The 71,677-nt window shown below is 43.0% G+C and overlaps 1 protein-coding gene across 1 annotated transcript; it reads left to right on the forward strand.

Moving 5' to 3' along the window:
• The first annotated feature begins 27,704 nt into the window (after positions 1-27,704).
• Positions 27,705-59,468, forward strand: PDGFRA (platelet derived growth factor receptor alpha). The gene is made up of 23 exons (XM_008491829.2): positions 27,705-27,840; positions 34,982-35,042; positions 36,426-36,740; positions 39,623-39,886; positions 40,590-40,720; positions 42,095-42,266; positions 42,371-42,560; positions 43,057-43,172; positions 43,641-43,767; positions 44,684-44,877; positions 45,311-45,405; positions 45,516-45,648; positions 49,679-49,783; positions 50,662-50,772; positions 51,080-51,233; positions 52,312-52,478; positions 53,683-53,798; positions 54,085-54,207; positions 54,821-54,932; positions 56,729-56,828; positions 56,949-57,054; positions 57,725-57,960; positions 58,894-59,468. Exons 2-23 carry the CDS (start codon positions 34,994-34,996, stop codon positions 59,039-59,041), a joined length of 3,264 nt encoding a protein of 1,087 aa, XP_008490051.1. The 5' UTR covers positions 27,705-27,840; positions 34,982-34,993; the 3' UTR covers positions 59,042-59,468.
• Positions 59,469-71,677: the final 12,209 nt, after the last annotated feature.

Raw genomic sequence — 71,677 nt, forward strand, 5'->3', positions numbered from 1 at the left:
GACAAAGCCCAATTAATATCGCTATTCAGGACCGCTGCAGCTGGTAGCCCATTGGGAGAGTGGGAGGAAACGCGAATATATTAATTATGCGAAGGGGCGGTGAAAAATGACCAACAGCCACGGTGCTGGGTTGGGTGTTGTGTGTGCGTTTGTTTGGCTTTTTTTCCGTGTCAGACCCGTTATTTATTTATGTATGCATTTGGTGGCAGGGGTAGTGGGAGGAGAAGGGGTGGGGTGGAGCGCTGCCCCGGGAGGCACAAGTCCCAGCCCCCGGCCCATCTCAGAGGTCCCGGCGGCGGAGCACCTCAGGAGCATCCCCCGCAGGCTTCGGAGTGTTTGCAGAGAGGAGAAAGGGATGCTCCTTCCGGGCTGCAGGAGAGGGCTGTGGTAAAACAGTGGTTCGAAATACTAGCAAAGTTGTCCATTTTCTCTAAGAATTTTCTCTGTATTTTTCAATTGTCACTCAACAGGGGTCAACTGTGAGCCTGCCAAAGGGCTTTCCCAAGCTGAGGGGTAAAATACCTTAGGGCAGACTGGAAGCCAAACAAAGCAGAGAAAATACTGGAGATCTAAGGTTGAGATTGACCAGACAATCTGCTTGCTTTTCAGTTTTACCTTTCCAAGCCATAAAATATGCGTGGCCATAGTTGGTATGCAAAATACAATTTTCAGACTCCAAAGTGTCTGAGAAATACCTTGCATGACACAGTCATCTTATTCTAAATAATTCAGCTCTCTTAATAGCAGCTGAGTTTTAGTTCAGAACTGTGTAACACTGCAAAGAGGATGGCGCTTGGGACCATGCAGTCTTCAACCCCAAACCACAAATGCATGAATGTGGCCACAGATCTTCCCCTTTTCTTCTGTAGAAGGATACAATGAAAGAGAAAATTCCAGCTGTTTTTATGCTATGAGTGCTCCCAATCTTCTCAGAACAGCATGAAGCTTAGGCCAGAATGTGGTCAGTCATACACACATAAGAGCAAAGAGTAATGAGCCAAGAAGTATACTTGGCATAAGATGTGTACAGATGTGTACAGTGTATTTGAACAAAAATTTGGTGTTTTCTTTTTTCCTACTAGTCTGAGATTTTAATTAACCTATCAGCATTATCCTGTACTTCCAGAACAGTTGTCAGAGTGATTGTGTCTTCATATTGCTACAGAAAACCAAGTAAACAGCCCCAGTTTCAGTGCCATAAAGGAAAAATACATTGCTTTTTGCTTCAGTCCCCCTGAAAGACCAGTTTTGGCTTATGGTGGATATTCTGGAGTGCACAGACAAGGATCTTATGCTGACTTTCATTAAACTACTAGTAGTAAAGACACCAAGTCTTTAGAGATGTGGGTGACTCAAGTGAATACACAATTGTGTTGGTAAGTCAATCTTGCTTGTGTAAAAACTGCAGTAACTCCAAGGGAAGAATGAGATAGCAGAAGAAAAAAGTGCTATTTTATGCCAAGAGCATCAGCTTCCATGTTGCTGTCATCATTTTCACCTGTTCACACAGTTTTGTTTTGAGATACCATTTTTTTAAATCAGGCAAGCTAGAGATGAATTTTAATGAGTTGAAAGTTTAATGTTTTTAGCAGAACCTGCCCATTTTTCAGAGGAAAAAGATACCACCTCTAGAATAGTTACATTAAAATGCTGCTGTGATTTGTGTTGCCTAATTTTCTCTTGATAAATACATTTTTCAATATCTGATTTGTCATTTGGAATTAATGCAAGACTGAGTGGGCTTAGGCAATGTACAGTTTAATTGACTGTGGCAGTTCTGTCCTCTGGGTTTTAAGCAAAAGTTGTCAAATCACAGTAAAGTTGTCAAAGCTTTTTTCCCTTTCCCAGTTGCTATTAAATGTGAGTAAGTAATTGTATGCACAGCAAGTAGCTCTCCAGATTTCTTAGTCAAAGATAAGATTCAGTGGGTTTCAAATGCATGTCCTTCTGGGTTAGGCTGCCTCAGCAACAGGTTATCTCTCAAGGCTTTCACAGATTGTGATAGAAATGAGTGGGTGTTTTTAATTTTCAGAATGAATTTAAGAGAGAAATTTGTTCTAGGGAATCAACTCAGCCCCTGAGGGATGGCTGCCATTATAGATGAGCATGGGAAGGAAGAGAATCCCAGTTAGCTGAAGATCTTCTACAAAACAGGAATGTCCATGCTTTTGGGAACAAGACTGAGATTGTCACCTTGATACTTGGAGGGCTTCTTTATTGCACACACTATCAATATAGATAACATGGGCAGCAGATGTGCATCTCCATGGGGTAGGAGAGCACGCGTTGCCTGCCAATGATGCTGCTGAGACTGGAGCAATGATGCTGGAGCTCACCATCCGGAGGGCACCAGCCATTGTGCCCTTCAGAAAAGCAAAGTGGAGGATAATACTTTTTCCATTGAGGGAAACCCAGCGAAAGGGGAAAAAAAAAAGAATCCTGAGAAGCACAGGCTGCCAGGATGATGTGCATCAGCATTGTTTATGCTGGAGTCTCATGAAAGAAGCCAGTGTTGCTGCTGTAAAAGATGGCCTTTGCCTTCTCTCATTCCGTGCTTCTTGTTCCCTGGGTTGTCCCATCCTTTGCACTTGTTTCTTTTCTACAGAAAATTCTGCCCTTGCCTTCAGAAGTACACAAAACCAGAAGATGTGATCAGGTCATCCTGTTCACAGCACTGCACTTGTATGGGAGGGGAAAGCATCAGTATATCTTTAAGACTCCTACTCCTTTCTAAATGACAGTGGCTAATAGATCCCAAAATTATAGGGGAGATGAGTGGGTGGGACAATCTTAAGAGACAGAGGGAGGGAGAGAAAGCCAGAGTGCCCCCATAAATTTAAACTTTTTAGAAAATGAGGTTTTCATTATCATCTGTTGGAAGAGACTGCACTCCCACAGTTTCTAAGTCAAAGCTGAGATGGTTTAAAAACCTTCAGTGTAAAAGCAGCCTTTGAAAGAGGTTTTTTCCCAGAGGAAGACTTCTACTGTGCTTGAGGTACAGGAACATGCCATGCCTGGAGCTATGAACTGACGTACTTGGAGGTCCTTTGCCCCTAGAAATAGATTATGACCTTCAAATAAAAGACTTGTATAAAATTGCTGGAAGATGAGACAGTAAACATAGTGTGTGTGTTGAGCAAAGGACAGCATGGATCTATCTTTTTCATAACTGTTTTTTCTCTTTTTAGTCTTCTGTTTAGTTCTTCCCATAACTCTAAAGAGAAATGGAAGAGATCTACTGCTGTTGTTTTCTTTAGCTCCGTGTTTTCCCCCTTGAGGAAAGCTCAAGGGCATATGAAGAAATTTGACATTTGAAATGAAAGACCAACTTCTGTGTAAAAAGTAAACGGGAGAAACTAATGTTTGAAAGCTATTTATGTTTTCCCTAGTCGAGAACCACAAGTTTCATCTTCCCTAGGCTCTGCAGCAAGCCTCAGCCAGCACGTCCCTCTCTGTGTCTTCATCTTGGCCTTCCCATTTCATCTTATTCAGACTTCTTACCTTGAGGGAGCTTGGGAATCTCCTAACTCATATTTTGCTGAAAGATTTATGTAATTTATTTATTTGTTTGCATAGGGAAGCAGGCTATATTATACACCAGTCTTAGTACTCTGTAACACTGTCACAAAACCAGCAACATGGAAACAAGTTGTTTTGCTGGATTTCTGTTATTTTCTTTTTCTGGTTTGGAGGTCACTTAGGAATGAGGTAAGGAAACACTTATTTCCCTTTCACCTTCTAACATCTTTACCCTTCGAAAGAAAGCAGAATTATATTGGACAAAGGTTTATAGTTCATTTGTTGGTCTGATAAATGTGTTTTCTATTAAAAATGTAAATATATTTGCAGCTCTTCCTATATGTTGAAAGGAGGTATAGAAACTCATAGGAAATTGTGTGTTTTAAAAGGCTACTTACACATAATAATAGCACAGACTTGCTAAAAGCATGTTTTTGGCAGTGGAAGCAAGCCTGCCGAATTAATAGCTCTGGGGATGTGCGACATCCAAGCCAGAGACAGGGAATGAAAGGAGCCAACCAGCCAGCTTCAGAGGGACTTCGGTTGCTGGATCAGACCTTGAAGCGGTTTCCTCCAAGAGGGAATTTGAGCTAATGCCACCTAATGGAGAATGGGAACCGCTGCAGCGGAAGAGGGGATTGAATTTCGGCATCAGTTGAGTGGAGCTGAACCGTGGTTCTCTCTCTCTTTGGAAGATCTGGTGAAGGCAAAAGGTGAAAGTTGAAAAGAGAAAGCGAAGAAGAAAAGTTTTCCTGACGAAAAAAAAGCTTTTTGATTCATTGGCAACTTTGCTGATCAAGCAGCCAGAGTGTATAAAGGAGAGAACAGGAATGACAACCAAATCAGAGAGGTGATGGGGATTTGAAAACTTCATTCTTATTGTAGCCAGAGGAGAAAATGGCACAACACGAATCCATTGGAGGGGCAATGATTGCAAATGAGAACAGGAATGTCCCAAAGGTAACTTGTTCCAGTCCTAACACCCTTTATCTCTTTATTTTGTGCAGTTTGCCCATTTCTTTGCTGGAACTACTACATGCTGATAGCCCTGGAGCAATGCATTAGCAAAAACTTTTTCATCTTTAAGAAACAGAAGCTTCCACTTTCACTACATAAATGCTAACCAAGGAACACCTCTGAACTGTTCTGTTGGATCATGAAAGTGATGTTACAGTGACTACAGCTGCATCGGTGAGTCTTTGTATCAGCCTATTCCAGTTACTTAGAGCATTAAAAAAAGTAAAAAAGTAGATTTTTAAATTTTTTTTTTTCTTTTTTCATCTCAGGTAGACTGTGCTTATTCTCAGTGGAAAAGGACAAGGGACAAACATTTCAAACCTCGTGCCTGGCTCAGATATATGCAAACAAAACTGGGCTCAAAAACAAACCCCCAAGTGCCCTTGCAGGCATGCACATGCATTACACATGCAGAGCAGGATGTATACACAAATGGGAGCTACCTCACACATTAGCTGGAGCAGGAAACAGCACAAAAATGTTGCTTTAATTGTTTTGGAAAGTGAAGCAAGATGGTGATACTTGCCTGGGTAACTTCACGCTATTAGCTGGGAAAGCAGTGGGAAGGATTTGCTGGTTTGTAGGTACAGCTTTCTGGGTTTGTATCCAGTGAGATGGGAAGCAGGACAGGAATTCAGGAATGAATGACAGTGGAGGTCAAACAGATCCTTATGGAAAAAACTCCTGAGGACTGATTGAGCTGCTAAGTCTTAAAACCAAAGTTGATGTAGGGCTGGAGCTGGAATGGGAGGAAGTATGGGCCAGGATGAAAGCCAAGTCTTTCCAGTTAGGTGACTTTCCAGCACTGTTTGGTATATTTTTGAGGATTATTCAAATACCTTAACAGAATTTGTTAAAATCTGGTTAAAAGATGTGTAACATACATATACACATACACACATGCACACTTGTCACCTTCTCAGAAGACTGAGGAAGTCCCAGCATTGTGTGTCATTTAGCAAAGAAATTAAGTTCTTAGTGGTGAAAGATACCCAGGCTAAGTTTAGAACATATTTTTCATAATTTTTAAGTAAAAGATTCATAGTACAGATAATAAGATGGGATGGGTGATGGCTTCACTTTTAGGGCTTAATCAGGTTTTCCATCTAATATAAAAAATATTTTTAAAATTCTGTTTTAATTATCCATGCCAGAGGAATTAGCTGTTTTCCCTCCTTTGCATTTTTCAGTACTTTCTGGTACTTAATAATCAAAAAATGCTGTCTTTTTTAGGACCCTATTGTCCTTCTGCAGTTGTGGTATTTGGAAAGCACCCACCATGTATGTATAGTCAGTGATCTCATCCTAAATGTATTATCAGTATTATGAGTAAAAGGAATAGATTTTGAACAAAAGGAATTGTCTTGAAGTGCTTTGCACTGAAAGAAGTGTAACTGTGTATTTCAATGGCTCATAATGCTTTCATGCATCTCAGTAACATTAAGGCAAAATAACTTTCCAGATACACATATATACACCAGTATAACATGGCAGGAGGTGTTAATAGTTGTCTGGATGAAATGGATTCTCTCTGAAGCTTTATATTCAAATCCACATCAGAAGAGACTGATGTTTGCATTACTTTAAGATAGCTGCAGGAAATCTGAGCTAACACTTTCCTGGTGCCATTGCAGTGTGTCATCAGCAATGCTGTGGGAAACCCAGAAGTAAAAGCAATGCAGGATGCTTTCCATTGGCTTTCTTTTTTTCTACTCTAAGGTTTTATTGGCCCAATGTTAAACCTCCAAGAACCAACCTACTTTGATGCATTCATTGCTCTTCAGCAAATGAAAGAGCATTTCATTTTCTCTTTGATGCAGAGCAAACCCCTAGGACAGCACTGTACCTTGATTCAAAATAACTCTCTGCTAAAAGTGAATGACAGGTTATCATTGCCTTTACATTGCTTTAGCTGATTTTTATTTATTTATTTAAGTTTCTCAGTTTCTTACAATAGCAGAAAGTGCTGTTTGTGGGAGCCTTCCCTTCTTTGTTTTTTTAAAGAACAATTACTGACATTCTTTGTTGAGTGAAGAGGATGATAATTATGGGCCATTGAGTAGAGTTAGTTGGCCAAAGACCTGATTTTAGATATCCTGTTCACTATATTACTCATTACTCAAAAGCAGCCTGATGGGAAGGAGTGCTAGTGAGTACTGATGCCATGTCCACTGTTGCATTCCAAAGATTGCCACTCCAGTCCTCCACATCTTCCTTTAGGTTATCCAAAGAAATTGGAAGGAGAAAGTTTGTTAATTTGAGAAACACCTGCTTTTTTAGAGTATGGTTTTCTGAAGTCAGTGACATAGCAGGCTTTGGTTTAATTGACTACAGGGTAAGTACTGACTGACAGGAGAACCTTTAAAATAGAAAACCTAGACTGCAGTGTAACACAAGACAGTTATTCCCATGATACTCTGCAATGCATTCAACCATACATTATTCCTCAAAACCCTACATTTTCAAACACCAAAAAATGAATGTGTTTTTTTAAAAGCTCAGTGAGAGAATTTTTATGCTCAATTACTGTGTACATGAGCTTTTACTGTCATTTTGTGGCCACCAGACCATTGGCTTTGAGATCCAAGAACACTGCCAAAGGTAAATTCAGAAAGACAAACACATTTCTGATATTTGGTGTGAAAAGGGGCAGTCTTTGCTCTGAAAATGATAAAGCACTATGACAAGTGGCTATTTATTTTTTTTTAAAAAAAGGGAAAACAAAGACACTTCTGGATTGTAAGGCACCTTGGATGGTAATTTCATTGTTACCTGGTTTAGTTCTGTTTTGGCTTTGTTTTCAAATTGAAGTCTGTACCCAAATTGAAAACTGTACCCCCAGTTTTCTGCTCATACTGAATCGTCATAACTAAAGCACACATTTGAAAACAATTTGCTTGTAAACATGATAACCCAAGGAAAAATAAAAATGTATAAAAAATACAAGCTTGTTGACTTCAGTGCCTTTTTTTCCCACTGTGGACTGTATCCCAGCCTGCTCAAATAAATTCTTAGTCTGGATGTCTGAAGCAAGGCTAAATGAATCCTCACTGGCTGGAAGAAATCCCAAGTACAAGAATTGGCAATGCTATGTATTTTACAGGGTGTTAACACATCCTGTTGTTTCACATTTACTCAGATTACAGAAATGTGATAACTGTCCAAGACAAGACAACCTCCCACCCTCTGCTCCAAATAATGATTATAAAATATTGTAAGTATGCTTCAGCATTTACATACATACAAATAATAGATAAAACATTGTCAAAGGAGTATTTTTATTTTTTAAAGTGCCTAGAACAACTTTGAGAAAAACGATCATGATATTTCTTGGTGATTTCAGCATGAAATACTCAAAAGAAAGTCAGACACACGCTCTTCACTATAAGCAAATACTTCTCTCACTTGGAGCACAAAGAGCCATCTTGTTTATAGTGTTTCAAGTGATCTATTTCAGAGTTATTGCAGTGGATATACAAGAAGAGCAGGCAGTGCTACTCTTAATCCCTCTCCTCAGTGAACACAGATTTCTCCTTGGGAACCAAATCCAATAAGCTTTTGAATTGGAAGATTTTCTGATTTGATGACTTCTGTACAGACCTGAGCTTGCTTCCAGTTCTGCAGTTGGACAGATTAGCTAAAGGCATTGCAGCCATGAGCTCTAGAGAGAAATCTTGCAAATAGTTTATAACAGGTGGGAATGGTAAATTTATGCTCTTAGTATTTTGTGTCCATTGATCTGCCTCTCATCACTATGGCTATACACTGGAAACATACCCAAGCTTTTAATTAGAGAACTCAATATTGTTTAAGCACACTTCAAAGGTTAAGTATGTGATTAAGTGTTTTCCTGGATCATTCTCAGGAGGCATCTCTCTCTTCCTGCTGAATACAGAGCCAAGCAGCTCAGCCTGAGGACCTGCATGTGGCTGGCTAGGGCTGCCTGCTCTCAAGTCCCTCTCAGTGGCTTCAAAACGAGGTTGGATAATTTCCCATTTCCAGATCCTGTATGTCAAGCTCCATCAGCCAGTGCCTTCCCTTCCCAATCTGACTTGCACTAACAAATCTAATTCAAACTCTGGCACTGGGCTTTCCTGGGCAAGTTCTGCTGCTCCATGTTACAGCTCTGCAGGTTGCAACAACCCTCTTCAGCAGGTGTCCTCTGCTCATAAGTTTGTGTGGCTGTTGTTTGTTTTCTTACTACAAAATAATAATACATAATATTTGAGATAAAAGGAATCCTGACTGTTTTCTTCCAGTTCAGAAATTTTCCTGTCTTCAAAAGGGACATACAAAAGACATAGAGGAGATTCTCTTATGCGAGTGCTCCTGCTTCACTTGGGCATAAGTTGATAGTGTATGAGACAGGAGGCTTTTCAAATGGGTTTCTTTTATGTGGGAGGGGAGTCCTGCCCTCCCCTCACTCCACATCTTTATATTCACCTCTGCTTTTGAACTTTTTACCATTCTTTCTGGACAGTATTCCATAAAGGGAGTAGTAGCCTTTTGAATAGGTTTTGTTTATTACCAGGGCATGTAATAGAGAAAATCTGAAATACTTTTGACTTAAGAATAGCAATTATGAGAAGATGCATAGGCAGTCTGAGCTAGTAACCCAACATTTGTCCCTCAAGAAGCAAGAAATCAAGCCCACTGGCTAGCAAATGTGGGATAAGTGGGGTCAAACCCCTTGATCCTCCTCTTTCCTTTATCCCCATCCAGCCTGTACCTTGGGTCTCAGGGCACAGGGTCTGCATCAGAGTGAGCTCATAGAGCAGCTCACACTTGGTTGTTGCACAGCAGGTATGTGATGGAAGATAAGAAGATGGCACTTTCTGCTCTCCCCATCATGGAGTTAGCTGCTGGGGGAATGCTGCTCCTGCAGCTTTGGCAAAGAGGCAAATGCTGAACCTAACTGAAGAGGTCTGATTGATATTTACTTTACATTTTGGTTGTTTTGCAAGGAAAAAAAAAAGGGGTGAAGTACTGGAATAATATGATATTGGAAACTAAACATTAAATTCTGTGTGGTTTTTTTCATGTGTAATAGAGCAGTTCTAGATGGAGGTAGTTAATACAGCAAAAAAAGGTCAATGTGCTTTTATTAATGATAACACCTCCTCATGTTTATCCTGACCTCAGGTTCAGGTCATCTTTATAAGTTTCAGTATTGGACCAGAGTTACTTTGCTGGTATATTTTTCAGACTTCTGCAGTACAACAAGTTTGGGAAACTCATTCTGTACAGCAAAAAATCAGGGCTGGGATAATGAAAAATAATGATAATGATGGGTGAGAAAGACTGATGCCTTTTTAAATTGAAGAGAAAGAATATTTTTAAAAGCCAACCAGATATGTATTTGTACAGATATATTTTTTTTTCAACTGCATATAATACAGCTCAATAAAATTAATGTCAAAAGATGTTTAGTTTGAGAAGTGTCTCAGGTGAATAGAAATTTCCTGGATTAGTTTATATTAAATGGCAGGTAACATACACCTGCTTCATTCTCTTACCTGATTCTCCTGACACAGACTGGTGTGCAGTGATGTGGTGATACTTTAATGGGTGTCTTCCTGATTTGAACCTGTGTAGGCAAGAGTGGGACCTCTTTGTGGTGACCTGATGAACATTTTGTTAAACTGCTTGGGAAAATATTTTGACTAATGAGAGCACATGCCTATAATGCAATGTTCAGTATTTTCATTTGGCACTGCTGTCATTTAAATCAGTAGGGTGAAATTTGGCAAGATAAATTCCTCATATCTTTTCCCAGGAAAGCAAAAATCTCCCTTGATTTCAGTGGTGCAGAATCTGGCCTATCAAGAAGGTAATGTCATTCCCAGAGGGCTTAGCCCCTTTTCAGATTTATGAGGCTAACTCCCTTACAGTTTGATTTCAAATATTGTTACAATGGCTCTATGAAGGTTTCAAACAATTTATTATTAAAGTAATACTGCTTTTTGCAGTGTTGTGACCAACTGTTATTTCCATTCCTGCAGAGTTCTTAAGAGTTATACCTCCTTCTGGCATAATTTGGAAAACAGTGCCAATTTACTATACTTTAGGAGCAGCTTTAAGGCATGATGGGAAAATGTTACATATCACATCTCCTTTCAGCAAAATCACCACTGCTGCCTTGTAGTACTTAGAAATCATAACACTAGTGAAAATCTTGCAATCATAGTCTTTCTTTTTGCACAGGAACACAACCAACAGTCTCAAGAAGGAATAAGATTTAATGAAAACAAATCTGGCAAAATTGTCATGACACCATGTCAGTGTTTTTGTGTTTATGATGATAGAAAATATTTTCTGCTTTGAAACAGATAGCAAGTGGAACAACACTCTTCTACATTTGCTTTATCTCTTCTAAGAGTTAAAGTGTAACAAAAGAAGAAGAAAAAAAAGCCCATGTCTTTTTAGACAAGAGACCACATTTATATTTCTGGGCAAAACTCTTTGGGGTAAATGTTTTGGTGGCAGTTGTGTGGTGGAAGATACCCTAGCACAATCGTTTGTCTTTATCTTCCCACCAGCTCCCTGCTGCTTGTATCTGTCCATGGCATTGCTCCCACAGAGCCTTTCCCTTGTTATGGGCAGCAGAGGCAGACCAGGTAACTTAACTGATTTAAAGAAGACGTGGTTGCTAACCTGATCCCTGTAGTGTGAAATACATAAGGAGCAATCCTGTGAGCAGCTGGGTGGGTAGGACAAAAATTGATGGAGTCTTCATGTGGGGATGGGCATAAGGAGCAGAGGAGATGAGAAGCTCTGGAAGCCAAGCTGCTATGATGCTAACAACTAACTCTGGTGCTCAGCAGGTCTTGTTAGCCTGGGCACAGTGCCATGCAGCTGGGGGGACACCATGCAGGCAGCAGTGGCTCTGGGATCTCTGCAACATGCCCTGCTGAGTAGCATGGATGTCTACTTTGTGTTTTCTTCAGACCATTCATGCTACAACTGTTTTTAAGAGGCTAAAAAAAGCCTCAAACTTGACAAGATACACAGAGTTGAAGTCCAAAATGAAATTCATAACTCATCTAATGTGGGTTTCCATATATCTCAGGATATTAAATTTCACCTATTTATTTTTTACAGGCTGGAACTGATCCAAAGCCTACTGCAGCCTCTGGACTTACTCCAGCAAATTCAATGGATTCTGATTCAGGCTTTGAATCAAGCTTTAACTTTATACATTTTTGATTATTGAAAGGACTCTAATCCTCTCCTGCCTCCATGTGTGCTGATACAGAGATTTCATTTTCCACTGGTTAATGCTGGAATTTGTCACTCTGCAGGAAATAGGAAACATTTTAAATCAATACAGCCAGCCAGTGTACTTTTAAAATGGATTTTGTAGGTATATTAGTGGAGCATAGAGGCACAGACTCAGGATGCAATTGATACAAATTATTTCTAAAACTCAGTGATCTGTGAGTGTAGCAACAGAAGCATCATCCTTCAGCCTCAAAGTCCAAGTTTCTGCTCCATGAGTTGCAGACCATGTGCCTAGAGGTGGAGAGACAGCCATACACCCTCAGAAGTGAGCCAGCATCCCTGCCCAGGTACAAACTCTCAAAGATTTGTGAAAAAAAAATCTGACTGATTAACTAAAAAGTTCAGGAATTTCCCTTAGAGCACTCACAAAAATAACAATGGAAAGCAGAAAGTTCAGTCCAAAGCAAAATTTTTTTGTTTCTAGAAGCAGCAGAGAGGAAGGAGAGACTGATGTATGACAAAGTAAACTCACAAAGCAGAGGTGACATTTGTCTTGTGAGCCTGTGCAAGCAGAAGGAAATATTTCCTTCCACATTAGGGAAATCTTCATTTTGTGTCTCTCAGCAACCAAGTGACAGCAAGGATACACAAGTGAGAGAAGGCTGGCACAGTACCAATCTTTCTATACTATTGTTTGAACAAACGTAGATGTGAATGCTGAAGAGAGAAGAACCCCCAAGAGCAAGCAATGAAGTCAGCTCCATACAGAGTTACTGAAGAAGTACCTACAAACAACTCCCTGTATCATTTCAAAAGGAAAATAGAACCCATGTGTTGAAAGAAGAGTGCAAGGGTTAATCGTTTTACAGATATAAATAACAGGAGGTCCAGAACACTCTGCAAGTGCAGCTTCCAGCTATACTTGACTCAGTAGCATTCCTTTACTTGTGGTAGTGCAATAAGACAGTTCAGCACATGGCCAAGGTATTTTGTGAGATGCTGTCATCTCCAGCCAACTTCTGAAGGGTTGTGTGATGAGAAGGGAGACTTATCAAGCTGATGCACTAACAATGTGCTGAGCTGCTCTCAGAGGACTGTGCCAGATTTCAGTGAAGGTAGCAGGTTGCAGTCTTGGTTCCATTCCCTTTTTTTTTTTATTTCCTGTCTCTTCCCCCATCACTTTAATTCAATACTGTGGATAAAACCACAGCTTCTAGCTAATTACTGCAGGCTTCAGGAAAGTGTAATCTTTCTGATGACCTGCCCAGTAACTTAGGAAATCCTGAACAATCACTGAGCTTCTAACAAGCCAGTTAATGAACTATCAGTGCAATTAACGATTTCTTTTTATTTAGGTCCTTTAAACATGATAATAAAGATATTTATTCCTCTCTGAACAGAACTGCTTAGTGGAGTGTCATAATTCAGCAGTAATTCCAAGCCCGGGTAAATCTCTGTCTCTTCTACACATCTAAAAGCTCTGGAAAATCAGTCTGCAGTTATTGCAGCCACCAGCGAGTCAAGAACTGGTGTGTATATAGAGGATGCTGCTGGTGAGGGAGATGCTTACTCCCTGTAACAGGAACCGCTGTGTCACAGCTTGATTCCCTAAACTGGGGATGCCATTTGCCTTTTTTGTTCCATCCTCCTGGCAAAATAAATGCTCTTCAGGACTGTGCAGAGCCTGGCCCACTGAGAGGAGGGTCATGAGAGGTCTTTCACCTCCAAGGTGAAGCCAGGCACAGCTCTGTCCTCACTGCTCTCAGGTTGCTGCAGGGCTCCTGTTGACAAACTCATAATTTTAGAAGACCACCTCTAACCTCATGACTGTGGTGCTTGGAAAGATTTTGGTTATCAGCCTAAATATGTACACGATCAATATTTCCTTCTTTACTATTTTATCTGTTAAAGACTTTGTTCTTCTGGTTTTTCTTAAATAACTCTTTCCCCTTCTGGTCTTTTTGTACTTTATAAAATTTATTATGACTTTTAATTTCTTCCTTATAATTTGCCTGCTGCAATTGATACTTTTCTTTGTTGGCATCCACAAAATCTTATTTCCTCATTTTGATTTTGTCTTTGAGTCTCTCTGCCAATGCCAGTGTCCCTGTAGTTGCCAGTGGTACTATCCTGAGGCTCTGCTGATGCTTCTTTCCAAGAAACTATTTGATGCTGGATGTGCAGAAGCTGAAATTCTGCTGAGGTACAAAGTACAAATTAAAAAACTAATGGACACTGGGAGCTATTAAACATGAAGGAACTTCTTCTGACGTGCAAATTGTTGCATGTTGGATTGGTACTCTGAAAAACTAACACCATACAATTGTCCTTATTTCTGGGTTACTACTGACTGTGGTCAGAGACAAATTGGGCCCACAGTGTGGGTCAGTACAGCTGTCCTTACAGTCTTAGCTTGGCCAAAAATCCTGGATTTTAATTTTTCTGATTTCCTTTTAACTAACATTTTGAGGAGCTTCTTGTTAACTGAAACTCCCCTTGTTAAACTCTCTGTGTCTGCTTGGAGCATCCCCTGGTGCCGAACCAGCACTGCTTTGTGTGTGGAGCTGCCACTGGTGGCAGAAAGAGAAGGAGCAGGAAAGGAGCTGTTTGCATTTCTGTGGCCTTGTCTCTATTTTCCACCACTCTCTATTCTCAAAATTGTTTCAAGAAGTCTTGGATCCCTACATGGACCAAAACCATCGCAGTTTCCTTCTCTCTTGGGTGTGCATCTCCTGACTCAGTCCGGAACTGCAGCAAGCATCTGCTCTGCCAGTGCCACCAGCACAGCTCAAAGCCTCCTGCTACTTTTGCCACAAAGGAGCAAGCATCAACCTGTCTTTCTCCTGACCCAATTTTTTTCTGTCCCCAGTCCAGTAAATAGGAATGTGCTTCATTCTAAAGTCAGACAGATGAAGAAAGTCTCAGGATGTGCCTGCCTGTTGCAAGAGTTTGAAAGCGAGCCAGCACAACTGCATCTTTACACAAAGTAGTAAACAAGCCCAAATGGAGTATGGAGTTGAGATAACCCGGGTGTTCAGTGTCAGCTTTTGACCTGGAGAGAGTCACCACACAGCAAAGGCATTTGTCATTCTCCTCTCTCTTTTTAATATTTTTTCCCCTGTGTGCTTTGGGAAGAAAAAGAGGGAAAGGAAACTCATAAAAAATGTGGAAGATGAGAACCTCATAAATGGATTTTTCTAGTTTACAATTTGGGTATTCTTAATTTTTCAGAAAATATGAGATTTCTTGGAGAAAATAATAAAAATAAAAGACTCCCACAAGTGTCTGTTAAATTTTTCCAGTAAAAAGCAATGACCTGTTGTGGGCAGTTGGATTTTCTTTATTCATGTTAGCAGCTGCCAGAAGCCCATTTGGAGCAGTGATTTTGCACTGTTAGACACAGAGGGATTTGGGCCAAGAGACACCTGACTGAGCTACATTCAGTGTCCTGAGTTTTTGGATCTGAAACTGAGGGAGTTTTGGGATCACTGATCTTAACCCAGTCTCCAGGCAGTAGAGACAAGCAGAAAGACTTTATACACACAATATCCAGAGGTATGAGTTCTGACCAAATGCTTATGGAGTCCCCAATTAATTCTTATGTAGTTAGTACTATTATAATTATTTTAAATGTTTTGGGAAGAGCTATGCACACCGAAATATGCTGTTGTGTCAAATGAATTGTTTTACAACATTAAAAGCTATTATACTGCTCAATATTTAAATCCCTCAGAAACTTCAGAAATTATTTAGTAAATATTTAATACATTACACTATTTTTTATGAAGTGTAAACCTTACACTGGTGTAAACCAGGAGAAACCCAACGCACTTCAGTGTGCTTGACTATTTGTTCTACACAGAACCAGTCCTGTGCTCCTGAGATGTCCCTGTCAGCAGAATTTGGTGAGAGGGAGGGCAGAAGGCACAGTTGTGGCTTACAGCAGGTATAAGCATCCCAACAAATATAACATTTATATTCACCTATTTATCTTCTGGATTAGGACCTCTAAATTTTAATAGATGTCTGGTGGCTGCAGAAGCCTCTTTATCTGAAGTCTTCCTCTACACAATAGCAGCAGTGTTTCTACCAGATGCAATGCACAGCCTCTTTGAAGAGCGTCATATGCTGCTAGCATGATGCACTTCATCCTCAGAAAGCATCAGTCCAGTGCTCTGCTGGGAGTGAGGCACCAGATAGAAAGCATCAGTACAAAATCTGGGGCCAAGGAACTTCTGCACATTTTGGGGAGTATGTGTACTACATGGGTAGGATGCTCACTGTCTGTGCACAGAAAGTAGAATACTGGAAGACACCATAGAGAGGTAGGAAAGAAGCAATCACTGAAAGCACCCATTGCAGGGCTATGGCAGGATTTAACAAAGCTCAGAATCTGCTTTGTGAGATCTATGTCCCTGCAGGGTCTTGAGCTGGTGTGTTCCCCTGGCTTCAGAGAGCAAAAGATCTCCCAGCTCCATCACTCCACATGTTGCTACTGAGGGGCTTCTGTCCCGCCAGCTCCAAGCACAGTGGAATCCCATTGTGCCTCCTCCAGAGGCGCCTCTAAATCCCTAGGGGCAGGAGCCAATTTTGGACAGCATGCAAGAGTGCTTGAAATGCCTGTGTAGAGCCTGCTGCTCTGTTTGTGAGGCTGAGGATTCTAAGCAAACGGTCATCTTCTTGATATTTAGGAAGCAATCTGGTATTTAGGCTAGAGTAAAAACAAATGTTTCCTGCAAGAGCAGATGAGGATGCTGTGTTTCACTTCCTGGAATTTAGGGCTGGCAAAGATGGAATCCTTTTAATTCATATCATATCAAGGTCTTCTGCACATTCCTTCTGAATGGGAGATACTGGAAGTGGAAATTTGGCTCCACTTTTTACATGTTTCCAAAACAAAACCCTTCCAGTGGTATTCTTAACATAGATTGAACTAGTGAAACAAAAATGCAAAGAGTTTTCTTAGAACCACACCTTTAGGACACTGATTTTTTTTGAGGGGCATTCCACAGACCCTTCTAGGTACAGATCATTATATATAATGCTGTCTTTACAATTTTTCTGGTTTACCACTTCAGTTTTCCAAAAGTAAAAAGCATCATGGATGATCACTGTGACTTCAATGAAAACAGGCTCATCCTCTTGGTCCAGTTCTTTTCTCATTAACACAGTGCTGTAACTGTGGATTTCAGTAGTTATCCTTCAGTCACATCAGTGAAGTCTCTGTGCCTGTGAAGTGAATGCTCTGTTTTCCTCTGCCGCTGCCACCAAACATGAGTTGATGCATTTTGTTTAGTCTGTCTCACCCAGCCTCATGGACTAACCCTGGCACCTATACCATGTGTGATATACATGGGCTCAAAGGTTTCCACCCTAATGTGAACAGAAATGGTAAGAGGCCTCAGCTTGCACCTTTGTAGCCTTGCAGCTGCTTTACTGAATTGCTAAGAGCACAATTAACTTAAATCCCAGCAAGATGACACAAGCCTCTGCCTAGACTTTCTCCATAGGCTTAGCTGTTCTTTCTATGCTGAATTTTCCCTCCTCAGAGTCATGCTCCTGATATGGACCTGACCACTATGTCTACTCTAATCATCAACAAAAACACTCCCCATACAAGCGGAGAATTTAAGGGCTGACATCAATGCACTTCAATAAGCCTGGAGTCCTGCTATCACCACTGTAAATTGCAAGAGGGTGCTAGCTCTGCCCCTGTGCATGCAGCATTTCTTGCACTATGGTTGGTTTCAGGTTCCAGGTCTCTGCACAGCTCCCGGGTTTCAGGAGACTACAGACATTATTCAGATCATCCCTGACAGTGCTTGGCTTTGAAAATACTTGCCAGGCCACTGGGCACTTCTGGCACCAGGGACACCCTGGTGTTGGTAACCAGTAAAGCTTTGAGTAGCAATGAACACAGGAGAGAGGCAGGGTGGATTTTTGCTGTTTCATCACCAGAGCTCCCATTTCACTTAATCACACAGAGGAAACTCGGACCCCCTTCCTGCAAAAGATGTAAACCTGGGGCACTGCAGCCTGCTGGAGACAGATCATACCTGTGAAACCCCACCCAAGCTTAACCTGTCTCAGCTCTGCCTCCACAGTTAACCTGAAGAATGAAACAATGCATAAATACCAGATTGTTTCTCGGCTGTGTTAGAGCTTCTGTACAATTCCTCTCTCTTCCTTTTCCTTTCCTGTGGTCCCTAGAGCTTAACCTTCATGATGCTCTAGGGTTGGAGCCACAGGGATGCTCTTTTCCAGGCTCCAAAGCCACAAAAATATAACAAGGAAAGAGTGGCCTTGTGTGCAGTTTATGGCCCATGTGTTTGGTAGATGCATACGTTCCATCTGTGATTTGCCTCAAGAACCTGGAAGTCCTTTAAAACCAGTTCAGATGAGGTCTTGTACAACATGGTCGAGTGGGAGATGCCCCTGTCTATGCAGGGGGCTCGGATCTTGATATTTAAGGTCCCTTCCAACCTTAGCCATTCTATGGTTCCATGACTATGTGACTGCCATACTGCTTCCAGGTCATGCCAGCAAGTGTGCCTTCAAGCATGCTACTATCCTGCCCCTCTGGCCACATCTCCAGGCTCAATATACAGTGGGACTAATTCTCAGGCCTCCCCAGCAAATGTCAGAGACCCAAGTCCAGATGTGTTACTACATTACTACAATGTATAACATTCAATCTCTTACATCAGGATGATGCCAGATGTCTCTCGGCTCTTACTCCTTACCAAAGAAAAGCCTCAGGGCTGGGATATTCTGGATTCACCACCTGCTCTCAGAGTCAAAATGAGGCCAAAACAGTCACTTGTGGCACCTTTTAACCTCTGTAGAGATCTGGAAACATTTCTCCCTGAAGGACACCTCAACACAACCTACTTTGGTTTTGATTTCTGTGGTGTCTTCTTTCTGCTGGGGCTTTTGCTGAAAAGCTGGCAAAGCCATGGGGCTGGGTGGAGGGGGACACCAGAGCCTGTGCTCACAGCTGCTGCTTGCTTTATTTTTGCTTCTGGGTGGGAAGCCAGCAGTTGGTTTTAATCCCATTTTTAACACGTCTCTCTCAAAGTCTGGCTCTCTCCTTGTATAACACTGAGACGCTGAGATATTCTGGGACACTTTTACTAACCCTGGCAGATATGCATTCCTGGAGGCTGGAGAGGGGGTATTTTTCAGGGTGGGGCCACATGGTTGAGTGATTCCAGCTGGGAAACCCACCCTCTAGAGTAGTCTGATGGAGCCCAGGTTTACTGACCTTCATCAAACTGAGCCACCCACTGCAGTAAGGTTCTCCCTCATGTCACACAAAGGGACTTCGCGCTTGCTACTCCTGGTTTTGGTCAGACAAAGCAGTTTGGGACAGAGATGGCACCAAGGAGAAAGGAAGAAATGAAGCTATCCATGGATCACAGCAGGCTTCACTCAGGCTCCAGTGGACTATTTGAGGGCTCCAGCATGTTTTTTTGGAAGTTAATTTGTTAGAGCCTTAATTCCAAATAATCCCCATTTCTAAATGGGACGCAAACATCCTCCACTGTGATCCTGCTTCTCTCCTACTCTTCAAAATAATTGAGGGGTGATAGTTACATAAGGTGACTGCCCACCTGGGTTTCTCTTGCCTCATCTCCATTCAGATGCTAATGGTGGCTTAAACCCATGTTTGTGATTTACAGGCCTAAAGCAAAGCTAGGCAGAAGGTCTGTAGTCAGTGCAGGAGCTAGCTACTTTTAACTGTCTTTCTCTCCTAAGTCAATATTGGGACAGGGAGCAATGAAAAAAGCTAACAAATGGAGAAGGAATTTAAAGCTGAGAGAGCTTCAGAAGCTGTCAGAACAAGCAGCTCCACAGGGCAAAGGGCAGCAGAGAGGCACTGTCAGGTGCTAAGTGGGCTGGGGGACCATTTGTCTCCGAGAGAAAAAAAAAAGCACTCGACTCTTCAGATATTTACAATGGCTTCTGTCCACTCAAACTGTCTAACTACCTTTATATTTTAACCTCCCATAAGCAGAACTGTGTGCCTCTGACTTCCCTGTGAATGGCAGTGGCTACAGTTTTACTTCCAGTGCTGTTTTGATCAGCCCCCAGCTGCACAGCTGCTGATGTTTCTGGAGTAAAGCATTTCCTCAAACCCTTCATCTTGTCAAATTGACTAAGTCCCACTATGTTTTGGAAAAGGATAATGGGAGCAGGCTCCATAGATTCGTTCGGACCACCACAGACTCTGCTTGCAGCTTTCTTATAAAGAGAGGTTGCTGAAAAACTTTCAGAGAGGCATGGATTTAAAGAATACCTTTTTCTCATAGTAGTACAAGGCACACTGAGAGAAAAAAAAAACACAACAAAACAACAAAACCTACTGAAAAGAGAAAATACAAGTTCAATGATGGATAGGAATTACAAGAATTTATTTGGTTTTACTTTGGCTCTATAAATGTTTTCTCCCATCACAAAAGGAGAAGGAAAGGAAATTCTGTATTATCTTGACAATATGGAGGGCATATTTCTATTCCCTTCAACTGTGAAAATAGAAAATAAGGATGAAGTGACCTATTTGTGTTCTATTCTTTCTTTATGGTGTTCTCAACTGATGGACAAAATAAGCAAGTGAAGAGCATGGTTCTAATTTGGCTTTTTTTTTTTTTTTTAATGCCTACTGCTATTCTTTCAGCACTGAGCCTGTTAAAGTGGAGCAAAGGAATCAAAACATGGATGGGAATGGGGACCAGGAAGGTGAAGGATTATTCTGTGATTCCTTTTCTCTTGAAGAAACCCCTAATGGGTAAAATCAGAATGGGCCTCATGTGCTTGACTCTTGCAGCACAGGTTCTTTCAGAGCTGCAGTCTGGGCTCTCCCGTGTTTGCCTCCTGCACCACTCTGAGGCACCCACATAGGGTGGAGGAAGGATGGTGGATAAGCTCATTGTAGCAGGATATGTCTCTCACCTCTCCCTAGCTCCAAGAACCTGCTCAAAAAACAGCTTAGAAGATTGATTTGTGAAAGAGTCAGCTGTCACCATGATATCCTTGTTCACTGATTCAGCAAGGAGATCTCTAGCAAGAAGAAGGCAGAAAAGGCTTGATGTTCCTGTACTACTGAAATAACAAAAAAGAGTTTACTCCTCCTGCATCTCCACCAGACCTAAAATCAAACCACGTTTTCCAAGTCCATATCCTTCATACATAACATGGAATAAACCTCCATACATAACACAGAATAAAAGAGAGGCACAGCTGATTCTTGGTTTTCTCCTCTTTTCCTGCACTCAAGGGAATGACATTTTGTTGAGGTTGAATGTTAGACCTGAAAAAAATTGGCAAGCATCTTCTCACCAACTGCAATCAAATACAGTGAAATAGTTTCTACTAGGGACATGGGCCTAACAAACAAAGTGACATTGGACACAGAAACTACTAGAGGACATCTTGTTGTTTGATTCATGAGAGCTAGAAAACTATCTGGTAATTTATGGGTCTTTTGGTTTTCAGCATTCCTTCAGGGATTGCTTTCAGAGTTTGCTTCCCAGGGACACTAAGAAATTGCTTTCTTAAAATTGTTCTTTCTCAGTGTGTTGAGTTTAGCAGTGAGATAACAAGGTTTTCACCATGAAAAAAACCTGTTGACAAGTGAGGTATAAATTCAGACTCACTGCAATGCCTGTGTTGTGGCTAGAGCAGTGAAATGCTCACCAGCAAGAGGAAGCTTGCTACTGCCATGGGAGCAATCACATAATTTTAATGGAATAATTTTTGGTTATTTGGAGAACGTCCTGCAAAATGATGTTTCTGTACATAACATATTTTAAACACAGTTGGCTGTGAAGGGTTAACTTGGTTAGTGGAACCAAAGTGAAAGTTTTAAAATACTGCTGCCATGGAGAACAAATGCCTTCAAAGAGCCTATAGCATATGTTATTTAAAAGAGCACTGAAACAATGTTCTGGTTTGAATTATTTTTCTTCACAGTACTTCTCTAACTTTATTGCCAATGAAAAGACTTCCAGAGCCAATTTTTTAATCTTAATTATACCAGATTCAATCTGGCATATTTCCCTTGAAGATGGAGTTACACCAGATACACAAAGCAGAATCTGTCCCAGTTTCCACATTAGACACTTTCTCAGAAGATAATTTAGGTTTAAAACTGGGGTTTCTGACTAAGCCAGCCAGCAGTCCAAGGATCATGCTGCTGTATTCCCTGTTCTTGAGTCACACCAGTGCTCCCCTGTCTGAGCTAAGCTTGAGCCGTAGCTTCTTCACATCCATGGCTATAGGAAAGGGACTGATCCATTGCTCTTTCTCACTCCTCACTTTCTCATTTGTCTCTCTGCAACCACTTTACTCAAGTGAAGTCCATAAAACTGAGTACTCTAAAAGACTGTCAACAGCAGAGAGGCAAATAAGCATGGGACTGAAGCAGAAAGTGTTCCCTGCAAAATTACACGAGATACAGACTGAAACCTGGAGACCTCAGACAAAAGGGAAAACCCAAATAGTCTTTTCTAGAAGTGTCAGAAAAGCAAAGAAAAGTTTTCCTTGATTTTTCAGTGTGTCACTCCCTCCTGTCTCCCAGCTAAAGAAAGAACACTGAACATGTGGTAAATCTTGGTAACTAAAAGTAAAATAAATTCATAAAATCAGTGACTAAGAGGAATGACTAAATTAGTTGCCAGATCTGGAGGTTTTTGCTCCATGTCAACATAGATGTTGATTTTTTCAATTCCTAATGGTGGATTAGGGGTTGACCTGTTTTGGAAAGTATTAGGTGAAACTCAGCATCCACTGTCTCCATAAAAACGCCAATTCTGTAAGCTCTTAGGAGCCATTGATGGCTTTCCCTCCTCTTTGTCCTTAGAAAGGGGAGACACATGCTCAGAATCTCTCCATGCCACAGAAATAGTAGGATCATGTTTTGTTTGTGATGGTATTTTGGAGCATGAAACATCCAGGGAGGAGAAGGATCTTTTAGAAAGGCAATTACAAAGCAGAAACCTTGGCCATACCTCCGGTTACTCCGCTTACTCTGCAGCATACCATCTCAAAGGGATGTATTTTCAGTCACTAAGCATTAGCAGAATACCTGTTGTGGGATGAAGTAGAAAAATGACACCCTGGATGTGGAGTACAGACAGTTCAGGGTAGTCAGTAAATAGACATGTTGGATCTCCTTAATTTGCCCCCTCCTGATGCTCAGCCTACCTTGGCTCTTCCGTGCCCATGAGAGGGACATTTGGTGGATGTGGTCAGCCCAGGTCACACCAGGGCAAGCCTGTGCCCATCATTTCAAGGGTGATTGTAAGCACTGTGTCCAGGGTGGCCTCTGCACCAGCCAGATCCCCTGTGGGAGCTCTGGGACCCTGTATATCCCTGACCACAGCCTAAGCATACACAGGACAAAAGCAGCTTGGTCTGCCCGTGTTTGTCCCTTGCTGTGGTCCATTGGTTGCCGCAGCTCGAGAGAACAGAGACAGAGAAAATGGTCCCGGGAGTTGCGAACCCAAATCAAACCTGGGCTGAATCAGCAGCGATGGTCCTTTGACTACCGAGGGAAAACTCATTTGTGGCAGGGGGGGAAAGAGCTCCCTCTGTTTCACTTGATGCGTGCCACAGCCCCCGAGCTGCTGAGCCCGGCCCACGGCAGTCCGGGGCTGGGCAGGGCTGGACCAGCCGGGATAAAGCCCTCAGATTCTTGGGAGTGGGAAGACAGCCCCGCTTGCCCAACAACCCTGAATTAACACCAGAGGCGGTGCAGGCTGGTGAGGTGTGCGGTACCCGGGCTGGGCTGGCTCCTCCCGTGGGCTCCAGTGCCCTCTAGTGTCGCGGCCGGACGGCGGTTCCGCCCGGGCCTTCTGGGTCGGCGAAAAGGAGCACACCCGAGGGCTTTCCATCCCCCGTTCCGGCCGTGCGGTCCCGCGGATCCCCGCCCCAGGGGCTGGGGGCCGGCTTAGAGGAAAGCGCGGCGAAAGGTGGCGGTGCAAGAATAACTCGTTTTCCCCTTGCCTTTGGGGTGCCCTTACCTCACCCCTAAACTGGGTTGGGGCCGCTGCTGAACCAGAGCGGCCTGTTTAATCTATCCCAGTCAAAAAGTCAGGGAGGGAGCAGTGGGAAAAAGAATGCCTGTTTTTTAAAGAATAAGGCATCCACGGCTGTTTTGGCGTCGTTTAACTTCAAGAGCCAAAAGAAACAACAAAAGCAAATCAGCGAAACCTTGCATCAGCGTCGGCCTCGACAGGAAAACGATGGGCACCTACCTTAGCCAAACACGTGGGGAATCAAAATAAAGGTTGGGGAGGGCAGGCTGGTCAACGTTAATGTCTTTTGTCTGGCTGTCTGCTCTCCCGGTGACAGAGGATCCCTGCAATTCAGAGCCAAATTCTGTTGAACAAACAAAAAAATCTGACGTTATGGAAAGAGGAAAACAAAAAACCCTGAACTGGTAGGACTGTAAATTCAAGTAGGGCCCTCCTCCAGGCAGCACACATTCCCCGGTGGGCCTGAGGGGCTTGGTGGTCCCCTGGCTTCTTGTTACCCTTCTGTCTCAGGAAGTCCTCACCGCTGCTTTCTCTCTCCGCGGTAGATGGAAACAAATGTACAGCGACAAGAGGCCTCTCTGCTTTTTCTCTCTCTTAGGGGCTTGAGAGGGTCTGTTCCAGGCTGGAGCTGCTTTTCGCTACGCTTCTTGCCTTTTGGTTTCTGCTCCAAAAGGTAGTAAGGGTGAGAAGGCTGCGACTGGAGCCGCACTGGGAGTTGCTGCAACGTGGGTAGCGATAATCAACCCCAGACCTGCCTTGCCACGGAGACAAAAGACTGCGGCCCCATGGAGAGGCTTCCCTCGGGCCCCGAGCCGGGACACCCCCTCTCAACCCGCCCCTGCTCTATAGGAGACCGCTCGGACCCCACATGAGCCACCTATTAGCCTGCTTAATAGCTTCAGACAGCTGAGAGCTGGCATAGAGCCGCAGGAAAGGCTCATTACTTGCAGCAAACTGGGACTCCTCCCGGGTGGTGGTGGTGGGATGCTGAGTGGGGCTACGTGGAGGCTCCCAGCCCCCTTCTCCCTTCCAAACGTCCGAAAGCCCTGCAAAAACCCGCCCCGTCGATGCTTGCTGCCCGGATCCTGCCGACACTTGCGGGGCGAGAGAGGGACCCCCCACCCCGGGGGATGGAGAGGGGGGCACGTTGGGAGCGTAAACAGGCGAGAGCGCCTGTAGTCCGGGCGCAGCCGTTTTGTCTAAGATGTGCAGCCTCCATCTGTTGCCGCGAAAACACACGCTAGCAGGATGCCTTATGCTCCAGCCCTTCGGGGGGAGGGGAAGGCGGGAGAAGAGGGGACAGGAGAGGGGGCTGCAGTCTTGGAAACCCCTCCACCCCCAGCTTGTCCTCTCGCTAACCCCAAGTCCCCCGCGCCTCCCTGGACGGGACCCCCCTGCGCCACACGGGGCGGGGGGTAGAGCTCAGCAGCCGTCCTGAAGGGTTTATTTTAACTACCAGCTCCTTTGTACGGGGCCAATCCATAGGCTCCGCCGGCACTTCGGAGCTTGACCTGCAGAGCCCGGCGCCCGAAGGGTCTCCTCTCCCGGTGGCAGGAGTGGGAACAGAGCAGCCTGGTCCTTAGCGTGGGGAAGAGGGAGGCCACGTCGAAGAAAGTGTCACTGCTCCCCTGGAGGGGCCCTGGGCGACCAAGCACCTCCGTTCCACTCCCTGCAGAGGCCGGCGGTCACCCCGCCTGCAGCGCCAGGCTGGCCCAACAGGCAGCTTTGCCAGTCCCCGAATTTGCAATTATTTTTCACTGGGTCTTGTGAGAACCCACGTGGAAGCCGTTAACGACCTCTCGATAATGATCATCACAAAGGCATTATTCAAATGAGGCAGGTAATTGCAACCAGAAGGAGCCTCCTCCCTTTCCTTTTGCTCCTTTCTTTTTGCAAAAGTAACTCTCTCATTACATCCTATCCTGACTGTACTTCGCCAGGAGTCACCTCCACCGCTCCCCACATTAGGCCGGATACGTTCAAGCCGGTAAATTACGGCCCGGGCCCGGGAGGGCCGGGCGGGATCGCCTCGGAGCTCAGAGGCAGTTGTTGCCCCAGGTCTGAACAGAAGCATCTTCGTGGGGCTTAAATCTGAGAGAGCCCGCAGCTCCGACCTAGGTCATTGATACGACCTTTTCCTTCACAAAATAAGGTTTAGGATGATGGGTGCCCTCGACTTTGCCCTTCCCCCCCCCCGATGGAGACTTCCCGGGTGCAGTGTCGTGCTGGTTTGTTTTTTCCTGGTGTTGTTTTTTTGTTGTTGTTGGTTTGGGGTTTTGTTTGCTTGTTTGTTTTATTTGCTTGGGTTTTTTTCTTGCCACGCTTTTGATTCACTGTGAGTCTGTTGTTTATTCACAAGCATTATGGTATCCTGTTAGCATTCCGACCAGGGGCTGCTCACAGATCCGACTCCGTTGATTTCCTGGAGGAACATGTGGAAGCAATAGCGGGGTTGTGCACTCACCCGAGCCAAGGATGCACTCACTAGTGGAGGGCGTGCAAAGGGTCGGGAGCACCGCCGGGGACCCTGCAAGCCCAGCCAGAGGCACCTCAGCCTGAGTGCGCTTTTCACGAGAGTCCCTGATTGTTTCTTCCCCTGTTCCCTTCGTGGCATCTTCGCTTCAGAGGCTTAGGTCTAGTCTATCTTAGGAAGGAGAAAAAACACCGGATCCTGGAGCTTGACTTTTAGGAAAAACTTTTGTTTAATACTAAGAGGGGAAAACGTTGGAGAGAGAAGAGGGGGAGAAGCGGTAGAAGGCCCGGGGGTCAGCTTCTGAGACGATGCCCTCCCCAGGAGGCGGGCGGTCGGGCAGGCGGGCAGGGCTCTCCGCTCCTTTCCTGAGGCTGCAGTGCCCCCTCTCCCGCGGCTGCCGCATCGCCCCGCCGGCCCCGCTCGCCTCTCTCCGCACGGAGCCTACAGCAGACGGGCTGAGAGAGCAGCTCCCCGGCAGCTTCCCGGGCCACCCCTTATCGCCAGCAGATAGCTACGGCCAACAAAACAGAGATACCCGGTGTTGGCTTCCCGGCCGGGATCAAAGCTCCGAGTGGAGCGTGTTCAAACAGGACGGACTCGGACGTGTGCTGCCCTCGCCTCCGCAGGCACCTCCGTGCCCCCTGGCTTGGCTGTTACTGGGGTTTGGTTGTGCTGGGCAAAGCAAAGGCAGAAAGGAAGAGAAGAGCTGTCCTGGTCCTGTCGGAGCAGCGGGGTTTGAGGGGGCTAGCTCCTGGCGAAGGTTACCTTTCGTTGTCTTTTTCATTCATAAATATTAGTGATTCGTTTCTCCCCCTCTCTCTCAGTGCCTCCCGCTCCTGGCTGGCTCACCACCGTCCATCCAGCTCTCTAGCCCGAGCCCAAGCCCAGTGGTGTATAAAGCACACGAGGAAGCCGCAAATTCGTTTCCAGATCAAACTCCGCATCCATAAACTCACACTGTGACCCAGGGACATCGAGCCCGGGCGTCCTACCCACCGCCCCGGAGGGCTTGCGTATGGAAGGCTCATTCACGAAACTGAGAGGGCTCGGAGTTTTCATGGAAGTTTTTCTGGATTGTTGGGGTTTTTACAATTTTTTAAATTATTATTATTTTTTCCCCCCTGCAGTTCAAACTCTCCGCTCCCCCCTTCCCTCCCCCTCGCCCCTGCCATATGGCTAACCTCCCCCCTCCCCTGCAAGGCTGGTGAAATCTGGAGGCAGAGACTGGCCCCCCTGCCTGCGTAAGAGCCTCCCCCCGGCGCGCCCGCCTCCGGCCGCGGGGCTGGGGGCGCCGGGAGAGCCAGGGCGGCTCTTATTCTGAAGGGGCTGGAGGGGGGGGCTTCATTTCCTGACAGCTATTTACTTAAAGCAAATGATTAGTTTTGGAAGGATGGACTATAACATTGAATCAATTACGGGACGCGGTTTGTGAGACCATTACAGTCGGATCGGGAGGGAGGGCGAACGGGAGGGGAAAGAGGGCGGCTGAGTGGGGAAAGTCACAAAAGACGTGGACATATTTTGGATATTTTACAATCTGCAGGATTGGGGCTGCGGATTATAAAGGAGAAGGTAAGAGGTGAGGGGCAGTTTCACCTTTTTTACCCCACCTTTTCTTACGCTTTTTAAATTATTCTATTTGCTTCTCTTCCCCCTTCCCCCTCCCATTTAGTTGCCGTCGGTTTGGTTTTTTTGGTTTGGTTTTTTTTTTTGTTGTTGTTTTTTTGTTTTGTTGTTTTTTTTTTTGTTTTTCCCTTTTATTTTTCCCGATGCTCGGAGTCGGGCGGGAGGCTCCTTCTCGCAAGGCTCAGGCGGCGGGGGGGGCAGAGAGCGCAGGCGGTCCCCTTGGAGGGAGAGCCGGGAGCTGGCGCTCCACGGGCCGTCGAGGCGGCGAACAGCGCGGGCAGCGCTAATGACAAACACATTGGGACGGAGGGGGCCACCACGCCGCATTCCTGCCACGGGGGCGGGAACGACCCGCCGGGGCTACGGGGGTAGCGGCGGTGCCCGCTCGGGGGGACAGAGGGACGCGTACCCACAAAGTAAGGTAGGGTCGCTCCCAGCCGCTCCCCCTCTTCTCGCATCCTTTGCTGCCTTCACCTCTCTGCTCTCCCGTCCCTTCCCCCACCCTTTGTTTTTCACCACCTTCCCCTGTTCAGATCTCCCTTCCCACCTCGACCCCCCTGACCGAGTAGCCTAAATTGCCCCGAGATCCCGGGAGGGGACACGTACACAACCCCTCCCCCCCGACAGCCCGATCTCCATCCCTGCGTGCCCCGTCTTTTTTTTTTTTTTTTTTAATAAGTCAGAGGAAGAGAAGATGCTGAATTTAGGCAGTTCTGGTACCTGGAGTCTTTCCAGCTTACAGCCCCCTCTGGCAACGGGAACGCCAGCCTTGCCGGATTCTCCGGACTGTTGGATCCCACCGTCCCCTACCTCAGGGGAGGGCAAAGTCTTCGCGGCCACCGTTTGGATTTTGTCAGGCACGGAGGTTGCAAACTTGCCATCCTCTGCCAGGCTGGAGTCCCCTGGAAGAGTCCTAGGAGCAAGTAGGAAATGGCTTTTTGGCTGTCCGCGGCATTGCTCAACATTTTTGGACACGGATCCTGCAGCCCAGGAGCCGTTCCAGAGAACAGGACTTGGATAGCTTTTTCTGGAGCCAGCAGCGACAGATCTATAGAGGCAGCAGCGGCCCCGGGGAGCAGCCGCCAGCCTCCGGGGCTTGCCCGCATCCCTGCGGGGCAGAGGCGGCTGCGGAGCACAGGCGGGGGCGATACCTTGGCCCCCGCCCGCGCCGGGAACACGTTTCCAGCGCCCTTCGACAGCATTTTCAGCGCGTCTCTTGTAAATGCTTCAGCTCCCTGGCGCTCCTGCGGAGTCCAAGGCTGCCCGCCTGGGGAGAACAGGACATCGCCCAGACCGGGCGGGGACCAGCGGACACTTCTCCAGGTTGCGGGCATGTCGCCCTCCCTTGGTCCCGCATCTCCGAGCAGGGGCACAACGCTTGTTTCCCCGCCGAAACTCCTGCCTGTTCTCCGCACCCCGTGCCCTCGAGGTCTGTTCCCCACCCGACGGAGAGGGCTGGAGAAGAAGCCCGCGGGTCTCAGTGCCACCAGAATTAGTCAGCCCTTGGTGGAAAAAACCGGCTTCACTCAGCCGCTCTCCTTCTCCCCTACCGCACTTCTCTTTTGCCCGGCTACCTCGCATTAAAAAAAAAAAAAAAAAAAAAAAAAAAAAAAAAAGAAAAGAAAAAAAAAAGAAAAAAAAGAAAAAAAGAAATATCGCTCCAGCTTGGCAAAGGCTTTCCTATTGTTTCCTAGACAAACATCGAAGTGGCTGGGAGTTGCCATCTCTGTAGGGTTTCTTGGTGTCCTGGCCAGCCTTTGATCCTCAGCGGCTGTGGCCGTCGGGCTTCGCCGAGGGGAGCTGCGGCAGCGCCGCCTCTCCACTCCCTGTGGGCTGCAGCCCGGGCTCCCCGCGGGCAGACAGGGTCTGGCAAGGGGCTGCAGTCTGATGGGGGCTGGAGAGTGTGAATGTAAATCCCCCACACGCCCTCCCCACCACGGCTGGCTAGAGGCATCCCGCTGTCACCCCGACGGGGCGCACCGGGGAAAGGTGGGCGGCTTGTTATGCCCTCCACATGTCCCAGGGCTGATGCTGGGGTCCCAGTTTGCCTGCCTTAACTCTGTGTCCCTGGATGGGGCAAGAGACTGAATCAAAGCCAGGAAACAAGCATCAAAGCTTCTTCTATCATCGGCTGATAAAAATACAAATTGTGGAGATTCAACTTTTAACTATGGGTCTGGAAACTACAGGGAAAGATGTCTCAGCAAGGGACTTCAGTTTTGGCTTCTAGTTAACAAAGAGTATTTTAAAAAGGCCCTCAGCTAAACAGTGGTTTAGCCAACCTCAAAAAAAAAAAAAAAAAAAAAAAAAAAAAAAAAAAAAAAAAAAGTTTGAAGAAAAATGAGACCGCACAAAGCACTGGGATTTAAGTCCATGAACAAACCAGATCTCCCAGCCTGCAGGCACTCTCCCACTGCTTTAAAATGAGACCTCTTGTTCTGGTGATCCTCTCCTGGCATGAAGGGGCAGGAGGTGTGCCAGTCCAGCTGCCATCAGGCACTGGGGCCATCTTTGCTCTTATTTGCTTCTTGGTGTGTGGGAGATCTTCATGCAGCTGTGAGAGTAATATATAGGTATTAGGTTTCAAGAAAGCAGGAAGTAATAAATATTTAAATAAAATACCTCTTTGCTATACTACAGTATTGAAATAGGATTCAAGTACAACGCATATAGACACAAAAAGTCTTGCTTACTCCAGGCCTTGCTGGTTATTCCCAGTTGTACCATTAAGTCTAAAGATGAGGGTGAAGTGTTTATACAATCCTCTCCTCACTTTCATCCTTAGATCACCATGGCCCAAATGGCACTACTTCTGCATGTGAACTTTGAAGATTTTAACAGAAGATGTTCATTTTACTCAAGGACCAGGGAATGACTTCTGAGAGGTTATTTTTCCTGGTGGTGGCAAAAATTGATGATAATTTTTAAAAAGTGGAGCAAGTACGTGAACAATCCTTTCTCTCCCTCTTGCCTTGCTCTCCTGCTTGACTCATCTCTCTCAAGCCAATAAAGCTCTGCATGGGAACCCAAGGGAAAAGTTAACAACAGCTAGGCTTTCTTGCTCTTGTGGTTGGCAGAGATGGATTGATTTTTCTATGCAATGCTTCTGAGCACTTGAGTTGGGATCTAAGGTGTTCTTTGGTTTGATCCTGAAAACCTGAGTTGTATTCTTTGGATCTGCAAGTCTTTTTGTCTGACTGCAGAGACAGTCTGGAAAATCCTCCTTGGACTATGTGGGAAATTTAGACTTTGCAAATTTCCCCCCACCTTTAGCTCCTAGACTGATGGAATCTATCCTTGAAGGTTGGGCTGAAGAATCAGGGCTGACTGGAAGGCTCATGGAGTAGCAGACATCACTGTGTGTGAGTGCTTTGGGCTCTGCAGGAGCCAGCACTGAGCTATTCTTGGTGTGTAGCTGTTCTTGCATATGAGCTTTGCTGGATGCAGATACTTGCAAAGGGCTGTAGAGCAAGCCTCAGGTTAGAAGAATATTTATACCAGTCTATTTAATTGAATTTTATTGTTGTTGTTTGTGCCTTTCACCAGTGAATTTTTCAGACCTGCCTGTAAGCACTGCAGGGCAGCTCTGCTTGTGTGGAGAACTGAGTTTGCAATTTGAGAACTGAGAACTAAGAAATGTTTCAGGAGGTCCTGTCTGAACTTTTACATTCAGTTCGTGACCACAAGGAGGAAATCTTCCCTTGTTTTCTTGGGCTGGCCTTAGCTCTTCCTGGAGAAGGTCAGTCTTCCCAGAAGGACAGACTGCCACAGTGACAAAATCACCACTGAAATTATCCAGCCCTCTCCTAACAAGCATAATCACATCACTACGTGCCAAGATTTGCAATCCAGCTGCTATCATATACCTTATGTAATTACAGAGCAACAGAGACAAGTTTGTCTTAATTAATTGTTTTTAAATCGTCGAACCCCCATTAAATTAAAATATAAGAAATTTTAATTTAAAGTTGATTCAGGAGATCCAGTCTAGATTCCATCCGCTACGTCGGAGACCAGCGCTTCTTTCTGCTCAGGAAAAAGGGCTCAGTAATGTGGATCAACATTGCCATCTAGTGGCTGAGAGCATGAACTGTAGTGCCTAGAAGGAGATGAGTTTTAGTCTCCAGCCCCCTCGCAGATGGGTTAGTTTTCTGTCTTGAAAGAGATCTTTGTTTGCTCTTCTCGGTCCACCGCAGTGCTTTCTCTCTAGGTCATGTGGAGCAATCGCCTAGGAATAGCATAATTTTCCACCAGTGTTCTGATTATTGATTTTACTTTGGCTTCTACGGTGCAGTCAATGAAAACCTTCTTGGTAGGAAGCCAGTGCTTGACAGCGAGTGTTTAGAATATCGGCTCCTTGCTGATAACAATCATTCAGATGTTCTTTTCCTGATTCTTTTTATAACTAAAGCATACAGGAGAGATAGCAAAAATTCAGCCAGTTCCTTTCTAAGCTCAATGGTCAAAGTAGATGGATGCAATTACTATTTTACCCTAGATATTCAGCCTTCCCTGCAGAGAATCTGAAAAACTCCTCGTGGCACCATCTAGCTTTAACACATCCAGGTGTCCATTTTAGCTAGTGATGTTCAAGGTATGCAAGGAATTACAACTGGCTCAAAGTTATCTTGTATGTATGTTGTCAATACTGGGCTTCAGTTTTTATAATTCTACTTGGTCTAGTGAGATTATACCAATTTATGGTGTGATGGACTGGTGTTAGGAACTGAACCTCTTGTGTTTATTCAGACCTGTGATTTGGGTGATTTAGGACACAGAGGGCTTCTCTGGCATCAGCAAAGTAAAAAAAGAAACTGAAACAAAATAAGTGTGTGAAAAAATTAGGTGATCGTACATAAACAAAAACCTGGTAAGCATAGCTGTTTTGTGTTGTGGGAAGGAGAAGTGTAAAAGTGTAAATCTTGCACTCCAGAATAAGAATATGCTCTAGATGAGACTCAAGCAGGCTTAAATCAGATGCACAATGTAATTAAATCTAGTTCAAATAGATCTTGAGTCTGGATGATGGTGAATCTTTAGTACATTATTCTGTCTTTCACCCGTGAGGAGGTGTTGCTCTGGGTCTTGATGAGATTAACAGATCATTGAGGAAAGATCAAAGCTAGGAGTTGTGAAAGAATAGCCAGCTGGAAAGTGCAAATTTGTGTTCTTAAACCGCAATGGTAGATTGAGGCACTCAGCTCTTTGATTTCTATGGCAGCCCCATCGTACAGCAAATTTTAAGTAGCACTTTGCCATCACCTGTACTGACATCAATACAGTCATGAGGCCTCTATCCTCACACATGCAGCTCTGCAACAGTGCAAATCCACTTCAGCAGTATTTCTTCAGGCTGGTTTGCAGTAAGCTAGCTTTGTGTTTTCTCCTTTTGTGCTGCATCATATGTTGAATAGTCTGCAAAAACAGAAGGAAGGAGGGAGACATTTGCCTTTTCAGAGAGAAAAGGCAGAAGGAAACCTGGCAGACAGTAGGGTGACATTGTCTTGGGAACCAGATCAATAAAATAGGCCATTAAGTCTTTCAAGATTTATGGTGGTTTACTTTATCAGAAAAAAAAAACCAGGATATAAATGTGATAAAAATGAGCAAGGAGGCTGAGATCAAGGGTCTTTGATGTCCAAGAGACTGTTATCAATGGGAGACAGATAAACATATGGTAATTATTGCTAACTGAAGAATCAGGCAAAATGTCTTGTCTCTGCTGGAATGTTGTCACTTGAATTTCTGAAGTTGTTTTTACATGTTTTTGGGGTTTGGTAGTTTGTAAGTCTTCTAATTCTTCTGAGACCCTTACATTTGATTTGCGTACCAAATACTTTGTGCTTTGCAGCATCCCGCCGTCTGCTCCACATGTTGTGGGAGGAAAGAGGGACTGGTTCAGAAACTGTCCTTTGTATGTTGTAAGCATTTAACTCTCATTTGGCACCAGCATAGTTGTAATAGCTGGACGTTTTTGCATGGTTACCTATCTCAGCTTCAGGAGCTGAATACTACAGGGTGAATAGAAACTCTCCAGAACTTTTGAAATGTAGTCCCTGCCTCGGAGCATCATCCTTTATTTCACTCCTTGGCCTGTGTTTAAGATTGAGGGCTCTTGTCTGCAGACATTTTTTCATCTATATTGTCTTTGGGTCAAATCCAATTACTGTTAATGTCACCAGTAAGATGCCTGCTGATTTCAATGGGAGCAGGGGTTGTAGGAACTTTTCTTTTGGCAATTATCTAGCAGGATGCTTCAGTATTTTAAATATAAGTGTCGTTTTATGGCACAAAAATTTCATAGATGCTTGTTTCCACTGTTGCCTCTTCAAGACTGATACCTTAGGACTATGTGTTTTAAAGCTAAAATTGTCTCCTGTGATCTATGATTCTCCACATTTCTGGGGAGAAAGGATACTCTGAAGGGCTGTGCTGGCCTACAGTTTGTCATGGATTTCTTCCATTAGAAAATTTCAGCATATGTTTCAAATAGGATGTCTCTCGATCAAGGGAATTCTTGCTAAATAAGCAATAAACACTATTGTATGGCATTGTATTTAGTAAGCTATATATATATATATATACAATGGCAAAACAAAAATATCACTCAGGATTGCTTTATTTGGAATAAAACTAGCTTTTAAATATATTGTTTCTCCCATAGAACCTGCTTGCAGCTAAAAGGCCAAAACTTTGCTCATGAAGCCATTGCACCCTCACTGATGTCTGTGAGGGTACTGCCCCTGTGCATGGCTGTTTCTGTGGGCTCAGTCTGGGGAGGTGGCAGGAGGCATCAGAGCGGCTTGCAGGCTGCTGGAGAGAGGGTGATATGCCAGGAATAGGCTTCTTACACTGAAGGAGGAGAGAAGAGGTCATGGTGCCTCAGCTGCATGTTGGTGATGTGTCAGTGGCCTCATACACCTTGTGAGAGGTGGCTGCACACACCTCAGAGAGCTGTGGGTGCAGGATGGGGTCCCCAAGCTGTGCTAGGGCTCTGCAGGAGAGGGGTCCTGCAGTCATCAGTCCTGTTGGTCCTTGCTGTTGTCAGTCCATTAACTGGTTCCCTCTTTCCTTCTTTCTGTTTCAGTTGTTGGTAGCTATGGGTACTTCCCCAAGGACGTTCCTGATCCTGGGATATTTTCTCACAGGTAATGTTCCTCAGTCCTCTAGGCCTCTCCATCCCTACTCCTTCATAAATCTTTATTTAAGCTTGCTTTCATTGTACCCATGATAAAACAAATGCCAAACTCTTGCCAATTGTCTACAGGCTCAATTTTTCTGCCCTTCCCTTTGGTAGGCTAAGAAGGTGATGCTTTTGTTAGCCTGTGCAGGCCACTTTGCCACCCCTTACAGCTCCTGTAACCTCTTGCCAGTTCCTTTGCCTGCACAGAGAAAGTGAGCTTGCCTGCTCCCAGCTGTGCCAGCCCTGTCCCACTGGGGTTTTTCCAGCCCTGCCTGTGTGGGCTCCCTCCTCCTCCCACCCCACCCCACACCCCACCTCACCACAGCCGCTGGGGCTGTCTGCTGAGCCTCCCAACATCTGCCCAGCGAATGGTGCTGGGAGGGGAGGGCAGGGTTTGCCACAGGGTGACAAATATAGAAAGGGTCTGGAGGCCAAGAGAACACATGCAGGAGTGAGAAACTTGTTTCAAAGACAGGCTGGATGCCTGCTGCTGGTTTATTGTACAGAGCTCACTTTTCAGGCCTAAGTACCTGTTTATTGTGGACTGCCCTATCTGTTCTCTACAGGTCATTTGATAGATTGAAACAGTAAATCTGTTTTCCTGGTAAATTCCTCATTTTTAAGGGTGTGGATCTTCTAATTTTCCTCCTTGGAGTTGGACCTGAACCAGCCCACCTACAAATTACCTAGTTTTACAAATCTGAGCCTCTAACTGTAGATTGCATCTGAAAGCCAGTGCCATCAAAAACATTTAGTTCAGTGAATTACAGTTTTATTTGGCTATAAACCTTCTGTAGGTTTTGGCTACAGATAGATCTGATGCACACATTTTGGATGTAAGCCCCTTCTCTAGCCTTCTGCAGAAACAGAAGACAGATGTAAGGTGCAGGGATTGGTCTTGGGGAGGAGTTTCTATCTTTCAGTTGGCAGCTTACACAAAGGCTGACAGAACTGGTGGTTTTCTGATCACTGTTGAAAGGCCCTGTAAGAGGTCCCTGACCCAGAAGCCCCGGTGTGGGATTCACAGGTATGCAGCTGAGCCATGCCTACATTTGGGGCTTGTAAACTGAGGTGTGGATTGAGAGCCCTCTCTAACTTCACCTCTGTCTTCCACCTCTTAATTTGACAAACAGAAGTGAGCAAGCAAACACTTTACATTTCAAAGAGAAGTCGTTTTCCATCCCTTGGGCAAAGCTCTGGCTTTTAACAATGGCAGATTTCCTGGGACATCAGCACATATGAAATGGTCAGAATACCAGCTGCTCTGGATCTGCTTTGCTATCTTTCCCATCCTGACGCTGAGGTTTTTCAGTGTGTTCATATGCTGTTTATTAATGTCTTTTTGCAGGACCGCTCCTAGCACTTTGCCAGCTTCCTCTGCCGACTATTGTTCCCAATAGGAATGAAATGGTGGTACAGCCGAATTCCAACTTCACACTCAAATGCTCCGGAGACAGCGAAGTGAGCTGGCAGTACCCACTGACTGAGGGAAGCCACAGGATTGACATTAGACATGAAGAAAACAACAGTGGCCTCTTTGTGACAGTGCTTGAAGTAGGAAATGCCTCAGCTGCTGATACGGGCTTGTATGTTTGCTATTATAACCACACTCAAGTGGAAGATGGGGAAGTGGAAGGGAAGGACATCTACATCTATGTGCCTGGTAAGTGAAGGATGCCACAGCCACACCTGGAGGTTTGGGTGGGAGGGCTGAACCATGGATTTTCCTAAGACTTGTGTTTTCTGTCAGAGGAAGATTAATGATCCTAGGGCCATTTCCTAACATGTAAATCAAGACTTGCAAGTCTATGGATATATTCGTCATTCCTTCTGTTTGTTTTTACTTTTTTTGGTGAGAGTTTTACTTCTCAAGAAAAGAGGTGAATTCACAGATTAAGACCTGAGGGGCTGGGTAGTAGGCCTTGGTGGCCAAGTCAGCTCAGCTACGGGAGCACATCCAGCTTTCAGGTTTGCTTGGCCCCCAGGTGGGGCTTAAGGGCAGTGCCAGTTCTTTCAGGGGTGACTTGTGTGGATGTTTTGCAATGTGTGTTGACCAAACCAGTGCCACGTCTGACACTAAAGCAGCTGCAAGATAAGGAAGGCTGTATCTTGTTCTGAACCTGAATCAGGCTTCAACTGAGAACTGGAGAAAACTCATGTGTGCACAGGGCCTGGGAAGCAAAAAACAATGGAGATGTCTTGGGGGTGGTTGTCACAAGGATTGGTGAAATGAGAAGTGTTATTGCTGGCCAGTCTGATGCAAGATTAAATACAGTGCTACCATGCAGTGCCCTGTAATTTTCAAAGCAACCCCAGCCTCTCCAGGCCCTGGGCAGCCTTTCCCTCTAGTGGTAGAAAACTTGGAACCACAAGAAATGTATCCCTTGTTCTTGGAAGTACCTGTCTCTGACTTTGCCCTCTCAACCCCTTGTTTCAACTAGAAATCTGTTTAAAGGCTTTCCACGCTATGCATGGGATGAAGATCTTTTTGTCATAGCCGAGATAGGCACCAGGGGCTCAGCCACAGCTGACTGCCTTTGTGAAGCCCTCTCTAGATGTTTCCTTGACATTGGCTGGGGTTCAGAGGATAAGTGGCACAACTGCTGGGCCAGGAAAGATCAAGCCTGTAAATTTGCAGTAAATATTTTGAACAGGAAATGAAAAAGAGAAGAAGAGATTGCAAATCTTTCTGCAAACCTGCAATATGAGGCAGAGGGTATGCTGTCTGCAAACTTCAAGGAAGATTGTGGAAGGGAAAAAACTTACATGGCACTAACAGGACTTGTTTTAAAGGCAATTTTGCAGTGGCATTAAGTTTTTTGCAGTTCGTGATGTGTGACTTGCGGCCAGCAAATTTTCTAAGACTTTTTCTCCATTTTCCACAACAAATGTAAAGCATTTGCATTCATCTTTGGAGTAAGAAGATGTTCTAGCAGAAGCTGCAGACTTTGTCATATTTATCTTTATATCCAAACAGCTCTAACCAAATCACCAGAATGTGCTGGTGTTAAGCAAACTTTTAGCTAAGTGAAGAAATAAAAAAGCAAGAAGTGCAAGAGTTCTTCAAGAGGACTTTTTGTTTTGTTTTTTTAATGCCTCTAGGCATCAGCCTACCAGATTTGCAGGGCAAAGACACCCTGTAATTTTTTCCACTCACCAACCATCAAGATGTCATAAATGCAGCAACATATCCTTTTCTCCAAATTATAGAGAATGTTCCTGTTTCCACTGCAAACTTTGTCTTTACAGTTGTTTTTCCTGCAATGAATTAGAAGGGCAATGGGTGGCAGCAACCCACTTGAGCCAAGTAGGATTATGTTGAGACTTCACACAATATCCCATTTTCATTAACAGAGCATAGAAAACCAAACTAGGTGAATCCTGTTTCTGTTTTACATTACAGTGGGAAAAATAATACATGGAGTTGGCAGCATCTTTGGGACGGAGAGCTGTGTTTGGAATATTGCTACAAAGAGCCTGCCAGTGCAGCAGAAAGTCTATTGTTGGAGGGATTTGGATTGCTATTTATTAGATTGTATTATAAAGCTTCACACAGAAGCTTCAGGCTAGCAGGGATTATTTGTTTATTCCGAATTGCCAAATGGAGATAAACTGAGGGCTGTGCTTTTTTAAGTTGGATATGTTATGTAATTACATTTTGAAGTCAGACTTTGGATTGGCTTGGTAGGAGAGTTGGCATGTATTTTGTTGACTTTAAATGAAACAAAATTGCCAGGTGTTTATTTGTTTTTTTTCTAGTTGAACACCATATTTTGAAAACCACATGCTGTGACCATAATTATGTCTCATAACTGTAATGTTGGACATGTTAGAAATGCATGAAGATAAATACCTTGAACTATTTTTTGATTAAATGTGGCTTTAATGGCTTTTCTACTTTTTGACATCGAAAGTGAATTTTTTTTTTCTTTTTTCCCTTGATTATGTATTGGTTAGGAGACAGTTATTACCAAAGGGGGGGGAGAGGGGAAATCTAACTGAAGAAGTTGAGTGACTTTTGCCAATAAAAGGCAGGATCTTTAATTAATTTTTTTTTGTTCAGTGAATGTTGTGCATAAGTGAGAAATCCTGTGTCAAAAAAATAGGCTGTTTAAATCTGACTTTGCTCTACATATGTCTTGGTAGAGTTGTCTCTACTAAAGTGAATTGATCTTTAGTCCCCAGCAACTGTACATGTGTTTTCACACCCAGTAGTGATTTTCTTGCTTTTTGTCACCTAATACCCTTTAGCCCTCACTGTAGGAGCATCTCAGAATAAGGTCTAAGGGGAATGGTAACACTTAACATACTTTTCTTCTGGGGTTCTTTTCATTTCCCATTCTTTCCTGTTTTGTGCTTAGGCCAAGTAACAAAAATGAGATACTGCACACAATTAGCATGCCTTACCTGCAGTCTCTGAAAAAGTGGAGTAATAAACTGTAGTAGTTCTAGTTACAATCTGTAAGTGGTCATTGCTATCAAACTCTTGTACATAAACTTACTACAAACAAGACAGTGTAAAATTGCCTCCTGTTTTTTTTACAGACCCAGACATGCCTTTTGTTCCTTCTATACCAGAAGACCAGTTCATCCTTGTAGAAGAAGGTGATCCCACTGTTATCCCTTGTCGGACGAGTGACCCGAATACTCAAGTGACTTTAATTAACAGTTTAGACAAGGATGTCTTTGCTGCCTATGACAGTAAACAAGGCTTCATAGGGAATTTCCCTGCAGGCTCATATACATGCAAAACAATGGTTAAAGGCGTGGAGTTCAAGTCCAATGAGTTCCTCATCTATATTTTAAGAGGTACTTTTTTTTCTTGTTCATTAAAATGTGACAGTATTCAGCCCAGTTCTTTCCTCACGCTATAAAAGCCCTATTAGCACCAGCATCACACAATGACATCAGATACTTCCTGATGATGAGCTTCTTGTTCTTCTGGCAGTATTGCTAGCTAGTTGGTAGTTTACTTAGTGGTTATATACAGTTTTGATAAGAAGAAAATATCCTTCACTTTATCTCCTCTCCTAAATGGTTGCGAGAAAAATCTCCCGTAATCCACGTATTTTCATCTTGTTTGCTGAAATATATCTTAAAAGACTGTTGTTTCCCAGTGGCTCAAATTATAGGACTTTGTGTAGTCTGAAAAACATGATTCAAGTATTTTGACAACGAAGATCTATCAGTCAGAAAAAGATTCTGAAAGACAGTCACTGATTAGCAAAATGGGAAACTGCTTTTCTACCAAGTGCATTTTCACAGGAGCATTTGAGATAGCAACTTCTAATTTTAAGCATAGATCATTCTTTGTGGGATTGAGCTCAATGCTTGTGCTCTTCATGCTTTAAATACACACTGTTTATATCAGCATAAACTAGCAGAACTTTCACTGAATTTCCTGGGCAATTCCTCAGTAGAGGAAGTGAAATGGAAATCTCCCCCTGAAATCACACCATGTTAAAACTGTATATTTTAAAAAACTAAATCTTCTCTCCTTCTCTTCTCCTAGCCACTCCACAGCTGCCAGTTGAAATAGAAGCTCTTAAAACTGTCTACAAAACAGGCGAGACCATCGTAGTAACTTGTGTGGTCTTTGACAATGAGGTGGTCAATTTACAGTGGAATTATCCTGGGAAAGTGGTAATTATCTCTCTTTTAAAATTTATTTTTCATTTGAATGTTTGTAGTTACTTACGGGGCATGAAGGTGGGGTTGTAAAATATTCTTCCCCTCTCTGAATGAGGACAGCTCAGGAGAGGAAACAAAGTAATTTCTTTTACTTTTAGGTTACCACAAAATAAAGGCAGTCCCAAAAGTTAGAGTTTGCTGTTAGTTAAGTATGCAAAGCATGAGAGGAAGGTGAGGTGTGACTAGGAGTCCATCCTTGGGAGAGGAATGCTGTCTCTCAGGTCCTGTACTAGTTCAAAAAAAAGAAATGTGAAAATGGAAAGATCTAGGAATGTGCCACACATCTGCATGAAGCTCTGCTGCTGGAGGTTTGAACCTCTAAAATGGTTCTCTCAAGCCCCAGATTCTTTGGCATAATGGAGGATGATGAAGAATTAAGTTCATAGCCTTGATTGTTCCTCATTATGCAGGTGTTAATTGCAATGATTTTTATAGTCAGTGTAATTACTCACTAATGAGAACTGCCTGGTAAGAAAACCTTTAAACTTCTGGAGAGCCTCAGAAATTTAAAACCAGCATTAACAGCTTTCTGCAGTGAAGATGTTTACTGGTTAGAACCTGTCCTTGTCAATGAAGAATTTCAGAGTATTGTATGTAGAAAGTCTGGTCACTTAAAGGATGGAGTACTTGAGATGACTACCTAATTGTGACCTCAAATCCCACCTTCTATTTAAATATGTTAAGAGCCAAAGAGAAAAAAAGTATTTGAGCAGGTTCTGTTCTATTTTCCATGATGCATGTAGTAATCTTTGCCACGTGCAATGTTTCAATAATGTCCCCAGAATATGATTTGTTCCAGCCTCTCATGATAACACAGTCTTCCATTCTCACCATCATTTACTGGCAGCAGTTTTCTTGCCAATGAATTATTCTTGTTTTGAGGGAAGGCAGAACATAGCACCTAGCAACAGGTTACTTTTTGTTGGGTGGAAGGGATAAAAATTCACCCCACTTCATGGTAACTGAACAAAGAAAAGTCAAAATAAAACCCAACAGATTTTATGTCTGAGAAGAAGGTAACACCTAAGAAGTAAAACACTCCTGTTGGCTGCTCACCCAAGTTTTGAATGGTATTTTGTTTCAAATGAACAAAATATGAGCTGTCAACATCCTCACCCTTCCTTGCCTGCCCCCAAAGGGTGTATTTTTATGGACACACCTTTTGTGCCTCTGGCTGAAAATGCACCCCTGACTGAGTAAACAAGTATTCTGCCATACAAGGTTTAGATGATTGTTGTGACTCCAGTGGCATCATAAATCCTTAACAGTATGCTTTCAGCTTCAGTTACTCAAGCAAAGTTTTTTTTTTCCTTCTCCAAACTACAGAAAGAAAAAGGTCTGATAAAACTTGATGATATCAAAGTCCCATCGCAGAAGCTGGTTTACACCTTGACCATTCCTGAGGCATCAGTGAAAGACACAGGGGACTATGAATGTACTGCTCGGCATGCAACCAAGGAGGTTGAGGAAAATAAGAAAGTACTCATTACAGTTCATGGTATGGTCTGATTTTAGTGTCCACAAATTATTTAATGTGTTGGAAGACACTGTTCTTGAAAAATGCTGCCCAGTGTTACTTATGCAAGGCTTTTTTGCTTACAGACAAAGGCTTTGTTCATCTGGAGCCTCAGTTTAGCCCTCTGGAAGCTGTCAACCTACATGAAGTAAAAAACTTTGTTGTCAATGTGCAGGCATACCCAGCACCAAAAATGTACTGGTTGAAGGATAATGTGACTCTGATTGAAAATCTTACTGAGATTGTTACTAGTTCCAACAGAGTCCAGGAAACAAGGTACTAATATGTTTCTCTTATTTTGCCATGTTAACGTGTGTCTGGGCTCTGTTACTGCTCCGTCTTTGCACTGCAGTTTGTTGCTCCTTTCTCAGTGGTGTTTGAAACCAATTTCTTAGTTTTCTGTTCTAAAGGGCAATGTCTAATGTGCCTCTTTTTATCCCCTTGATAGAATCAACCCCTCAGACCATAGGAATACTAGTTTCTGAGCACTAAGCCCCTTCATTCGCTCCAACATGTTTCCATACCTATAATTTCTTCCTATTTTCAATACTGTCAGAGGCTTTGTCACATCCCTGCAGAATATACCTATATCCACTTGTTTCTCATTGTATTTTGGTAGTTATTTACCATTTGAGTAATCATTTCAGTGTACAGGCATGCGAGAAATGCCAAATGTCACAACATAATCTTTACATACCCAGATTGCATGTTGCATGGAAGTGAATTTTAATGCCTGCCCTAAAAACACATGCAAAACCTCTCATTTCTACAGGTTTCAGAGTATATTAAAATTGATCCGGGCCAAGGAAGAAGACAGTGGATACTATACTTTGGTTGCTGAAAATGAAGACGAGGTTAGAAGATACACCTTCTCCTTGCTAATACAAGGTAAAGACCCTTAAAGATTTGACTGCCAGAACTGATAGCACACAGCAAAGATCTGGTCTCCTTATCCATGGGGTTCCCTAGAGTGCTGGAATACGAAAGGCGTGAGCTGGGTGACTGCAGAATTGCCTGCGTGCCGAGTCCTTGGAGCTCTCATACCCTGATCATGGCTTTCAGTTCAACTCTGGCCTTGAGCCAAAAAGAAACTTTATCCTCCCACTTAAGTTATTCCAGCTGACAGCAGGGATGATAGCTCAGTTAGTATAACATGAGGACGTGGCATAACCACAGCACTTCCTTTTCATGGCTCTAGCCTAGGATATGCTCTGTCCTGCAGGAGATAAGGACCTCCTGGACAAGTCCTGGTCTTTAGCTTTTAGCCAAACAATACCTGCCCTCTTTTATTTGAAATTTCAGGCTGGTTTTATTGACCCTGATGAATACTTTAGCAAATTCTTGTCTCCTTCCCAGTTCCAGCCCTGATCTTAGACCTTGTGGACGATCACCATGGTTCTGCAGGGGGGCAGACAGTAAAGTGCCTGGCAGAGGGGACCCCGCTTCCTGATGTGGAATGGTTGGTTTGCAAGGACATTAAAAAGTAAGATGAGCTGCTTCTTTCTTATCTAAAATATCTACTTGTTTTTTCCTTGATTAGCTTAACATTATTAGTTACCACACCATACTTTCTTCATTAAGGGACAGTAAGCTATGGATAATTTCTTTTTTTTTAGAGGCACGTTGCTTCTATTTCAACATTGATTCAGGATGTTTCTCTCATAAATTTTTGTGCTCAGTAAGTTAATTCCGCATGTTTCACAGTTTGAGCAAGGATCTTGAGAAGTAGCTGTCCCTACTCTGGGAGCTCTTATCATTTCACAGGTAGCTCTGACTACCTTCTTAACATCCTTGCGTGTTCTAAATTTTTACTTGTAATTGTTTCTGGCCAAATCATAATTTTGACCTTCAAAGTATTTTAGACATGTGGAGTAATTACTCCTGTTTTTGCTAGTTCTAGACTGACTCCTATGGCTACTGGGATTCAGGGTTTTCCCTGGCAGGCTATCCACCAGGGATAGGGAGACCAGAAATGGAAGGAGGGTAGGAACTCTGAGCACCTTCCATCTGTGCTCTACTTTCATTATGCTAAAATCTCTTGCTGCCTTGTGGGACAGCTGTCCTCCTGGCCCTGCCCCAGGGAGCCTTGCATGGCTCTGAGGGTACAAGGAGAAAGAGATCTACCCAGTACTATGACTCGGGGACACACCAAAGTTTATCTATTCCAGCTCTGCTGGCCTGCATTGACCGTCAAAACAGCAGTAGTAATGAGAATCAGAAGAACAGTTATTCTGAGGAAAGAAAAATGCAGGAATTTTACAGAGATGGTCTTAAGCATTTCTGATTTTTAAAATTATTAATGCCAGGAGAAAGTTATAGGGAAAAGTGATTCCTGTTCTGTTCAGTCTTTGTGCATACTTATGCCCAAAGCCCATTTCCCTGGTTATTCTTCTCTGCAGATGCAGCAATGACACCTCATGGATTCTTCTGAGCAACAATATCTCTGATATACACATGGAAGCCCACCTGGATGAGAAAAACAAGGTGGAAAGCCAGGTGACCTTCCAGAAGGTAGAGGAAACCCTGGCTGTGAGATGTGTGGCAAGGAACGACCTTGGTGCTGTTACTCGGGAACTGAAGCTTGTGGCTCCCAGTGAGTTTGTTTTGTCTTTCTGTCCAGTTCAGTCTAGAAGAACACTTAACAGATGAAAATCTAAATCACCGGAGTTAAAAATAAATTAAAATGGATTTTTTTCTACCTTGGGACATGTGAGGATGAGACATTCTACAGGTCTCTGCAATGCATGTGGTTTTTGCTTATTCTGTGGTACTATGACTAGTTTTATCATTTTATGGCCACTGGCTATGGGATGTTCCTGTAGACAATTTGTGCATCTGGTTTTGAAACAGGAAGGTAGACCAGCTCTGGGCTTGGAAAGACTGTATGTCACCAGCCTCAGGGACTGCTCCTGCCACATCTGCAGGACACAGGAACTGTGATAGTAGGGGAGGTGGGTGACTTATTTGTGTGTCCAGTGTTCCTCATGGCTCAGGAGGAAAACACAGTCTGTCTTTTTACTCCACAGCCTTGCGATCAGAATTAACAGTGGCTGCTGCAGTCTTAGTGCTGTTAGTGATTGTGATAATTTCACTGATTGTCCTGGTCATCATATGGAAACAGGTAAAGCAGAAAAGTATTTCAGTTTGGATGCTGAGCCCTACAGGGTTTTCATCTGTTCAGAAGTCAAGCACAGGACTAATGGTTGGCTTTGCATTCAATCTGCTTTGCAGAAGCCAAGGTATGAGATCAGATGGAGAGTCATTGAATCCATCAGCCCTGATGGCCATGAATACATTTATGTGGACCCAATGCAACTGCCTTATGACTCCAGATGGGAGTTTCCTCGAGATGGGTTAGTTCTTGGTAAGTTTCCACTAAGGGCCTGATTAAGAACAAATCTTAAGTCTCCTCTGCTGGGCTTTGCAATGTAGTTCATGGGCATGAAGTCCAGAGTCTCTTTGAACCTGTCTGTTCTCCACAGTTCTCCTACCACATCCTCCTTATCTCCTACAGTGGTGTCAGCCTTGATCTCTTTGTGTTAGTGTCTCCCATGCCTCTGTTACACCTTTCTCCACATGCCCCTCATGTAGTGCCCACCTCCATATGGCTCAGGGGGCCCCTCGTAGTATTCAATTCCTCTTCAACACTCAGTTCTGCTTCAACAAGAAATGCATCAGCATTTTTTATTTGCAAGACATTTATACACTTATGTCCAGAGGCCAAGGGAAATCTGCAAATAGTTATGTAGTTTTATTAAAAAATGTTTTTAAAATAACTAACCCACAATGTGCATACATCAGCCCCAAGTAACTTTATAATTTTTTGTGTGGCTGCTGTTGTTCTTCCTCTCCTTTCTGCTTTCTTGCTTTGCTAACCCTGCACAGAAATTCATACTGAATACCATTATTAATAACTTCAGAGCTTGCCCAGTCTGTCATTTATATCAGTTGAAAGTGTGATGATTCTAGACAATTTAATGTTCTATCCACATAATGCTTTAAATACATAGGGTTTCTCTCTCTTGGAAGTATCTGTGCACCAAGCTGTATCACAAAATACAGAAGAAAACCACAAAATATGTTTCATGCTTTTAAAAAAACACCTTCTCCTGGAGTAGTTCTCCTTCCCCCACTGCAGAGAAAGAATTGATGCTAATCCGTGAAAGGAGCAGCACAAAAATTTCTGGTTCATGAACGATACCCTTTAATTAAATTCATGTTGATAATTGAAAACTAGAGGAGGGTGGATATTTAATGGAATTATTTTATTAGAACCCAGACTTTAATTATATGCCTAAATAGGATTTGTCAGATCTGAGCTGTTAAGAGACCACCGCTGTGACTTTGTCTCCCTCTGACTCACGAGCACCAGCCTACTTCAATGCCTGCCTGTTTACAAGCCTATTCAGGAGAGTCAGTGCCTTAGAAACTCAGGCTGTGTCCTTTTGGCAGTCTGGATTGCCCAAGCACTCTTTTTGTCATGGTTAACACTTACCTGCTGGCTGGATTTTGCCATATGAAATGTTTGCTGGTGGGGATCTCTTTTGTTTCTGGGGCTGATAATTCTGGTTTCTGTGGGCTTTCTCTTATCAAAGTGGGAGATGGCAGCACAGCAATTACCTCTTTAGCTCAGGGAGGCTCTGAAGCAGGATACAAAACCATTTTGGCTCAGTCAGATGAGCATTTCCCATCCTAGTTGTTTAAGCCAGCTGGCATTTATTTGTTTTTCTAGCTAGTAGTGCCTGGGGTGCAATGCTCTGCTAAATGCCAACTCTGAACGTTGGCTGGATGGTGCTCCAAGAGATAAATTTGGTTATGCTGTGTATTACCCTTCATAATGTACATAGTGTGTGCTGCTGTTTAAAGGGCTCAGCAGGCAGTGCAAGATAGGGAGATCCAGGCTGTCACAGAATGAGAAACACAGGAGTGCAGTGAGCTGCCTACATGCCACTGCCTTCTCCTGCCTCTGCTGGAAGTGGCAAAGTCCCAGCAGGACCCGGACCTCTTTCAGCTGAGCTGGCAGAGGACAAGGCCTTTTGAGGAGTGGGGTCCGAGTGCTGCCATTTCTTGGGATCTTGAGGTTGCTACTGAGAGGTGGCAGAGTTGCTGCCAGTGCTTCCCAGCAAACCACCCATTTGTTCTGGTGGACTTCATAGAATGAAGTGCCAGTCTGACACACAATCAGACCCATCCATCCCCATTTGCAAAAGGCAAGCTAAGAGTCAAATTATCCAGCATTCAGGGATGTGGTATGTAATTTCTCACGAGTCTAGAAATTTGATCTAGCTTGTCTCGTTTGTTTTTTGGTACAGACCTAAAGAATAATGATTTAAGTTGAGGTATGCTGGTCATCCCACTTCAGTTTTAGCCAGAGAGGCACCCAGTTGAAAAGGTTTTGTCTGGAACTAATTCACAACTTCACCTTTGTGTTTGTGGCCCATCCAGCAGAAAAGCAGCACCTGCCCATCAAGATTAGCAGATAAGGTCTGTTGGTGGTCAACAGAGGCTGCAACAGCTCTCACCCCCAAGTGTGGTCCCTCCACTGGTTTGAAGAACTTTGAATTGTTGTGTCTGCACCATCCCCCTGGGGTGGGCAGGTCACAGTGATGCCTTTATGCCAGGAAAAGTAAACACATCATAATTTTGGGCTCCACTGAAGGCCTCAACTTCAAGAATGTGATGGCATTCCAGATGCCTCCAGCTCCTAATCTGTCAGCTCCCACCTGGCCCCAAACTTCAAGTGTAAAACACATGGGGCTTGGCCTGCATCTGCAGGGAAGGGTGAAAAGGGGAAAGAGAAGCGCTGGCTCCCCGGCACTGCGGAAGCGCTCTCGCTGTCTCCACACACACCCTGGCAGCAGTGATGGAGAGGGATATGTGTGCATTGTGCTCAGCCAACAATATGGTTTGGGGAAGAATTGGCTTGTGAAGACAAGAAGATCAAGGAGCATCAGCAAATGCCATCACATTCTAAAGGGCTGCATCCTGCCATGTGGCTCCCAGACCTTTGGTCTGAAAAGTTTCAGGGACCAAATTTCAAACTCAGCTTGTTTGAATTAGCTGGAAATTTAGTAGGGAGCTTTCTCATATCCTGACTGGCAAGAAAAATCTTTGGAGAACAGTAATCTTGAAAAAGAATTGTAGTCTTTGTGTGCATGACAAACTATGCTGTCATAGTCTTAGAGAGTTTCTTCATTAGTAACTCATCTACTCATGTTTTAACTGTTACTTGTGCTTATTAATGATGTAGATACTGTTTAACTTGAAACTTTCTTATAAAAGTGTGTATACAAGTGGAATCTGTAGCTAGAGAATAACAAACATATGGCATTGCATGCCAGATAGCACCTTCAGAAGCGTGATAGGTGGCAAGTTCAAACTGCAAGCAAATGTCTAAGAGAAAATGCCATATATATCCACAGTAAAAGTCACTATGGATTCTTCCTATGCTGGAAGTTAAAAAGTAACATAAAATAAAATACAGAGCTTGCCAGGAATATGAAAACATCCTGGCATCTGGAGCTCATAAATGGGTTTGTTCACTAAGGGCTACCTTAATAACCTTGCTTTTCAGTATGGAATCTGTGAAATAGTATTTTGCAGTATGTTTGTGCATTTCACATTTCTCTAAAATCTCACTCAATCTGTACACAATTCTTCTGGGCACTGTATCTGTGTCAGGATATAGGATATGCTAATCCCAAATTTTTGTCTAAATTGATTTGTAGGAAGACTACAGTGTGTATAAACATTAGCCATTTCATTACAGCACTTGGAAATTTGCAATAAAAAATTTGTTTAGGCATATGAAACACACTTGTACATTAAACTTCAGAGAAGCTCACCCTCATCTGTGATCAACATGTATCTCAGCTTCATGCAAATCTCTGATGGTCCTGCCTGTCTGTTTCTAAATGTGCTACGTCAGTCTACCTTACGTGTATCCAGCATTGGTATAGCAACCTGAAACCACAGCTAAGGAGTTCAATTCAGATTTTTAAGTACAGGGCAAAGTGTACTGTATTCAGGTGCTGACTGAGGCACAGAAGTAAATTTAATCATAGAAGAATCAGTGTTCAGAAAGGATAAAGTGAAGATGGCAGAATGTAGTGGATGAGTTGAGTTGTTTCTCAGAATCCCTTTCCTACAAGCTCCTGTGTGCAGATGTGCTCCTGATATTTGCCTGCTTGTTTTTATTTACAAATTTTACTTAATGACAGAATTTCTTTAAAATATATTTTACTGCTTAACAACAACAGTAGTAACACCTGTGGTCTGGCTGAATGATTCTGTTCTTTCCACACAAGAATGACCATCAGTAGAGCAGTGGCAGTGGGAAATGAGGCAAATCACTGTTACTTTCTGAAAAAAATAATTCTCCCCCTCCTGTTCAGGTCGAATCCTTGGTTCTGGTGCATTTGGAAAAGTAGTTGAAGGGACTGCATATGGATTGAGTCGCTCCCAACCGGTGATGAAAGTAGCTGTGAAAATGCTGAAACGTGAGTTGTTGTGGTTCCATTTCCCAAGCTAGGTAGAGCATGTTCCTTCAGGGTTGTTTAAACATTGCTTGTGTATAAAGACTTGAATTTGAAAACTAACTGTGGAATCCCTGAAATTCAAAATTAGACTTCAGATTGCTTCATGGCATTTCAAGACTGGAAGTATCCAGGCTTCTGAAAACGTCCAGTTAGTTTTTATATGTATGAACTGTAGCAGCCACAATAACCCAGAAAAGTTAAAATAACCATGAATCATAGAATAGAATCATAGAATTGACTGGGTTGGAAGGGATCTCAGAGATCATCAAGTCCAGCCCTTGATCCACTATCATTGCACTTACTAGACTGAGTGGCACATGAGTGCCACACTCTCATGGCACTGAGTGCCACATCCAGTCTCTTTTGAAATATCTCCAGGGATGGAGAATCCACTACTTCCCTGGGCAGCCCCTTCCAATGCCTGAATGTTTGTGAAGAAATGAAAGTGATACAACAGAGGAGAAATAGGCAGGTCTCATGTGAGAATCTGAAGTTCTCTGAAGAGCCCTTGGTTTCTGATAGCTGAGAATCTCATACAGTGACTCTGGAGGAACCATGAGGATCTTGTCAAGTACCTCTGTGCCACCCAAGCAATCCACTGTACCCCTGGAGAGGACACACAGACTAGGTCAGCTATTGAGCTGCATCAACTGAGTCCCCTATTAGTGATTTATAACTCCTCTCAGAGTCTCAGGAAAGCTCTTTTTCAAGTAAAGGACACAGCTTTCTTCAAGAAGGTTTGGTGGCTTTGCTCTAAGGAGTCAGGCAAGAAGAAATGATTTGTTACAGTGGAAAAGGTGGTGATTCCTACTGAGCAGCTGGTGTGCTTTTTTCCACAGCTACAGCTAGATCCAGTGAAAAACAGGCACTCATGTCTGAACTGAAGATAATGACACATCTTGGCCCTCACCTCAATATTGTGAATCTACTGGGAGCTTGTACAAAATCAGGTGGGTTTGGCTGACAAAACAGAGGTCTGCTGTGGATCCATCGTTAGCTGTTTAAGTAGCACACAACTTTCAAGTAAAGGATTTATCAACAGATATAAATATATAAAAAATTTCACAAACCTACTTGATATTTGGTAGCTGTTGTAGTCATAACTTAGTAAAAAAAAGTATTAATTCACAATATTTTTTTATGTTTTATAGTTTGTTTTCTATATTTTTTGAAGGTTTTTTGCTATTTTTGTTTTTGCTTTTTTTTTTTTTATAAATACTCCTCTCATCAATACATTATTTTGCTTTATTTCATCAGGTCCTATCTACATTATCACTGAATACTGCTTTTATGGTGATTTGGTAAATTATCTGCATAAGAACAGGGACAATTTCCTGAGCCGACACCCAGAGAAACCAAAGAAAGATTTGGATATCTTTGGGATGAACCCAGCTGATGAAAGCACAAGAAGGTGGGGGAAAAAATTACCTGCAATTCAAGGAAGTGTCATTACTAACCCTTATTCCATTTCTCTCACTCATTCAGAGCCCTCCCTAATTTCTCTCATTCGACTTTTCTTTATCAGGTTTCATAGATCTGAGAAGGTTTCAGCACTTTTTATTCAGTTTCCCTGATACATCCCCTAGATTCATGTTTCCCCTGTGTAGGGATGCCTGCAGTCCCAGGACCACTGCAGGTTTTCCACAGACATCCTGAGATCCTAAAGAAATTCCCATTACTAAAGTACAGCCCAGTGTTACCCTTCTCTGTAAAAAAAGTCCTTTCATTTCTACCCACCCAAATTTGAAAAGTAAAGCACAATTGCCTGGTTTCCCTGTTTGAGGAATGTACACTGTCTAAAACTCTTTCCCTTCAAGTAAACTGGCAGAGTTTGTTCTCCAGGCTCAAGTACTCTATTACAAAGAGCTTAGCCACTCTCAATAGTTTTCTTATGGTTAATGTTCATCCCATAGCTTTTTCCAGATGAGAGTGGAGAAAACTTGTCATCATACATTCATCAGTAAAGAAATGTCATAACATTATCCAGAATTTAGAAGGTGAACAGAGAATCCTTTTAAAAATAACATACCAAATATCAACTGACTCAGTAGCTAAGTACAGCCAGGACTACTCATCTGAGCATGGGTTTGCTCAGCAGGACTGGATTTGGTGCAAACTGTCTCGGTGAATAGATTACATCCATCACCTGGAGTACCTTGAACTAAAAGCCCTAGGTAATAATACTTGAATTAAGTGGGATTTTGGGGAGTTAGGCTATACATGTTTACATAACTATTGACAAAAGGGTGAGTTTGAAGCACCACGTGTTTGACTACAGTGATGCATGGTAGTTTGTATTAATGTGTGATAATACTTGGTTAAGTTGTAATATGTGATCTTTATTTATTCCCTGTCAAGAAGACAACTCTTCTGTTTCACAGCAGTAGAACTGTACACCATGAAGGAACTGTTAGATCTACAGGATGCTGTTTCAGGGAAGTCACCTGCACAAAATTATCTGATACACCTGTATTTTTTTGCCATTTCAGTTATGTGATATTATCATTTGAAAACACTGGAGAGTACATGGACATGAAACAAGCTGATACAACTCAGTATGTGCCAATGCTGGAAAGGAAGGAGGGATCTAAATACTCTGATATTCAGAGATCTGTGTACGATCGGCCTGCTTCATACAAGAAGAAATCTATGTCAGGTAATGGAGAATTGTCCCTTCTGCACACATCATTAATACAAATAATTCTTGTATAAATGCATATCTTATATTTGTCCTCTAAATTGCTGTAAACTATTTATCTATGTGCTTCAAGTGTGTGAGCATACACTATAAGCTAAGAGCTTATGCTGGTGTTTTTCATCACACCTTAGTGATAAGGAGTGGGTGCTCTTGGAGCAGCAGGGGTCCTGTTGTTCATTTGCTGTGCTCTGCAACAGGGCAGTGGGCACTCAGCAGGCAGCAATTTTATCAGCCTTGTAATTTGTAAGATTTTGAGCAATAGCAGTGAACAATAGTACAGATCAATTTATCTTGCTCTGTTTCCACTTATATTTCACATTAACTGACACTTAGCAAATACAGAACACTCCCAAATATTTTCCTGGATTATGTAATGAAGATAATGAATGCATCCCATTCCTTGGACCTGTTCTCAGAAACCAAATATGCTTTGCTTAAAGAATAGGCACTGTCACTTCTGCCTGTAGGCCTCAAGAACTGAATCATATCCAGTCCAGGATTTATATGGCAGACTAGTATACTCATCCTGTGTTCTAGGACAGTCAGGGTAACTGAATCACTGAATTTTTAATTTTTTTTTTTGCGTATGTGTGTGTGTGTTTTGTTTTAATTTGTTCTTTACTGGTGTTTTGTTTGTTCTGTTCTGTTTTGTTTTTTCTTCTTTCTGACATATTTTATAAAAAATTGAGACCTGTTGGCACAGAATTCTGAACTTTGTTGTTATTGGATTAATCCCAATGAACACTTGGTGGGAAACATAACAGGGTTCTGCAAAAGTAAATGGATAAGAATGTAAATGCACACACAAAAATATAAGGAAGGTACTCTAAATAAATGTTTTTCTGCCACACACTGAGTATTGTAGACAACCTGTAAAACACTTCTGTGGGCCTTTTTAACTTAACATTTTCCTGCAGTTCTCTGGGTAAAAAAATACAGACAGGACTAAACCCAAGGCCTATATTTAACACTGGATGTTTTGAAGAATGCAGTATGTGCCAGTGACTGATGTAGACATTAAATGTGGTTAGTTGTTATGAAAGACTGGTTTGGTGGTGGTACTCTGGTAAAGTCATCAGCTCAGAATCATGATAGGTAGGGGAAAATGGATGTTGCTTTGACAATCCACAGCACTAATACATTTTCCTCTCTTTTTCAATAGAATCAGAAGTCAAAAACCTTCTTTCAGATGATGGTTCAGAGGGCCTCAGCTTACTGGATTTGCTGAGTTTCACCTACCAGGTTGCACGAGGAATGGAGTTCTTGGCTTCTAAAAATGTAAGTGCCTGGTCAGAAGCATAGACATATCATTAGTTTGTGACAGGTGAAAGAGGAAAGGCATCACTATTTTCTTCTCTCTGCTGCAATACATCTGCATCAGCCTCTGCTGTTTCTGAGACCTGGTGCCTCCCTGCCCCTGCTAGCAGGGAAATACCAATGCCTGTCCAGCAGAGGATCTTGTTGAGACTGTGCCCAGAAAGTCCCATTTTCAGGGATCTTTGAATGGGATATTGCCCTCATGGAATTAGCATGTCTTTGAACAACTTAATTTCTCTCCACACAGTGTGTGCACCGTGACTTGGCAGCTCGCAATGTCCTCCTGGCTCAAGGAAAAATCGTGAAGATCTGTGACTTTGGGCTGGCCAGAGACATCATGCATGATTCCAACTATGTCTCCAAGGGCAGCGTATGTACTTCTTAATCTCCTGAGCTCTGCTTTAACTGAAATGAGAATTTTCAGTTTTAAATGCTGTTTAATGTTCTTGCCATTCAGTGCTGGTAACACTAATTGACCATTGGAATGAATGCTCCTGAGAACAATTTTTCTTCAGTTCATTAATTCCTGTAACTTTTCTAATTCTGCTTTGAAGCTGAAGAGTACTTGGCCACAGTTATTACTTCACGGGCTTACATTCTAACTGGCAAGTTTTGTGACCGGATAATTTATTAAGGAACTGCCACTGTGGTATGTAGAGTAGTGACACATCAGTCAATGACATATCAGACCTAGATCCTCAGTGCCAGCTTTTGTATCATACCTTCAATCAGCCTGGTCATTTGTTAGTAATAAAATGAATACAGTTATGGCTTAATTAGTTTTTGTGGGGATCAAGTAGTAGCATTTCTTATAGCTCCGCTGCCTCTGTATTATATAGAATGAAATATTAACACTAGCCAGGATAACACAAGTTTTCTTGTTAGGGAGAAATTAATCCTGGCTATCAAACAGCAGCTGTAATGGGAAGCATTTCTTTAACGACTAACCTGTGTGGTTTGGGGTTTCTTTCTTTTTGCTACAGACTTTCCTCCCAGTGAAATGGATGGCACCTGAGAGCATTTTTGACAATCTGTACACAACATTAAGTGATGTCTGGTCTTACGGCATTCTTCTGTGGGAAATATTTTCTCTTGGTAAGTACTGTGAACACGTTTTATGTATGGTGATTAAGTTTTTCCAGTTCAAGCTGTTCTACTAAAAGTACTCCAAATTCTACAGTAAAAATACATGTGTGTAAGCACCAGTTATTCTTCTATATGGAGTGTTGGATCCCAGTGTTGATGTGAAGTAAAACATCCATACTCTCCCAAAGTTTTCCTTAGATTTTTTTTTCAAGATACTTTTTTTTTTTCCCTAGAAAACTAAAAGCATTGAATGAAAAGCTTTTGGAAAAATTTTTGTGGAAAAGTATTGCTGTGCTGGCCCGGGAAGGAATTTCTGGCTAATATGGGAAGCAACACGCTTCCCTCTTTGCAATGGGGCACCTGGGGCTGCAGCCCAGCCCAGCGGCTGCTTTGAACCTGTCTCTTTGTATACATTTCAAAAGAGCCTGTCTTAGTCCCATTACAGAATGAAAACAAATGTCAGTCCTCTGGGATACTGATTTCTCATTTCCAGGTCAGCACTGTTCACACAGTTGGTTTATGGCAGCGTGGAGTGGTTATGACAAGGTATAGCAGTTACAGACAATGTACAGTTCCCAGCTGGGAACAGCCTGGCTCTCCCCTCAGCCTGATTAATCAGCCTCCTGGGTGGGTGGCTGGCCTGCTCCAGTAAGCATGCTGTGCCCAGATTTGCTCTGAGCAGAATTAATCATGCCTGTCTGGTATTTACTACTGCCCTATGGCAACCCCAAGCCTAATGTTATTTTATAGAGTAAGTTGGCATATAGCTCCTTCTCAGAAAACAGCAGTTGTGCTATTATTTATGGTATTGATTATTGTAATTTCTGGGCACCATAGGATCCTGTAACTACCCATTCACCAGTATCCCTGAGAGGCATGGGAGTGTTGTTGTATTGTTGGGGAACCGAGGCACAGCTAAGCCTGTGTTTCACTACTCTACCTGTAGGGAAGGTACTGGAGCCAATCTTGAGCCGAACATCCTGTTTTGAAAGGACTGGTGTTTCTGGTGTGAATATTATAGTATGCCTTCTCTGCTTGAGAAAGATGATGCTTCTCAGAAAGCAAAATACAGCCTCAGGGCTATAAGAAAGTTAAGAAAGTCAACTTTGACATCTTGCTGCAACATTGACTTCAGCTTGAATGATCTTTTTACACATCAGTGATGTCTGTATGCTGTAGCCCGAGATGATTTCTTAACTATGTCAGCTCAGGGGCTGAGAACAAAATTTTCAGCGTCCCATGCACCTGATGTGTTTGTTAGCTGTTGTCCAAAGATAGCTACCAAGGTGGAAAGCTTTGGGCAGGGAGGGGACTGGCCTACACTGCAGCTTTGTCCTTACATCTGGGATGAGGCAAGTAACTCAGGTGGGGTGACTCTCAACTGTGCAGGTGCCAAAGGCAACAAAACCTGGCAGAGCAAGTGACTTGTCTAAGGTCACACAGAGAGTCAGTGGCAGAGCAGAGCCAGGATTTCAGATCTGCCAAACACTGGCTCATGACCCCATCCGGGTGCCACCCAACCTCTATTTCCAGCCAATATATTCTATAAACACTGTGAAGGGATATTTTTTGAAGCAGTATCTACTTCAGTCTTCCCTAGCCAGGATTCCACATGAGGTCAATATGAAAGTGCTAAATGTTGCAGTGACATTAGCTCTGATGTGAAACATTAGCAAAAAAAGATTAATTTTGATGGCATGTCAAATTACATTGTTAACACTTTTTGACATGAACAGCAAGATGATGCTTGAAGACTCTGCATGGATAGTCAAGTACAGAGTATTATTTTTCTCTTTTACCTGCAGGTGGCACACCATATCCTGGCATGATGGTTGATTCTACTTTCTACAATAAGATTAAGAGTGGATACCGAATGGCCAAACCTGACCATGCCACCAATGAAGTGTATGTGTGCATTTTGCTGTTCCACACCTAGCCAGTCTCCAGACAATTTGGCTTTAATTTCTGTTTGGTTACTCATTTTCTCTTACCAGCTGGTTAAATTGGTTTCCATCTTACCTGCAGATATGAAATCATGGTAAAGTGCTGGAACAGTGAGCCAGAGAAAAGACCTTCCTTTTACCATTTGAGTGAAATTGTGGAGAGCTTGTTGCCTGGAGAGTACAAAAAGGTTTGTTTTTTGAAATTTTCTCTTCGTTTTGCATATGCTGTTTTAGAGGGAATTTTAAGTGGTATTCCAGCCATCAGAGCCTTGAGCACTCAGCTAGCACATAGTAAGCTACCCGAATTACTTGATTCAGAGAGGCACTTTGCTTGTTCAGTCTTTGCATTCAAGGTTACAGAGAGAAGCAGTTCTGCAGTATTAGCTGGGAAGAACTCTCCCTACAAACTCAAATTTTCTACTGAGAATGGGTTTTATATATTTTCACAGAATTTTCTAGGCAGTAAAAGAATTCTAGGAAAGGGACTATGTGGCCCATGTGTATAATCTCACTATCACCCTCTTTGGATATTGATACCATCAAGTTTCCCCCTCATGCTTGACACCTCTGGACAAACTCTGCCTGCCCCATCACCATTTTCCCACCTACCTCCATTCTTTTGCCCCACTCTCCACACCATTTTCACATCTATATGTCTGCTCTGCACTCCTGTATCATCTAAAATTTAAGTGTTGCTCCTCCCTTCGAATAATTTGAAGATCTGGGCTTAACTATCTGGTGTTACTGGCTCACAGGGTAGAATGTTTGCTGGGTTAAACATAATCACAGATACCTATGTCAAGAAAGGCAATCTTAATGAAAAGCATCTAACGAGAAGTTTGAAATGAATATTTTCAGAGCTATGAGAAGATTCACCTGGACTTCCTGAAAAGTGATCACCCAGCTGTCACACGCGTGAGAGGAGACTGTGACAATGCTTACATTGGTGTCACCTACAAGAATGAAGACAAGTTAAAGGACAGGGAGAGTGGATTTGATGAGCAGAGGCTGAGTGCTGACAGCGGGTATATCATTCCCCTGCCTGACATTGACCCCGTTTCTGAAGATGAACTTGGCAAAAGAAACAGGCACAGGTAGGTGCAGCCTACAGATCAAGTAGCCCACAGTCACCTTTTTGGGTCATATTTGGCAATGTTTATTTATAACTTTTGGCATCCTAATCTGCAAAAAAATTAGTTTTGTCTCTTCTGTGACTGCCAGGGATAGGGGTTCTCCTGACTGCTGGTAGGGTTCACCTGTGTGTCACTGGCACACCCTTGCTAGCTTGGACAAGTCCCAGCAGCTGTCTGTGGGCTCTGCAGGCACATTTTGCAGCACATCTTGCCCCTGCAACCCACTGCCCTGAGCTGCATGTGAGATCCCAAAGGATTGATTTGTTCTGTGTGAGACCAGGCCCAGAAATTGGAAGAAGTTGTTTTTAATACCTTTCATAGATTATTTTAATTGACAACAGGATAGCCAGGGCTTTTTACTGTTCCCTTGTTAGATTGCATGACCAATTCCACTGTGACAAAATAGCATAAGCCTTACTGTGAATGGCAGGAGTTTAATTCAGCATTTAATCCGTAGTACATAGAATTGGTCGTCTAAAAAAATATTTTCATATTTTTTTTATATTTTCAAGTAGGGGATGAATGAAGATTTATTACCTCTCCCTGTTATTCTTACTATAATCCTACTGTCTGATATTGTTATCTTATTTTCACCTGGCCTCCCTAGATTTACCTGCGTGACCTGTTGTCACAGCAGTGTACTACATCTATTCCTCTTATGAATCTTGGAACTGCATATGGACAACATATGCAGCTTTGAAATCCAAGGTGGCTCATTACTCTTGAGATGTAAGACATGCCATGGCATAAGAAGCCACCAGTCAGAGTCACCTAAGCTTGTGCCTTGGGTCAGAAAGCACCTGGGGAGGTGGTGTTCAGCTCTGATAGAGGCTGGAGTAGTCACTCAGCCACACTGGCCATATATTTTATCTCTGAGATGTTTGTCTCTTCCAGTTCCCAGACATCTGAAGAAAGTGCCATTGAAACTGGTTCCAGCAGCTCTACTTTCATCAAGAGAGAGGACGAGACCATTGAGGACATTGACATGATGGATGACATTGGGATTGACTCCTCAGACCTGGTGGAGGACAGCTTCCTGTAACCCACAGACACCTTCCAGCTCTGCACATGGCCAAGCTTGCTGCATTGGCTACAGACTTCTGCTCCAGAAAGAAAACCACTTTATTGCAATGTCAAGGATGTGAAGAGGTGGTGGATTTGTACAGAGAAACTCCCAGCTATGGGCAGAGGAATCAGCCTGAGTCTGAATGAGAGACATGTTGAAGATGGATTTTTTTTGAACTGTTGCTTCTTGCTGTACTTCAGTAGCATCTCAGTGTTGTTTGCCACTCGAACTGGCATGGAGGATGAAGGAAAAGGCCACAAACAGACCAGTTTTGTGTTTCAAGGGCATTCATATGACTTTGATGGATTGAATTTCCACTGCAGCAATACTTCACCATTGTAATTATGTAAATAACTGTCTACTCAAGGATCTTTTGAGGAGCACGTGGAACATATGCCATGGATTTTAGAAGAGATTGTTCATGAATTTTGTGTACTTCCTCCCTCAATCTCAGTGTCAGCTGCTGTTGAATTATGTGAATTGAAGAACATGCAAAAACCACTTTTGGACCAAAAAGGTCTAAAACCACAAGGGACTGACTGGTACTACAAAACATATTACTTTTTACCATTAATGCAAGTAAAGGGGAATAATAATAATAATAATAATTAAAACCCAATCTATAATAGGTGTTAGAAACCTAGTCTTTATTAACTATAGAAGATAGCTGTTTTCAAGATAATACTACTACTGTTTTCAGTAACACTAAATGTATATTTTATACTTCATTGTCCTTCAGTAAAAGCACAATCTCAAGAAACTTTTTTAAGTACAAGGAAAAAATTGATAATCTGAAGATTTTTATGAAACAACTCTTTTATTTGGTTATACCCAGTGTGGTAACTGTTCTGTTTAGTTAAAACTCCCTTAACATGAAGAAAAATTTAAAATTTAGTTTTCTATCACCAGTTGAGTAGTTTTTCTAATCAGATGTATTAGAAGCAATTATTGTCTTCTGACTAAGTGAGGCTCTAAAAATTTAATTTTTAAAAAAGAAATTAGGCCAAATTTCCAAGATGCTTGGGAATGGAAGATTATGACAAACTACCACCAACATCCCATTATTAGTGTTTCATGGGTATTCAAAAGAAATCTTATCCTGGGGTTAGCTGTAAAGAATCAATTTGATATTTGAACTGCTCAAGGAACAAAGACATCTCTCCCAGCCTGGATCTCCAGATTAAATAAACAAACAATTCTGTAGCAAAATTTTCTTCTCTTAGTTTTTAGGTTTAAACAGAAACAGAAAACTCAGACTATTATCTTTGCAGACTGTAACGATAAATGGTAATTGCTTTCAAGAGTGTTTTTCAGAAGAGGATGCATGAAAATGAACCTGCTCTCCACCTGCAATAGTTGTTTTTTGACACCACTTATTTGAAGGAAGTGTTACACTGACTGCTATCATTGTACAGTGTGTTACTGAGATCTGATGCTTCAGAAGACTTACTTGTGAAAAAAGGTACCTCACTACAAAGGGCCCCATCCTTTCTGGTGCTCAACTTTCAAAAGTTAACCTTAATTCAGTGTGATGAGCACTTTACAGGGTGTGCTCAGCCTCTGACATGACACAACCAATGCAAACATGGAGCAAACTCTGCTTTGTTGCAGTATCTTTCCTAGGAAGTGTGAACGACAGATCAGAAGTGACCTACAGAACACGCTGCCATCTTATACGAAATTTTGACATGAAATGGTCCTAAAAAAAGCCACACAAATCCCCTTGACTTCACGTGTTGTGGATAGTTGCAGATCAAATGCAAGCAAATGTAAAATTGTCAGTGTTACAGGCAAATCATTCTGGTTCTGGGTTTCAAAATGCCACCTGGCTGAGGTCAGGTACAAGGGTACTGCGGATGTGACAACAGGACCTGAAGTGAAGCACCCACGTTTTCAACCTCATTGGAGGCTGACAGTCAGAAGGATCCATGAGTAATGGTGCATCCTCCATTTCCTGCAGTCAAGACACCAAGTCCAAGGGTTTTCCTGGGAGTTGTGCTTCAGACAAACGCATGGCACTGAGCTCTGTATGGGAACAACTGTGAAACATAAAGACTCTCAACATAACCAGGACAGATGAGACAGTGTTAAATTCCCCTCCAGCTATGAACTATGAATTAAGGAAACACAAATAGTCTATTGGATATCCCAGATATCTGAATGGCCACTTGAGACCACAAATGCCTTAATTTGCATGTATGGTCATTACAACTACACATTCAAATTAAGCAAGCAATTTCACCTGCATTTTTGCACATGGCCTAGTGTTCTTCAGGGTTTGAAAATCAGCCCCTGCACGTTTTATTATACCAGTTACTGGAATCTAAGAACATTTTCATGCATTCCCCTCTTCCCCTCTCCAGCTTCTTTCTGTATCTCACAGCACTAATCGGGGTTAGACCCAAATGGTGGATGTGAACCAGGACTGGCTCACTTTCCAATGCATGGTACTGTTCATTCTCCATTCTCTCATGAGTACTATGTAGATGAACTGCATCCATGGTGGGGGGTCTAACCTAGCCCAGCTCACTGCAGGCTTGGAATAGATAAGCTGGCCTAGAAACTGGAATAAGGAGCAGAGGAAGAGAGGGGTTTTACTAGAGAGGGAGAAGTGTGAGAGAATGATTCACTTAGTTTTACAGTATTATCAGTATTACAGACTTTTTCTTTTATGGCTTAATTTTTGAGAAGCCACTGGAAGAGATATTCCCAAACCTTTCACTACAGTAATTGTGTAATGACAATCAGTGTCAGCCTACGAAACACAGGTTTTGATTTGGAATGGCCAACCAATTCCTTACAGCGTGGTCTGCAACTTGTACAAAATGGTCCTATTACATGATGAAGGACGTGAGATATGATGATGTTATACATCAATATGTATATAAGTATTTTTATATAGACTTTTAGAATACTGCCAAAACATTTATGACAGCTATATCACTGCCTTTGTTTATATTTTTTTTACTGTGATATATTCCACAGGCACGTTAACTGTTGCACTTTGAATGTCCAAAAGTTATATTTTAAAATAATAAAAAAGGAAGTGTTTCCAAAATGGTGGCTGTTGTGAAATGTTTGAAGAAGGGCAACCTGGCCTGAGTGATGGTAGGCACAAAATGTATTTCAAAAATGCCCCTGTTGATATTTTGTCTTTGAAAAAATCCTGTAAATTAAGATCTCTATATTTCAATAAATGATATATAATTTAAGGATATGTGAGGGCTCTATATTCACTTACTGAAATATGATTATAACATATCAGTCTTGCTTGGGTTTTTTTTTTTTCTCCCCCAAAAAAGTTTTTGGTTAATTGAGTGCTCTGCAAAACCGGGGTCCGCAGAACAGTCTCTGAGCCTTTCCAGTGGGGAAGTGCATGTGGCCAATGACCTGGACAGAAAGGCTGCCATGGCTGCAGCTCACCTTGCTCATGAACAAAATAAGGCTTTGTCCTCTGGTCCTGTGCTCCCAGAGTAATTAATTTTACACTGTGAATGTAACTGAATGTGAATTTGAGAAGAATGGTGAGATTTCCACCTGAAAACGTCTTGGCAGCTGTGTTTTCCTGCACCGGATCCTGTCCTGGTTTGCAGCAGGAGCCAGGCAAAGCTGCCATGGGAAAGGTGTGTGAGCAGACAGGTCAGCAGCCTCCTGGCCACACAATTGTCTCTAGAAAGCACACTTTTTAAAGCATGCTTGGAGAGGAATTCTCCATCTAACATCTCCTTCTCCCTCACTGATTTCTTGCAAAGAAAAACCCCTCCTTGTTTCACACAGGGTGTAGCAGCCTGGGCCCTCACCACAGATAAGAGAGCAGGTTCCCTCTCCTTTGTGTCCTGGGCAAAGAAGAGTCTATCCCACAACACTAATGCTTCCTGCCACCCCAGAGGTTTGGGAAAAAGTCATGGTAGTAATTGTGTCCTTACATCCATCCTGCTCAGCTCTGTACCTCCTCTTCTGGAAGTTCAGCAGCTGTGTGAAACATGAGGACTGATGGACTCATTACTCCTGCTGTGCATGGTAGAGGGTGGTGGTACAAAAAATCCCTCTCTATGCCAGAAGCTACAGCAAAATTCAGAGCTCAGGTTCACTTCTCCATCCTCTTCTTCCCCTTGGCAGAACAGGAATGTGATCTCCTGTGTGTAGGGTATGGCTGGGTGTGCCTGTGAGAGTGTGTGTCCACACTGGGGAACATGGGTGGTGAGTGTCTCAACATTTTGCTGAAGTCAGTCCATTTTGGGCAAAAGTCCAAACACCCAATACACTGAAAAAAACCCTACCTGGGTGTCCATCAGGAGTCCTGCTCATCATCTTGCTTGCTGTCTCAAAGTCTGTGCAATTATTTGGCTGGAAATGCATGGAAGGAGCATGCTGGCAAGGCAGCAGAGGCAGCCTGCCCAGGAGAGAGGAGCTGGTGGGAGAGGGGCAGTGTGCCTGGAGCAGCAGAGATGGACAGGCTCCTGGCTAGGACATGAACAGAAAAGCAGGGAATGGCTTCCCACATGGGTTCTAAGCAGGAAGACTTCAGCTTATGCAGGTAAGCAGACTTTTGGCTAAGCTTTGAATTGTTATGAGTGGTGCAAAATAAGAGCAGCAGGTTCATCAGGCATAAGCAAGTCATCCAGCCACCCTGAGATGCTCCCAGTAGCTCTGGGAACCTGAAACATCCCCCCAACAAAAGAGCTCCATCCCCCCACTTTATCCCCACCATAAGAAGGTATGTGGTACAGAAACTCTGTGCTGCATTAGTCCCAGGGAAAGATGAGAAGAAAAACAGCCAAGGCTTTCATGTGCTCAAAACCAAATAGTCACCTCACAGACCCATGAAGCTGAAGGAGAGTCCATGCACCATGGGAGTCCTGGCACCAATGTTTGCAGCAAGGTGCTGAGGTGGGGTCAGCACTAATGGCCTTGTTGTTAGCCTGGTCTCATCTCAGTCCTGCAGCTCTCAGCACAGACAGAGCTCTTGAGGCCAAAACACAGCTGGTGATGAAGGAGTCACCAGCCATTTCCTCTGCTGGCACTGATGTTCAATGCCTTCCAAAAGGGAAACCTTCATCTAACTTCCACCTCTGATTCATCCCCATCCATGTATTTGGAAGGATTTTCTTGGGACAGGCTTAAAAGCTCAAGTGTTTCATTGGGTTTGCCAATACTTTTACTGAAATAAAGAGCCGAACTTTTCTTTTTCGAATTGGCCACAAGATGGAAGCATCAGACAAAAATCTTTTCCTCAGTTCTTTTCCTCATCCCTTTTCTCCTTTTTGTTTCCACAGCAGCCCAGATGTGCTGCCACTGCAGAGCCAGAGCAGCTGGAGCCTTTACAGCAAGGAGATGTAAAGGAATATGTATGGTGTCCATCATCACCAAATGTTTTGTTTGGAAGAACTGTGGGCCTGTTATGATAACCACAGTTCTCTATAGGATGAGATCTGCAGCAGACACTCCTTTTTTAGGAATGAAATTTGTACTCAAGTCTACTTTTAAAAAAGGGAAAACTGGGAGAGAATCACGGAAGTCAGGGAATTTTCCTGGGATTTTTCTGAGCCACAGTAACACATTTTGTGTTAGAGCAAGCCAAATTCTACAAAGCTGGAAACTTCACTAGCAACTGCCATGATATCCTTGACAGCACCAAAGGACACTGCCCTTTGTCTCAAAAAACTTACCTTTAGCAGATAAAGGTAGGGTTTTCAAATAAAATTTGTTATTACATGTGGTGAGGAGCAGGACCTTAGGTATCAGAAAATCCGCTGAGACCATGTCTGTCTCTTTTGCGTTCATTCCTTCGTTGCTTTAGTGCTGTACTGGTATCAGATGAAGAGCCAGAAACACCCTTGAGCTGAGGGCCAGATTTATGTGCTGAGGGCCAGATTTAGGTGCCTTTGTGGTGTTAAAAAAACCAAAGACTTGAGAGCAATCTAATGTCTGTAGCCTGATCCCCAAACTCTAACCCTTGGAAAGCATGCAGGTTCAAGGGTTAGTTTGAGTGTGTAAGCTACTCCAAATCCTGCGGTGATCTGACAAACCAGACATTGCCATATCCACCCTGGCACCAGCACTGCTGTGCTCCACCAACAGGAGCATCACCTGCTCTATCATTTCTCCAAAAGTGTAATGCAAGCTTTGAAAGAAGGGGGGTGTGATTTATTAGATCAGGTGAAAAAAGTGAGAAGTAATTCACAGCAGGACTTGGAGTAGGGCTTGGATATCTAAAAACTGGGTTGTGTTTTCCAGTTCTACTAATTGGCCTCATAAAAGACATCTTCTGCATATTACTTCTGGGTGGCTGAGACAAAAGCCATTGTCTTGCCAGCAGTAGCATGTGCCATCTGATGCCTGAGTCTTAGAAGTGTCTATTTAAAGGCCACTCTAAGCTTTGAAATAGAGCCACCTTCTCAAAGGTGAGCCAAGCATGTATGCACTACCAGTGACAGCCCTGCAAAAAAGTGGCTCCCAGCAGGAAGTGTATTTGGGTGTATTTGTACTTAAGCCAAGTGCATTTGTGAGCGTGTTGATTGATTGCTTTCAAAGGTAGAGTTTTGTTTTGCTCACAATCTATTTGACATGCAAAATAATGGGTGCTTTGGTAGGTAAAAATGCTGCTATATTGATGTGGGAATGATGTCGATGTTTTAAAGCCAATCTTCAACCATAAAAAGAGTCTACTGTCGTCACTTAACCTGGCATGCTGTATGATACAGACCAGAGGGTTTTCCCAAATTAATTCCCATTTGAACCAGAGCCTGTCATCTAGAAAAAAACCAGTCTTTTCTCATCTCTGTGAATCCTTGTGTAAATATCAGGTTTTGCAGCTGCGTACATGTGAGACAAGTGTTATTAGTTCAGCACTCTGGGCATGCACCAAACCAAGACTTACATTTCCACAGTGTTTGCTCAAAAGAGCTCAGAAACCCGTTAGCTGTCATTTCTAGTCTGATCAACTGGATGAGTGGGGGAGTGAGATTTCATCAACATATTTAAATTACTTTCAGTGTAGTTGCTGGTGGCTGCCTTTGGCAGTTCTGATTATGTGTGTACAATACTCTGATGCTCTGTGTATGAAAGGGGAGTTCCTCTGGCTGGAAGTTAGTGGAGGTGGGCTTGCCTGCAGGAGGAAATATGCTTGTAGAAAAAAAAAAAAAAAAAGTATATTTCTACCCAGAAAGAAAATGTTGGTGAACTTATGTTGGGAACATGTTTTCCCTCTCTGTCCTGAGAGCTTCTCATGCATTTGTGAGCTGTGCCTCCCCAAGAGATGGCCCAAGGAGGCACTGCCCATTCCCATAGGGCCTCAGTCAGAGCTGCCAGCCTTTGGCTTTTCTGTATGCAGAAGCAGGAATGAACAGAGAACCCTCTATACCAATCCCAGCTACAAGATAATGCATTAGCAGGGAGGTTTGTACCTCTGCCTTTAGCTCTAAGCACAGGGAACTGCTTGTCCATGCTCTGTTACAGCTGCGGGATGGTCAGAAGATGCTCTCTTCAGCTGTAGGGTTGTTGGATAAAGCCTTGGTACAAGTACTGAGACAATGCTGGGACATGGCATACTCTACTTTTTTCTCCTGTCTTGCTAAGAATGAATGATTTGTTCAAAGGTGCATTTGACTTGGCTCTTTTACCTCTCCACTCTGCAGCTTCCCCCCTTAGCACCCCCTGGAACAAGTGGTCTGGGAGCTGTTGCATCCCTTCCCTGCTTCAGACTGGGACAACACTGGCTGCTGCCAAGGATGGCATCGAGGGGGTCCAGCTTCACTCCAAGCCACATCCAAGAGTCTGCACAGCCTTATGTGTTTCCACCGCTCATCCCTGGTTCCACATCTCCTCCCTGGATCCTCGACTGTTTCCTTAGCAGTCAGAAACCCTCAGAATTATATACAGTGAAAAAAGCGTTGTTGAAAATGCTCAAAAGAAATTGCATTTTGGAGAAAATGCATTTGAAAATGTCAGCATTCTGTAGAAGAAGAAGAAAAAAGATGGTGTGAATATATGTTGCTTTACTGTCAAAAACTGAGCAGCCCAAACCTGTCTTGAGCTGCCAAAAATTAAAAACTTTATTTTTTGGCTCGAATATTTCGGTATTCAAATTTTTCTCCTGAAAATGCCATGTTCACTTTGGAGAATATAGCAAGCAAGTTTCTGGGTTTTTTCCCCCTGTTGAAATCCACTTTTACCTCCTCCTTTCTGAAAAGAACCTCTCTTCACATCCTGTGTGTTATGCTGAGACTGAGACAGTGCCACTTTGGCAGGACCTTTCATAGGAGCAGCTGTTCAAAGCTGCCTTGCAACTCCTGGGAGATATTTACCAGAATTTCTTATTCTGGGAAGCTTCCAAAGAAAATGCCATTAGATGACTGGGGCATAAGAGTTGTTGACCCCATTACTGTTGTATCTGGTGGGAACGGGAAGAGGACCACCAGCACTAGGAAAGGGTAAATGTCATCATATCAGGTCCCCTCGTATGTAACACCAGTCCTAGCAAGAATCACACCCTGATACTGTTGTCCAGGGCAAAGCACCTCTGTTCTTATTCACAGAAGACCATTGAGCAAGGATCTGGCCAAGACCAGTAAGTCCAAAAGTGTGGCAATTGTGGACCACCTAGAGGAACAACTGAGAATTTAGCCTTGAGGAAATCACTAGAACAACTCGAAAAAAACAAAACAAAACAAAAAAAACCCAACCACATAAAAGCAGCCACTTTGTCCCACACCTGAACTGAAGAAGGCTCTTTTAGGGCTCAGAGAATTTTTTTATTCAAATTTCAACTTTCTTATTTCTTGCTGTGATTACCACCACTCAAGGCACCCTCTCTGAGATTTGTGCATTGAGACCTCTCTTCTAGGGACTGGTCTGAGTGCTTTTATGTCTTTTATGTCTAAAAACTAGAGGGGTGGGCAGCCTAAAATATCAGAGCAGTTCAGTGATTCACTTTACTTAAGTCAAACAGCTGCCAAAAGGGAATAGCAGTGGTAGATCCAGCAATAGTATTGCTGTTGGCAACCTGGGCTGGATTTGAACAGCTGAAAACTGATCATCCTCTCAACTTCCCAAACCATCCATTCTTCTTTTAAGCTTGAGTTTCCCATCAAATAGACATGCAGCAGCTAAAATAGTGGCAAATTATGATTTTATGATATTCTTGCATTACTGAAATTCATGTGAATACATAACATTGGATTGTTTATGTTTATATATACATAACCATTCCTTCTCTTTTAAAGGTCCAAATACTGGTTCCGTGGTGCATTCAGATATATCCTCTGAATCTTCCATGAAATGAAAATAAACTTTTAGCATAATCTTTTATTCCATTAAAATATCTACTGGAACATTTTGGGAATGGTTGATAGTTTTTAAATCTTTTATGAATCTGAAAAAAAACCCAAGAAGAGGCTTAATTTAGTAAAAAAATCTCCCATTTATAGAAAACATTTTAACAATATGAATTAACAGTAACTATTATCCATCTTTAGTGACCAGAGCCTAGGCTGAGATTAAAATCTTTTCAGTAGAGCAGGCACATCTTGAATACATACCACTTTTGCTAACTATCTGTATTCTTCTGGTTTTAGTAGTTCTGTGATTGGAAGTGTTCAAAGGCTGGACAGAAGTACTAACACTTCAAAGCAAAAGAGAATATTACTTTATTGCAGAAGTTATACATCATTCAACCTTTTCCTTATGTTAGCATGGCTACATCAATAACATTAGTTGAAATTTTGTCTCAAATTGAGACATGCAGTTTCAGCTTTTCAACTTTCCAGTGAGACCTTAGTTGTGAGTAATTCTGAAGAATAAATTCTGTTAAATACATAGATGGACATCTACACATCTGTTCAAAAGGGCCATATTGTCATATAGACTCTTTGAAGAGAAAACTGTGTGTGAAAACAAAACCATTCTTTTGGATGGAGTAAAGAAAGCAAAGGACACTAGGTAATAACAGGGTTCTAGGAGAGCAAGAGGAGCAGGGACTGTGTCTGCTCTGCCTTGGCTCCACTGTGCCCCATTGGCAATGTGTTCTGTCCCAGTATAACCCCAAGCCCAATTTAGGCTTCAGCAAGCTCAGCTTGTTTTGCAAAGAAGCTGAGAGAAAAATCCTTTAGCATGCAACAACCAGAAAGCAGCAACTGATAAATACTTGCCCTTCCTGCTCCCCTCCCTCTTAATTCTGCAAACAAATCATTATGGAAGTCACAAACTAGCAGTACCATTGTCCTTTCTTGTCTTTCCTCCCTCTTAAGGCCACATTGCACCCATGATGTCTGTGATCAGTACTTTGGAAAATGAGGTTGACTCCTTCTTTCCCTGCAGGTGCTGTGAGTCATTTGCCTGAACGTGGCTCTGGAGGACACAAATGCTTTGCTTGGTGCTCACTGTGGTCCTTTCCTCCATGCCCACTGCAATACCTTGAATTACAGCTTGGTCTTGGGTATAAACCCTACAGATTTTGAAGGGATGGACATGTGAGTATGAGTTCCTGGACTGTCTGGGAACACTGTTTGGTTATCTCTTTAAAAATAAGTATTTTATCTTTTTTAAAAATAATTATTTTGATTTAAGAACTGCCTATTGGAGAAGAGAAAAAAAAAGCAGGGTATCAGTATTATCAAAACAATAAAAGGACAATGTGCACCAGGCCCCCAATACCATCTCCAGGTCCTGAATTCATGACTCTGTTACTTTGTAAATGTAGGACAATTCCCATTTCTGCTTCCAATAATTTATCCAAGACTTATCCAAAATGTCCTCATGTGCTGTTTCACCCCTGTTCATCTTTGGGTACAAGTTTCAAAAGCTTCCTGATGATGTAGAAGGATTTTGACTCAAAGTCTGTCCAAATTACACAGTTTGCAATGTACTCTTCACTGGCTGACCTTATTAGCCCTGATAGATTTCTAGGGGGCAAAATAAGGAAAAAACCTGAAGCATTGCTATACCAAATAACAAAAAAACCCCCCATAGGCTGATCCTCCAAGGCATGATTTAAAACCAAGGCAGAACATGTTGGGCTCTTTCAGTTCCACTTGGTGGACTCTCAAGTTGTTCTTGTTTCACACGATGTTTATCTGCAACGAGAGCTACCAATACGCTGTGTTCAAGTGAACATGAAGAAACTGGGATTTCAGCAGCTGAGACTTCCCTGTCCATTGCAAGGACATGGTAAAGCAATTGGACAAGCACGTAGCCAGTTCAACTTTCCTGACAGCACCAAAGTCCACAGGATTTCACAGAATTGAAGGCACCTCCTTCAGAACTTCTTTCTCTGGGAAAATCACCACATTTGTCTGATTATTCTGTGCACAGTTACCTGCTTTGGCAGGAGAAAATATTCCTTTTTCCTGCCTTTTTCAGTTAGCTAGCAACTTTTTAAAAATAAGAATCCCAGAAGCTGTTGCTAAACATTAATAGTTTGTCTGCATGAGCTTTAATAATCAGCAATAATTTTAATAAAACTTAAATACCCATGGTCCCTTATCAAGTTAGGTTGTTCATCTGCTTTTTGTCTTCTGCAGGTTCAGCTGGCTGTGTGCACAGAGTTGCAGGTGTACGTGCAGGGTCTGGTTTGGATGTGACACTTCCTCTTTCATCTCATCCATTCTGAGGGAGCTAGCGATGAGCGTTTCATATCTCTGAAGTCCATTTCCTTTTGCTGTTCCTTGTCATTTCCTAGCAGGATTTGTCTGTGTATGTGAAGGCCCAGCTGGAGAGGGGGGGTGTTTGTCCTTTTTTTCCTACAGCTACCCTGTCTCTGTGTGTGGAAGCTGTCACGGAGGCTGCAGTGCAATGAGAAGCAGTAGAGGACTGTGACCTCAAACTCTTCCTAGGACACAAATCATCTCCCTGGTTAAAATCTGGTATTTTCTGAGGTTTTAGATGTATAATTATTTTCACTTTTTACTTCTTGGAAAATAAATAAATGAGGAACAGAGAACGGAGAAGTAAAACTGTGTTTTAGGCTAATAAGAAGAGGCAAGAATAGAGCAGAGATAAGTCTACAAATTGAGAAGACACTAGAGATTAAATGAACCAAAGTAAAACCAGGCTCAAGGTTAGCAGGAAAGAAGTAGCTGCAGGTAAGGAAAGACAAAGCTGGTGTTTATACAGCAGCTGTGAAATGAAGGGCAGATACTAACAGACTTCCTTTGATTTGTATTACACTGTAGACAATATTTAACAATAAAATTGAATGGCACTGAAAACTGGATTTAAAATGTACTTTTCTAGACTGATTTCACAAAACTTCCATCCCAATTATGGTAAAGCTGGCAGTCTCTGTCTACCAACAAAATGAGGACTGAGTCCTCTAGGAAGACCATATCTTACCATGGGAATCTCTACCTTTGTTTGCTAAAGGCATGCTGTCAAAATGATACCTGCTTATTTCCTAAAATGAGTTATAAGTAGCTTGAGGATTACACCTGTCTTTGCCAATTTCTGTCATTAAACAATTTCCTGTCTCCACTTTCATGCTTTATTTCCTGCTGGTGTCTAAAGGATGCACACTGTCAGCTGAAGAAAGCCACTGTTGTGAAACTCTGGCAGTGCCTGTGAGGCCGTGATCAGCAGCAGGACTAAGTGGTGAGCCTGTGGGAGATGTTTTCTTCT

This window comes from Calypte anna, chromosome 4A (assembly GCF_003957555.1).
Source record: "Calypte anna isolate BGI_N300 chromosome 4A, bCalAnn1_v1.p, whole genome shotgun sequence".
NCBI classification, from domain to species: Eukaryota; Metazoa; Chordata; class Aves; order Apodiformes; family Trochilidae; genus Calypte; species Calypte anna.

What these genes read in the sequence shown, in the direction of transcription:
- PDGFRA (XM_008491829.2), top strand. Translation starts at nt 34,994, where the DNA reads ATGGGTACTTCCCCAAGGACGTTCCTGATCCTGGGATATTTTCTCACA. An exon ending in CCTCATCTATATTTTAAGAG is followed by an intron (nt 39,887 to 40,589) that starts GTACTTTTTTTT and finishes CTCTTCTCCTAG; the next exon opens with CCACTCCACAGCTGCCAGTT. An exon ending in CTTCTCCTTGCTAATACAAG is followed by an intron (nt 43,173 to 43,640) that starts GTAAAGACCCTT and finishes TCTCCTTCCCAG; the next exon opens with TTCCAGCCCTGATCTTAGAC.